General features: G+C 39.7%; 3 protein-coding genes across 3 annotated transcripts; 2 read left to right on the top strand and 1 right to left on the bottom strand.

Annotated features, from left to right (window-relative positions):
- Window positions 1-25079: 25079 nt before the first annotated feature.
- On the top strand, window positions 25080-30896 carry LOC122040876 (UDP-glucuronic acid decarboxylase 1-like). Its single transcript, XM_042600350.1, has 7 exons — window positions 25080-25837; window positions 26166-26313; window positions 26456-26535; window positions 28081-28164; window positions 28340-28414; window positions 30124-30216; window positions 30301-30896. The coding sequence occupies exons 1-7, from the start codon at window positions 25205-25207 to the stop codon at window positions 30493-30495; spliced, it is 1308 nt and encodes a 435-aa protein (XP_042456284.1). The 5' UTR covers window positions 25080-25204; the 3' UTR covers window positions 30496-30896.
- A 12066-nt stretch (window positions 30897-42962) lies between these two features.
- On the top strand, window positions 42963-62735 carry LOC122040875 (ABC transporter B family member 20-like). Its single transcript, XM_042600349.1, has 11 exons — window positions 42963-43564; window positions 45946-46000; window positions 46081-46256; window positions 46402-46602; window positions 50920-51179; window positions 51259-51569; window positions 51661-51881; window positions 51953-52293; window positions 56288-57069; window positions 57149-57390; window positions 61130-62735. Exons 1-11 carry the CDS (start codon window positions 43175-43177, stop codon window positions 62357-62359), a joined length of 4209 nt encoding a protein of 1402 aa, XP_042456283.1. The 5' UTR covers window positions 42963-43174; the 3' UTR covers window positions 62360-62735.
- Window positions 62736-63346: 611 nt separating this feature from the next.
- On the bottom strand, window positions 63347-64891 carry LOC122040874 (probable WRKY transcription factor 27). The gene is made up of 3 exons (XM_042600348.1): window positions 64378-64891; window positions 64170-64283; window positions 63347-64081 (listed from the first exon to the last, which is right to left on the bottom strand). The coding sequence occupies exons 1-3, from the start codon at window positions 64728-64730 to the stop codon at window positions 63553-63555; spliced, it is 996 nt and encodes a 331-aa protein (XP_042456282.1). The 5' UTR covers window positions 64731-64891; the 3' UTR covers window positions 63347-63552.
- Between the last annotated feature and the right edge of the window lie 7198 nt (window positions 64892-72089).

The raw sequence follows: 72089 nt of genomic DNA, 5'->3' as shown, positions 1-72089 counted from the left end.
GTGAGTGAAGCTAGGTGAAAGTCCCGTGAGTGAAGCCGGGCAGTGGAAAGAGTGAAGTCAGGCGGTGGGAAAGTCCTGGTGAGTGAAGCCAGCAATGGAAGTCCTAGTGAAGTCAGGCAGTTGGAAAGTCCCGTGAGTGAAGCCGTGAAAATCCTAGTGAGTGAAGCTAGGTGAAAGTCCCGTGAGTGAAGCCGAGCAAGGAAAATCCAGATGGATCAAGGGTGATCGGACATTTGGTGTTGAGAAGGTCAAGTAGGTCAAGGGAGTGACCGATACTGACACGAAGAGAAAAGTCCAAGTGGGTCAAAGGGATTGACCGACACTTGGTGGGGAGTCTTAGCAGTCAAGGGAGTGCCGGATGCTAGCATGATGTACCAACAGGTCAAGGTTGACCGGATGTTGGTTTGAAGGCTTGGGACTTGGTTTGGGCAAAATCCAAGCTCTCGATCAGGGGATCGATCCGTGATACATGGTATGTGGATCGGTCCGTGACCGATCAAGAACAAAGAGCTCATCGAGTGTTATCGATCGGTCTGCACCGATCAGAAACAACGATCGAAGGCAAGAAGTTCGGAGAAAAGGAAGGGACATGCTGTTGATCGGTCCCGGGACCGATCAGGACATAGCCTGATCGGTCCAGGCTTAGCCTGATCGGTCCCGAAGACCGATCAGGGACAGTGTGGACCGATCAGGTTGGAGCCTGATCGGTCCAGGCCCTAGCCGTTGCGACACAATGGCTAGTTTATGTGTCTTCTTCTTCGCAGGTTATATATCGAGGTCGAGGACCTCTACAGTAAGATCTCTTCTTCCTCCTCTGAACTGAGCTGCTATTCTTCTTCGGCTCCGAAGCTTCTGCTTCTTCTTGATCTTCTTCTTGCTTCTGCAAGTTATTGCTTCTGCTGTTCTAGAGCTTTGTTAAGCTCGCTTCCGAAGCTTCGCGTGAGCTTCCTCGACTGGTTTCAATTGCTGCTGTGATTCTGTGAAGTTGGTGCTTCATCTACAGATTTCAGTCGACGACGAGAAGGCAAGCAAGAATTGTTACATTCATCTTTATATTTGTATCTTGCTGTGCTTCTTGTACTTGTACTCTGATCTTGCTGTTGCAAGAGTTTGTGGTGAGGTTTCTCCACCCAGAAGGAGTTCTTATTAGCCGGTTTTCCGGGGACTCATCCACCGACGGATTGATAGGCTTCGTCCACCTTACGGACACGCCGAGGAGTAGGAGTTTCATCTCCGAACCTCGTTACATCGTCGAGTTCGAGTTTGAGGTTTGATATTTCCTGTTTGCGTTTCTATTTAGTTATTTCCGCTGCGCTAACCCTAATCGTAGGAAGAAACGCGAAGAATTTGGGGCGGCTATTCACACCCCCCCTCTCTAGCCGCGTCCGTCGATCCTAACAAGTGGTATCAGAGCGAGGTCACTCTTCGTTGGATCAACACCCGGGGGAGCACGAGCTAGAGAATGGAGTTATTTGGAGAAGACGTCACAATTCCACCTTTCTACGATCGCGACGACTTCGCGTTTTGGAAGGTAAGAATGAAGTACTTTCTTATGACTAACCTTGAAAATTGGAGTTGTGTTCAATTAGGTTTCAAGCCTTCGATGGACAAGAAAGGAGAAACCCTAGAGAAGAAGGAGTGGACCAAGGAACAAGTCCACCAATCCCTAGTCAACGATGAGGTATTGAAAATTTTTGAATTTTCTTTACCTAATGATGTTTTGTGTAGGATAGGTGGATATAACGATGCCAAGGAGTTGTGGAACAACTTGACAAAGTTCCATGAGGAGAACTCCACTTCAAGTCATGAAGAGGAGTCAAGTGAGCCAAGTAGCTCACTTCATGGAGGAATGGATTTAGAAGTTGAGGGCCACTCAACATCTAAAGAAGAAGAGGAGGAGAGTTCTTCTTCAAGTTCGGAGCAAGAAGAAGAAGCTTCTACCTCCGGAAGGGATGAAGGAGAGAGCGTTCATCCATCCTCAACTCTAGGTAACTCAAGCTATTTAGTTTCTAGCAAATTACACATAATGTGCTTTGAGTGTAGGGAATTTGGACATTACAAGAGTAAATGTCCAAAGAGGGTTAGAAAGACTCCACCGGCGCCAAAGGTCAAGGAAGCCGGAGTTCCAACACGCAAGGGCAAGGAGCACGTGGTGTGCTTCTAATGCAAGCGAAGGGGACACTATAGGAGTCAATGTCTGAGGGGGAGGCAACCTCACAAGGACAAAAGACCGAGCACGTCAATAGGGGGAGCGAAGGCAAACCCTAAGGTAACATTTAAGTCTCACTCTTGCAATAAGACACATGCTAGTAGTTTTGTTGCAATTGTTAATAATGATAAGCATGTTAACTTTAGGAACCAATATATGTGCTTAGGTGCTAAACATGTTAGCCTAGGTAAGGACAACACTAGAAATGTCAATCCTAGGATTAACTCATCTAAGGTTAGAGAGAACCTAGGTAGAAATCCCAAATCAACTAGACACATGCCTAGGAATATCTCAAAGAAAAATGAAAAATTAAAAATTGAGGTATTAGAGAAGGAGAATCAAGTCTTGAGGTCAAGACTTGATACTTTGGAAAAGGCTCTTAAGAACTTGGAGAAGTCATCTCTAGGGTTTAAGGGTCAAAAACCAATGTCCAAGGACAAGAAAGGTTTGGGTCACAAACCTAAGTCCGAAGTGGTCAAGCCCACTTATCATAATGTTCCATTCGATTATGGAACAAAATCTAGGGTTAGGAAGACCATCACCAAGGTCACAAGGGGAGTCACCCCTAGAGTGGATCTTGATGAGTCCCAAATGACCAAGGCTTTAAAGCCTAGGAGGGTCATTAGGAGGGTTGCTAGGGAAGTCATCCCTAGTGAATATTTAGTGAACCCAATGAGCTCAAATAGGTATTGGGTTCCTAAGAGCGTGATTCCATCACGCTAGATGGTTTAGGGTGTGCCAACCTTACTTGAATAGGTAGTTAACTTAATTATGGCAAAAGGTGTCACTTTAGGAATTTTCAAGGTGTAATCAAGCCTTGAAAATGAAATGAAAAGTTATTCCTAAGGTGATTAGGATGTGCCAATCATATTTGAGGAGTTGTCTAGAGTTAATCTAATTGGCACATAGTGATCTAAAAATCTTTGGTATAAGATGCTAGGTCTATTACACTTAGGAATATAGAACCTATGGCAAAATGATCAAAATTATCAAAAATGGCAACTAAGGCTAGAATTAGGTATTTTCTATACCTTTATATATTATTTGCCATGTATTGTTTGCCATATGCCATGTCATGACATCATATTTATTTTATGATCATTTAAAATGTCATGATAATGCTTAGGTTAGTTAAATGTCATGCTTTATTTAAGTTTCATACTTTATGCCATGACATCATGACATTGGCACATGTTTCCATTTATGATACAATTATATGCCATGTCATCATCTTGTGCATTAATGATCAATTAACTTGATTTAAGGATAAGAAACACAATTTGATATGGAAATCAAATTGTTGTTTAGAAAAATGCATGAGAACTTAGAATAAGCTAACCTAAATCCATATCTCACATCAAAATTGACTTGGATGTGTTTGATACACCTTAGATGTGTGTGAGATATTAGGATGATGAGTTAGGATCAAGGTGCATAGTTCTTGTACCTAGATGAGCCTAATTCTAATTGGAGGATCATAGGGAAAGCTTGTGTACAAGTCATGTACATTTAGCCCTAAGATTGTGGTCCTAAATTAAATGGTTTAAAATCATTTCAAAGTTGATTTGAAAAACCTTGATGAAGCTTTTCTAGTGATAGCATTCATCATTGAACAAGGTGATACAAAGATGAGTTAACTTTGAGTTATTTCAAAGACTTGTGAACTTTGTATCAAGATTGAAAAATGGAAGCTATTTTCATAGAAAACTATTTTTCCTTGATAGTATATGTTATGAGGAATGTATCCTCAAAGTTTTATAATTTCTGGAATTTTCTGGAATTTTATAGGGGTTTCTGAATTTCGGAAGGAAATTCAGAAACTGATATCAGAGGTTGTGGACCGATCAGAAGGGAGTCTGATCGGTCCAGGTGCTGATCGGTCTGGTGACCAATCAGGGCGTGCCAAATTGCTGAAATTCGACTGGTTGTCTGAAATTTCAGCTCGGGAGTTGGTATTTTGAAGGTTTGAAACTCTCCAAGACATTGTTGGTGCAATGGTCAAGGGGGAGTTGACCTTTAGGGGGAATTTTACCTATTAGTCAAGGGGAGTTGACTTTTAGGGGGAGTTTTTACTCCTAAAGACTTGAGTGATATGGGATTATCACTAAGTTAATTGTTGACCTTAGTATCGAGGGGGAAATTAAGGGTTTCAATGAAAGGTATGGGACCTTCATTAGAAAGAAACTCTTGACCTTGATTCACTTTTTTTGATGTGTGTCAAAAAGGGGGAGAGTGTAGGTTTGGGGAGAATGTTCAAGGAAGAACATTAGAAAACCTAAGTTAGGTTATCGGGTTAACCTAACTTGACTATGAGTTTTGTCAAACATCAAAAAGGGGGAGATTGTTGGTGCAACCTTAGGTCAAGGTTGACCTGGTTGACCAAACTCGAGTTGACTTGACTCGAGTTGTGTTTTGATGTTTGACGAGTTATGTTTGACGTGAACAGAAAAGTTGTATCTTGATGTTTTACAAGGATACAAGCTTGGGAGATTGTGGGTGCAACCCGTGGTCAAGGTTGACCTGGTTGACCCGAGGTGAGTTGACCTGACTCGGAAAAGTCCAAGCAGGGAGCTTGGCATGAGAAAATACCAAGCAGGGAGTTTGGCATGGTGAAAAGTCCAAGCAGGGAGTTTGGCATGGTGAAAAGTCCAAGCAGGGAGCTTGGCACGGGAAAAATCCAAGTATGGAGACTTGGCACGGAGAAGTATGGAAGCTTGGCACATGGGAAGTCGGAGAGGGCTCGGTAGCTCGTTCTCCGGACTGTGGTCAGAGAGGGCTCGGGAGCTCGTTCTCTGGACCGGATGGAATTCGGAGAGGGCTCGGTAGCTCCTTAGACTGGGTCGAGAGGGCTCGTAGCTCGTTCTCTGGACCGGATGGGAAAGTCCCGTGAGTGAAGCCGAGCAGTGGGAAAGTCCTGGTGAGTGAAGCCAGTGAAAACCCTAGTGAGTGAAGCTAGGTGAAAGTCCCGTGAGTGAAGCGGTGGGAAAGTCCGTGAGTGAAGCGGTGGGAAAGTCCGGTGAGGAAGCAGGCGGTTGGAAAGTCCCGTGAGTGAAGGCAGATTGGAAATCTTGGTGAGTGAAGCGGTGAAAATCCTAGTGAGTGAAGCTAGGTGAAAGTCCCGTGAGTGAAGCCGAGCAGGAAAATCCAGATGGATCAAGGGTGATCGGACATCCGGTGTTGAGAAGGTCAAGTAGGTCAAGGGAGTGACCGATACTTGACACGAAGAGAAAAGTCCAAGTGGGTCAAAGGGATTGACCGGACACTTGGTGGGGAGTCTTAGCAGTCAAGGGAGTGACCGGATGCTAGCATGATGTACCAACAGTCAAGGTTGACCGGATGTTGGTTTGAAGGCTTGGGACTTGGTTTGGTCAAAAACCAACTCGGATCGATCGGTGGATCGATCCTGATACATTGGTATCGGATCGGCGTGACCGATCAAGAACAAACAAGAGCTCATCGAGTGTTATCGATCGGCCTGCACCGATCAGAAACAACGATCGAAGGTAAGAAGTTCGGGAGAAAAGGAAGGACATGTTGATCGGCCCCCGATCGAAGCTCGATCGGTCCCGGACCGATCAGAGTCTTCTGGACCGATCGGGACATAGCCTCATCGGTCCAGGCTCCCGATCGGTCCCCAAGACCGATCAGGGACAGTGTGGACCGATCAGGTCGGAGCCTGTTGCGACACAACGGCTAGTTTATGTGTCTTCTTCGCAGTTATATATCGAGGTCGAGGACCTCTACAAGAAGACTTCTTCTCTTCCTCCTTACTGCGATTCGAGCTTTGCTGAGCTCCTCTTCGATCTTCTTCTTGCTTCGCAAGTGTTGTTCTAGAGCTTTGTTAAGCTCGCTTCCGAAGCTTCGCGTGAGCTTCCTCGACTTCTTCGACTGGTTTCAGCTGCTGCTGTGATTCTGTGAAGTTGGTGCTTCATCTACAGATTTCAGTCGACGACGAGAAGGCAAGCAAGAATTGTTACATTCATCTTTATATTTGTATCTTGCTGTGCTTCTTGTACTTGTACTCTGATCTTGCTGTTGCAAGAGTTTGTGGTGAGGTTTCTCCACCCAGAAGGAGTTCTTATTAGCCGGTTTTCCGGGGACTCATCCACCGACGGATTGATAGGCTTCGTCCACCTTACGGACACACCGAGGAGTAGGAGTTTCATCTCCGAACCTCGTTACATCGTCGAGTTCGAGTTTGAGGTTTGATCTTTCCTTTTTGCGTTTCTATTTAGTTATTTCCGTTGCGCTAACCCTAATCGTAGGAAGAAACGCGAAGAATTTGGGGCGGCTATTCACACCCCCCCTCTCTAGCCACGTCCGTCGATCCTAACAATCACTACTGCTCAACTTTAGATTCTTCCCAGAAATTAGATATACATGCTCACTCGAACAAATCAATTAATTTAACTAATCCAGCTAATTCAAAATCATTTAATAATCTTTCGAAGTTTAAAAAATTATCTTCACATTTTAGAAAATTACAAAAATAAAATAAGCTTTTGAAACATAAACTTGATAAACTAGAACAAAATATTGATAATTTTATCAATATATAAAATTTAGACTTGGGTTACAAGTTTAAATCAAATTTAAAATTTAAACTACACAAACCTAAAACCTAAACCCAAAATTCAATAATTTAGGGGGAGATTCTAAATTAGTTAGCACCTCCGATACAATAATTTATCCGGCTGGGTAATTTGAAATAGGTTAAATAGGGATAAAAGTTTAACTTGATAAATAGTATTGGAGAAACTTTGGATGATAGTAGGTTAGGGAAGCTCTATCTATACATGTCTAGGAAGATATGATTTTGACCTGATGCATTTGGCTTAGTGAAACTAACTGAAGTTATCCCTTACTAATCCTAGCTGGTCAGACCAAAGTTTTGTACTAAGTTCAGTGGGCAAGAATTATTTAAAAAATTTCGAAAGCATAGTTACTCTAATGATGTCCAGGTGACTCACCACATCTTAGACGTTTATCCAAAGAATATCTGCTTGTTGAATCCAAAGATAAACTTGAATTTAATACAAGTTAAGTCAAACCCTGTAATTCAAACTTAACTCATCTCATAAAATTATAGGACTCCTTGATTGAAAATATAGATCGAGTGAGATGAATAAGAATTAAATTAAAATTAAAATTAGTTAGAATTAGAATTAAATTAAATTAAAATTAAAGTTAAATTAAGTTAAAATTAAAACTTAAAACTTAACTTAAAAATAAAACTAAAACTTAGAATTAAAACTTAAACTTAATTAAATAAAACATAAATACAAACATAAATTAAATTTGAAATTCAATAATTGTTTATCTTAGTTAATTATTTCAAAATTTATTAACTTATCTCAATTAATTTAATTTAAGTAATAATCAATTAACTTAAATTTTAATTAGTTAATCCTAATTTAATAATTCATTTAATAATATGAATTTAATCATTCTAATCAATTAATCAAACCAATACTAGTGTAAATTAATCAACTGAATAAAGTTAATTACTTTCAATAATTAATTCAATGTTTACTATTAATCCAAAATAATTGTAACTTATTTGTTAATTCAAATTAAGTTTAAATTATGTTAAATTATAGTTAACCCTAATAAAAAATTTAACTATTAACTCAATCTTAAGTTAATACATTAACATCTGATCGATTTATTTACTCTAAAATTAATATAACTAAGTCACTTAATATGAAAACAATCTTAAACTTAACTTAAATACAACTCAAGATTAATCTAAAATTTCATTTCAAAATTCAGAATAACTAAGTAATCCATGATTAATTAATGATTCAAGACTTTAATTAATCAAACTTAATTCATGATTAATTTTAGATTATTTAAGTTAGAATTTTTAATCCAAAATAAAGTAAAATTAAATTATGTCTACCTTAGACAAATCATGTTAAGCATCTCTTTAAACACATAAGATGTAACGCCCCAAATTTCCTCAATTAGAATCCTAAAAGTAATTTAAAAATATTTAAAAATGCTATAGAAATATTTTAGGGATTTTTAGAAATTTTTAGAGTATTTTTATGTAATTTTTGGAGGTCGTTTGGTATTTTTACTAAACGAAGGAAGTTTCGACAAAAAATGTCCAAACCGAGAATTGAACCCACAACCTTTGACTCGGTCAAAACCCAGCTGACCAAGTGTGCAAACGGATTTTTCTATTTAGAAAAGGTAGCGAATTTATTTAAGATAATTAACAGAATATTGGATTATAAAAGGGATAAGTTGATCTTGGATTTGTCTGTTTAGAAAAGATAGCGAATTTATTTAAGATAGTTAACAGAATATTATAAAAGGGATAAGTTGATATTGGATTTGTCTGTTTAGAAAAAGTAGTAAATTTATTTAAGATAGTTAACAGAATATTGGATTATAAAAGGGATAAGTTGATGCTCTGTTTTCCCATGACTTAAACCATTCTCTCCATCTCTTCTGCGTACGATGGCGGAGCTCGGGCAGAAAACGAAAGGGAGTTAGGGCATCATCTCCGGCGGCCGACCAAGGTCCTAGAAGCCCTTTTTGTTCGGTTGTGAGTCCAAGAAGCAAGGTAAGTGCTTTTCACCTGCAGTAGGAATAGTTTCGGACCTTTGTTCTTCTTAAATTCGAAGCATAAGAAGTGCTTATAGTGTAGATTTTTAATTAAGCCTATAGTGCAGATTTTAATTAAGCCTATAATGCAGATTTTTATGTAGAGTTTATATTGCAGATTTTTAATTAAGCCTATAGTGCAGATTTTAATTAAGCTTATAATGCAGATTTTTATGTAGAGCTTATATTGCAGATTTTAATTAAGCGCTTATAGTGCAGATTTTTAATTAAGCCTATAGTGCAGATATTAATTAAGCTTATAGTACAGATTTTTAATTAAGCCTATAGTGCAGATTTTAATTAAGCTTATAGTGCAGATTTTTATGTAGGCTTATAGTGCAGATTTTAATTAAGCTTATAGTGCATATTTTAATTAAGCTTATAGTGCAGATTTTAATTAAGCATATAGTGCATATTTTAATTAAGCTTATAGTGCAGATTTTTAATTAAGCTTATAGTGCATATTTTTATTTAAGCTTATAGTGCAGATTTTTGTTAAGCATAGTATGCAGTTTTATTGAGCATTTCAGTATACTTTTATTAAGTATTTTCATGCAACTCTGTTAAGTATTTCAGGGCAATGTTAATAAGCATTTTAGTACAGTTTTGTATGAGATATTTCTTTATTAGAGGTATTAACAAGTATGAGAAAGATAAAGAAAAGAAAGAAAAAGGCCAAGGCCTTAAGTAGATCCCAGAGTCAAGACTTTAGGGATTTTGGCACACAAGGTGCTAAAGAAAATGCCGAGGCATTATATAGAAGTATTAAAAGATAACAAGTATTTTACTTTTATCAGTGACATTGTGTTGGACTCTCAGTTGTCCTTGGGTTGGGCTCCCATAGTCGTCCCTAGGTTTAGATAACCTAGTAGTAACGGCACGACCGACGGTCGACGGTCGACGGTCGACGACCCGAGGGTCGCCAAATGGGTCGCCAAATGGGTCGGGTCATTACAAAAGTAAAAGCAAGTACAGTTGCCGGGCCCAAGAGAAGTTGATTACTATTTTGAAGTATTATAAGTATAAGTTTTTGAACAAGTAAAGCAAGTTTTACATAAGTATAAAGTATTAAAGTATAAGTTTTCAAACAAGTGAAATAAGATTCAGAAAGTATTTAAAATTCAGCAAGTTTAGCTTTCTTACTGACATGTTGTTTAGATTTGCTTACATGTTTAATATTTCAGTATGCTATGTTTCGTTTGCTATTAGATGAGCATTCAGTTTCTAGATTTCTTTCAGCTTACATGCATACTCGAGTTTTGTGAGTTAGATAGCGCTTACTAAGCAATTTTGCTTATAGATGCATTTCCTCTTACTGTAGATAAAGGAAAGGAAAAGCTATAGTAAAGGAAGGCGACAAGGAGGTGCGGATGGATGTGTGATGCTTGGACTATAGAATCCTTGGGATTTAGCATAAGAATTTATTAACAAAGAGTTGAGTAGAATGTATTAGATGAGTCATTTAGTCTTCCGCTGTTAGTTAATTGTATGTTTTGAGTTCTCCGAGAGTTTTAGGAATTTCTATCAACATGTGAACAAGGATAGTTAAGTAAAGTTAGTAGTCCAGTAGCCCTCCGCCCTCACAGACCATTAGTGAGGAGGGTGGGGTGTTACAGTTGGTATCAGAGCAGTTCCTATTCTCCAGCATCACACATCAACACCAACCTTGCCGTCTTCAAGTAAGAAAGTATTTAAGTTTTCCTTTTATGCTTTCTTTATTATTTGCAGTATGGAGTAATTGCTTAAATGCGCTTTATTAAGATAGAAGTTTTGTCTCTCTTATATTCAAATACATAAGTATGTTTAGAAAGGATAGAGAAGATATCAAGCCTTCCAAGGACCCCTGATGGGTACGATGCGATATGAATAATAGAGGACCGAGAAGTTAAGAGACTAAGGAACAAAGAGTACCATTAGTGAAAGTCATTTAGAACCAAAAGCACGAGAAAGTTACTTAGGAGCATGAGGACAGTATGAAACAGAGATATCCAGAATTATTCTAAGTTCGAGGACGAACTTTTTATAAGGTAGGGAGAATTGTAACGCCCCAAATTTCCTCAATTAGAGTCCTAAAAGTAATTTAAAAATATTTAAAAATGCTATAGAAATATTCTAGGGATTTTTAGAAATTTTTAGAGTATTTTTATGTAATTTTTGGAGGTCGTTTGGTATTTTTACTAAACGAAGGAAGTTTCGACAAAAAATGTCCAAACCGAGAATTGAACCCACAACCTTTGACTCGGTCAAAACCCAGCTGACCAGGTGTACAAACGGATTTTTCTGTTTAGAAAAGGTAACGAATTTATTTAAGATAGTTAACAGAATATTGGATTATAAAAGGGATAAGTTGATCTTGGATTTGTCTGTTTAGAAAAGGTAGCAAATTTATTTAAGATAGTTAACAGAATATTATAAAAGGGATAAGTTGATGTTGGATTTGTCTGTTTAGAAAAAGTAGCGAATTTATTTAAGATAGTTAACAGAATATTGGATTATAAAAGGGATAAGTTGATGCTCTGTTTTCCCGTGACTTAAACCATTCTCTCCATCTCTTCTACGTACGATGGCGGAGCTCGGGCAGAAAATGAAAGGGAGTTAGGGCATCATCTCCGGCGGCCGACCAAGGTCCTAGAAGCCCTTTTTGTTCGGTTGTGAGTCCAAGAAGCAAGGTAAGTGCTTTTCACCTGCAGTAGGAGTAGTTTCGGGCCTTTGTTCTTCTTGAATTCGAAGCATAAGAAGCGCTTATAGTGTAGATTTTTAATTAAGCCTATAGTGCAGATTTTAATTAAGCTTATAATGTAGATTTTTTATGTAGAGTTTATATTGCAGATTTTTAATTAAGCCTATAGTGCAGATTTTAATTAAGCTTATAATGCAGATTTTTATGTAGAGCTTATATTGCAGATTTTAATTAAGTGCTTATAGTGCAGATTTTTAATTAAGCCTATAGTGCAGATTTTAATTAAGCTTATAGTGTAGATTTTTAATTAAGCCTATAGTGCAGATTTTAATTAAGCTTATAGTGCAGATTTTTATGTAGGCTTATAGTGCAGATTTTAATTAAGCTTATAGTGCATATTTTAATTAAGCTTATAGTGCAGATTTTAATTAAGCATATAGTGCATATTTTAATTAAGCTTATAGTGCAGATTTTTAATTAAGCTTATAGTGCAGATTTTTATTTAAGCTTATAGTGCAGATTTTTGTTAAGCATAGTATGCAGTTTTATTGAGCATTTCAGTATAGTTTTATTAAGTATTTTCATGCAACTCTGTTAAGTATTTCAGGGCAATGTTAATAAGCATTTTAGTACAGTTTTGTATGAGATATTTCTTTATTAGAGGTATTAACAAGTATGAGAAAGATAAAGAAAAGAAAGAAAAAGGCCAAGGCCTTAAGTAGATCCCAGAGTCAAGACTTTAGGGATTTTGGCACACAAGGTGCTAAAGAAAATGCCGAGGCATTATATAGAAGTATTAAAAGATAACAAGTATTTTACTTTTATCAGTGGCACTGTGCTGGACTCTCAGTTGTCCTTGGGTTGGGCTCCCATAGTCGTCCCTAGGTTTAGATAACCTAGTAGTAACGGCATGGCCGACGGTCGACGGTCGACGACCCAAGGGTCGCCAAATGGGTCGGGTCGTTACAAAAGTAAAAGCAAGTACAGTTATCAGGCCCAAGAGAAGTTGATTACTATTTTGAAGTATTATAAGTATAAGTTTTTGAACAAGTAAAGCAAGTTTTACATAAGTATAAAATATTAAAGTATAAGTTTACAAACAAGTGAAATAAGATTCAGAAAGTGTTTAAAATTCAGCAAGTTTAGCTTTCTTATATACTGACATGTTGTTTAGATTTGCTTACATGTTTAGTATTTCAGTATGCTATGTTTCGTTTGCTATTAGATGAGCATTCAGTTTCTAGATTTCTTTCAGCTTACATGCATATTCGAGTTTTATGAGTTAGATAGCGCTTACTAAGCAATTTTGCTTATAGATGCATTTCCTCTTACTGCAGATAAAGGAAAGGAAAAGTTATAGTAAAGGAAGGCGACAAGGAGGTGCGGATGGATGTGTGATGCCTGGACTATAGAAGCCTTGGGATTTAGCATAAGAATTTATTAACAAAAAGTTGAGTAGAATGTATTAGATGAGTCATTTAGTCTTCCGCTACTAGTTAATTGTATGTTTTGAGTTCTCCGAGAGTTTTAGGAATTTCTATCAACATGTGAACAAGGATAGTTAAGTAAAGTTAGTAGTCCAGTAGCCCTCCGCCCTCACAGACCATTAGTGAGGAGGGTGGGGTGTTACATAAGATCACCATATTTGAGAATCTAGAATGGTTGAGATGTCAGGAAAATAGAATTAAGTCATGACTACAATTACTTATATATGTTTCAAAAGTATGCACTTTTTAAAACAATTGTTGATTAATACTTAGTGTCTAGATCTTTTAAGATCAACCATAAACTTGTAGACCCCCAAACACATAGGTGGCTAATAAGGGTTTCCTAAGAAAGTGTTAAAGGGAAGACTTATTTAAAAGACAAATTTAATCACATACTTTGAAAAATATTTTGATAATTTATCTTTAAAATTTTGATAAAAATGTTTTAACATAGTTTTTTCAAAATCCTTGTGAAAAATTTCTTTTTAAAAATTACTTTGAAAATTCTTTAACAAAAATATTTGAAAACTACATTTGATAAACTTTTGAAATTATTCTAAAATACCTTTTTGAAAATATTATGAAGATAGCTTATGTATTCTTTTCATTTGGATCAACCCCCTACACATATAGGAAGTTTTCCTTGTAGTTAATAAAGATTCCTAAGAGTGTGTCAAGTTGAGAGAGAGTCCTGATTGAAAGATTAAACATAATTTTCAAAAAAATTTCAAAAATTAGTTTTACAAATCTTTGAAACTCTATTTAAAAAATTATTTTGAAAATTATTTTGAAAATTATTTTGAAAATCTTTTAAGAAATACTCTTTTGTAAAACTCTTAGTTCTTAAAATTATTTGAAATATTGCATTGAAAACATCTTGAAAAATATTTTTAAATTTTTTTATAAAATTTTATGTTTGAAAATTGTGTGCAACATGTCTTTGAAAAATACTAGAAAAGTTTTTTTTCAAAAATGTTTTGATCAAAAGTTGCTTAAAAAGTTGCCTTGAAAACCAACTTTAAAAATTAGTCTGCAACACCACTTTAAAAAATTATTTTGAAAGTCCTCTTTAACTATTACTCTAAAAAATTATGTTTTAAAAATTATATTTTTGAAACACTTAATTTTGTCTTTTGAATATTATTGTTGGTGCAAAACCTAATAGAGAGTAACCTTAAGTTTGTGTCTTTTTGATGTATGTCAAAGAGGGAGAGTGATCCTAAGTTAGAAACATTAAGAATATTTCTAATCTACCAAAACATTTTTAATCTCGTAAACTTTTTGAATCTCTCAAACTTTGAGAATTTACCCTTAAAGACTCAAATCTAACTTAAAAAATTGTCAAACATCAAAAAAGGAGAGATTGTTGGTGCAATCCACATCTAGGATTTCGATGTTTAATAATATACCTAAGTCTGGTTAGTTTGACTGAGGGTTGATCTAAACAGGATTTGATATTTGGAAGAGAGAAGTCTAGTTAGGACTAGATGGCTAGCAAGGGTAAATCCTAACCGAAGGTTAGGCAGATAAGAATTATACTGAGTGACTAGTCCTAATTGGAGGTTGGACAAAAGGAAGTCTTGGTTAGTGAAGTCAGGCCTTAGTGAGTGAAGTCAGGTCCTAGTGAGTGAAGCTAGGTAGTGGAAGTCCTGGTGAGTGAAGTCGAGCCCTAGTAAGTAAAGCTAGGTAGTGGAATTCCTAGTGAGTGAAAATAGACCCTAGTGAGTGAAGCTAGGTGGTGGAAGTCCTGGTGAGTGAAGACAGACAATGGAAGTCCTAGTGAGTGAAGCTAGGAAACCCTAGGGGTAGGTAACCTTAGGTAATGAGAAGTCTTGGAGGAGTAAATTCCAAGCATGTGTAATCAACTCAGTTGACTGGACCAGCGAATTATCAATAATGCTAACACTGTCTTTCTTTACCATTTTATATCTATTATGCTAACTCAGTGTTATAGGTAAGTTTTAGTAGATCAACTTGATCAAATACTAAGCAAGGCTAGAGAAAGTCTAAATAGATCTGAAGGACTAGATGTTTGGCAGGTAAGTCACTCGAGGAGAGTGACTCAGTGAGGATGTGTCTTAGTTGAGGAGACAATAGGTGTCAGTCCAATTTAGGTCTTTTTAAAAACCTAAATTGAGGCTTTGACTAGATCCTAGTCTAGAGGACAGAGTTTAAGTCATAAATTAATCATATCATTATTGTGCTAATCTTATTTTACAAGTTAAATATGTTTTATATTGGGCTAACACATTTTACAGGGCAAAGGGAGCACACCTTCCAAGCGACGGAAGGCGCCTTTGAAGGCTTGGAAGGCTCTTTCTAAGGCTTGGAAGGCGTCTTCTAACAGATAAAATTAGACTTTGTCAATGATAAGGAGCGAGCTATTTAGGCTTAGATTTTATACATTGGAGGCGCCTTCAATTCTGTGGAAGGTACCTTCCACATCTTATAAAATACCATCTCGACTAAGGCTTCTAACACATCAATTCTACAAGCCTCTACGCGTCCTTTTGACGTTCCAACTGTTCTGGCTTCTTGTTGTTGCCCTACTATGACTCTACTATACCCTACTACCGCTAAGAAGTCGTCCAACACCGAACTCGATTCGATCATCTTCATAAGTGTTCGGTAACAAAGTTCAATTCTGTACTTAATTCTTGCAAAAGGAAAAGTGTAGCGTGTTCCACTTATTCTTACTCTTTTTTGTATTTGATCCCTTCTTCTAGTGCTTCTGGAAAAGGTTATTAGTGGATTACCCATTGATAGATCCATGAGACTTGGGTCTTAGTGTAAGAGTTGTCGAAGGCTCCGAACCAAGTAAAATCGAACGTGTATTTTTCTTTTTGTTATTTTCTTGTTATTCCACTCCATTCGTACTTAGTTTTAAAAAGAAAAAAAATAAAACCATATGATTCACCTCCTCTCACGTGTATCTTGTAGGATCGAAAAGAATTTAGATATCTCTACAATGGTATGATATTGTGTTAGTGCAGAGGGGTCGGCAAGAGGGGAGGGATGAATTGCCTGCAAAATAAAATATACCCTCCTCGTGCTTTCAACTCTTAAAATAGCAACAGTAAAATAAAATCAAATAAAAAAAAGAAAGAAAGAAGACTCAGCAATTTGACTTGGTTACAACATAGATGGTTGTTAATCCAAGGCGGTTGAACAGCGCACTAAGAATCTCCTTCTCTGAAGGCGAAGAAGTCTTTTACACACTTAAAGAGATTAAGAGTTGCTAGGAAATTAAATATAGAGTTATATGACTAATTCTTAGCTCCAGGGGCCTTTATATACCTCCTGGAAATCCTATCTCGAGTCTTGAGGGTGCCTCCAAAGGGGTTGAGGGCGCCTCCAAGGGGATGAGCGAATAAAACTTTATTCGCTCGTCAATGGGCAAGTTGGCCAGGTCGAGGGCGCCCTCAAAGGCATTGAGGGCACCTCCAAGGCTATTGAGGATGCCCTCAATGCGGTTGAGGGCACCCTCAATGCCATTGAGGGCGCCTTCAGGGTGCTGAAGTCGGAGGCGCCTCCAACGACTGTTGAGGTCACCTCCAACTATTTTTCTAGCACTTCTTCCTCTTCTTTTTAGCTTTCGAAGTTTCGTTTGATTGGATGATTACGACCAACCGAAATAGGGCTCACCCGAACCTAATTTTTGGCCTTCTCCTCGAGCAGGCTTCCGCCCCAGCTTCTCGTCCCTCAAACGTCGTGCACGTTCTTCTCGTTCACCAGTGTACTCCTCCACAGCTCTTTCGTCGTTCAGACGCACCGAGTCCGTCGGCTCCCTTCCCGTGTCGTCCTTCTCGCTAGCTATGTCTTCCGCTCGACTTCCTGTGCTCCTAAGCTCCTGCACACTTAGACACAGGGATCAAAACCAAACATGACCTAACCTAACTTGGTTGATCACATCAAAACAACTACGGGGACCAACAATCTTCTCCTTTTTAATGTGCATCAACCCAAGTTCAAATTAGGGAAAAAACAGACAAGAAGTAATTTAAAGAAATTACTAAACTAATATTTTAAGCATAAAGATTGCAATAATAGAATTTGTAATTTTCTAAGTAATAAAAAAAAATATTAACTTGCTCCTATCCAAAAAATTTTTAAGTCCTAACTTTTAAAAAATATTAACTCCCCCTAAACTTGTTCCTATCTCTCCCCCTTTGATCACAGCAAAAACAGGGTAGGAATTTTCAAAATAAATTCTAAGTTAACAAAGAACTCTAACCTTTAGACAATTTAAACAAAATATTTTTGAGAAATTTTCAAAAAATGTTAAAAAAACTTGTTAAAGAATTATCTAATTTCCATTTTCATGCTTTATCAGTAAGTTAATTAAACATTTTATTTCAATATTTTGGCTTCTAGGCAGTGGCGGGGCACTAGGCTTTCTTGGTTATTGGAGCAACAATCGCTTTCTTAGACAAAGCCTCATAAATAAATTAACTGTTTAATTTTTCTTGCTAAAAGTGCTAACTTACAAAAACTTAATCTAGAAAAGATTTTGAAACCCAGCAAAGGTTCCTTCCTACTGGATTAATCAAGTATTTAGGAGGTACATAACTTTTAGGAACCTTTCTAAGTTGTCCCTAATGTTTTCTAATATACCAATTCAACTTTCCATAAATTCTAAGCTTTGATTTTTGAAATTTGTTTGGTTTAAAACATGCATTAGTTTTTAGATTTTCAATTTGCATTTTCAAATTATCATTTTCTGATTTTAAATTATCTAACATTAATTTTAAGTCAGTAAATTCTTTTTTTGATTTTACTGAGCCTTTTATAAGAATTTTGATAAAATGAAAAGACTGTTTATGGGTTAGAGTGCGTACCTTACTTACCTCTATTTCTGATGCTCCTCCTTCATCGTAGCTTTCTTCTGATAATTCTCCCCCTTCATCTATGCTCATCTCTGAGCTGATTTCTTCTTCAATTTGATGGTTGGCCATCAGTGCTACTCCTGAGATGGCTTCGACTTCTGATTCGAAGGATGATGATTCATCCCATGTAGCCATCAGACTCTTGCGTTTAGAGGATGTCGGTCTTTGAGACTTCTCCTTATCCATTTTCTTTAATTTTGGGTAGTCATCCTTGATGTGCCCTTCCTCGTTGCAGTTGTAGCATCGGACCATCCTTTTATTGCATTGATGCTTTCTCGACTGCGATCTAAATTTATTAGTCTTAATAAACCTATTTAACTTTCTTACCAATAGCGTCGCTTTAGTTTCGTCGATTGATGCTTCAGAGTTGGGATCGTCCATCTCGGCTTGTAGGGCAACATTGAGCTTTGACTTCTCTATTTGTTTAGGTTATGTAATTTGAGATTCGTGAAGTTCGAAGGTAGAGAATAAATTTTCTAACGTACTTACCTCAAAGTCCTTAGAGATGTAGTATGCATCTACTAAGGACGCTCATTCTGGAGTTCTTAGGAAGGCGTTGAGCGCATACCAGATCGAGTCTCGATTTGTTACCTATTCTCCGAGGTTGTTCAGTTGAGTTATTAGTTCTTTGATTCTTGCTTAGAGTTGTGCTACCTTCTCGCCATTGTTCATCTGGAGATTTGTAAGCTGAGTCCGGAGAATGTCGCGCCTTGCTAACTTCGCTTCTGAGGTGCCTTCGTGGAGCTCCAGGAATTTTTCCCAGAGGTCTTTGGCAGAGTCGTAGCTTCGGATCCGACTTACCTCCTGGGGTGGCAGAACACTAGCAGATGGAACTCTACCTTTCCGTTGGCCACGAAATCAGCTTGTGCCTTCGTTGGGTTTTGCTCGGGTCAGGGGTTGCCGGTTCAAGCCTCGGCTTGGACATTTTTTTTTGTCAAAACTTATTTTTTTTGGTAAAAATACCAAACGACCTTCAAAAATTCCATAAAAATACTCTAAAAATTTCTAAAAAATCCCTAGAATATTTTTATAGCATTTTTAAATATTTTTAAATTACTTTTAGGACTCTAATTGAGGAAATTTGGGGCGTTACATTCAGGGTCTCCCCTCAAGTATTGGGTCACTTTTGACCTGCTCAAGGCTTCCACTACTTTGTTCGAGATTTCACCCACATAGTTCAATCTTGGATTATGACTCTGCCTCGTACTTCTTCTGGCGGTTAGTCCGGTGAAGAGTGACCTCGCTCTGATATCAATTGAAGGATCGAAAAGAATTTAGATATCTCCACAATGACATGATATTGTCCACTTTAGGCTTAAGCCCTCATAGTTTTGCTCTTGGACTCTACCCAAAAGCCCTCATACTAATGGAGATATTTTTTTCTTACAAACCTATGATCTTTCCCATGTATTTTCAATGTGGAACTATATTTGCAACCTTGCAACCCCAACATAAAACAGTAAGGTAAAACAATATTAGTAGTATTAAGAATTCGTTGGTCTGATCGACCGCACGCGATCAATTTGAAACCAGTCAGTCACACATGCTTGAAGTTTACTCCTCCAAGACTTCTCATTACCTAGGGTTACTCTCCCCCTAGGGTTGCCTAGCTTCACTTACTAAGACTTCCACTACCTAATTTCACTCACTAGGGTATAGCTTCACTTACTAGGACTTCCATTACCTGGCTTCATTCATTGAGACTTTCACTACTTAGCTTTACTCATTAGGGTCTGACTTTATTCATCAAGACAATCATCACCTAGCTTCACTTACTAGGACCTGTCTTCACTCACCAGGACATCAACCACCTAGTTGCACTCACTAGGGTCTGACTTCACTCAATAAGGACTTTTCCTTTCCTAACCTCCAATTAGGACTAGTCACTTAGTTAACTTCTCACCTGCCTAACCTTCGCTTAGAACTTACTCTTGCTAGTCATCTAGTCTTGGCTAGACTTCTCTCTTCTAAATATCAAGTTATATTTGGATTAACCCTTAGTCAACCTGACCATACTTGGGTATATTGTCAAACATCGAAACCCTAGAGTTCAATTACACCAACAACACCTTCATAATTTTAATGTCACTAAAAGTATACTATAAGGGTGTGTATATGTGCCCTTCAAAAGTATTATTCTAGTAGTGACTTCACCCTTAACTATTGGAACATAGGTGAAGCAGTCACTTTAGCGGCCCCTCCAAGGTGGCCACACACTCTCTGAAAGGGGGTAAATCATAGGAGACATTTGCCCTAAAGCATCTACCCTTTGAATGGGGGAGGTCATGTTGGGATGTATACTAAAAGCCTAGCTTTTTGTATAAACATAAGAATCACATTGATCAAGTGTCTGCATTTATGTTAAATGTAGTTGTTCATTTAATTTATATTGTAGATAACATGGTGTGTGGTACCACACAGAAGATCATGTTATCAGCTCCTTATAAATTATAAATAGTAGCTTACAACCAAGATGGAATGAGACAAACCATTGGAGTAGTTGTAGTGTAATTTGATATTAATTTATCTTGACTATAAAATTACACTAATACACTATGTGTGTATTGAGTAGGACCATTTGAGGTAGTTTCTTTTTATACTGACTACATAAAAGAACAAAACCTCTGTTATTATAGATGTGCGTACTCTTAATTCCGATATAATAACAAGCACATATACTTAGTATGTATTTCTTTAATTTATCAATGGGTGAGATTTAGTTCGTTAAATCAATAGGCCCGATAAGTTGGGAAATAATATTATTTATATGGTGTGTTGTTGATTATAAAAGGAAATTATGTCCTAGTAAATCTAGGTTGATCATGATGTCCCCCTGAAGAGCTCATAAGGATTGTCATATAAACCCTGCAGGTGGGCTTAGTCTGGCATGACAATGAAGTTGAGTGGTACTACTCTTGGGGCTAGATATTAATTAAGTGAGTTGTCAGTAACTCATCTAATTAATGGGCATTCGATATCTTAAACACAGAGAGATTAATGCACTTATGATAAGAAGGAGCCCATAATGTAATTTGGGATTAGTGCGGTAGTTCAATAATAATTCTTTAGTGGTATGAGTTATTATTGATGAACTTGAGTTGGGTATTCGGGGCGAACACAGGAAGCTCAAGCTCATTGGGAGACCAAAATCAATTTCTCCTCTCGATCCCTGTTGTAGCCTCTATAAAGCCTTGTATCCACAAAGTCCACTTCTTACCCAAGTAATGGGTCGGACACATCCTTACTAGGAGCAAGAGGGGCCGATCAAGCATTAATTTGGAGTCAAGTAGTGGCCGGCCAAGCTTGGTGTCCAAGCTAGGGGCTAACCACATAAGAATAAAAGGGAGTTTTTAATTTTTGTGTTAAAAACTTTCCTTTTATAGCCATCCTTATGGTTTTAAAAAGAGATTTTTTAATTTTAAACCTTTCCTTTTATAGCTATCTACAAAAGATCAAAGAGAGATTTTAATTTTGTTAAAATCTTTCCTTATTTGTAGTTATCTATAATATCTAAAAGAGAGATTTTAATTTTGATAAAACTTTCATTTTTTGTGACCATGATTTAAAAAGAGAAGTTTTAATTAATCTTTCCTTTTTTGTAGTTGTCTACGTGTTCTAAAAGAGGGAGATTAATTTTAAAACTTTCTTTTTGTTATCATGTACAATAGGAAATTTAGAAAAGAGATATTTTAATTGTTGTTAAAATTTTCTTTTTTAAGGGGAGGCCACAAATAAGGAAGTTTTAATTATGTTTTAAACTTTCTTTTTTTACTATAACCAAGGATTATAAAAGAGAGGGAGAGGGTGCCTCATGAGTACACAACCTAAGCCTTGCCCCTCTTCTCTTCATTGTGGCCGACACCCTTGTTTCTTCTCTAAGGGCCGGTGGATCACATCTCCTTTAATCCTTGGTGGCCGGCTCTCTTCCTTTCTCTTCTCTTTTGCTTTCTTCCCTTAAGGTCGGTGGCACATCAAGCTCTATCTCCTTGGTGGCCGGTTGTTTGGAGGGGAAGAATAAGAGAAGGAAATTTCCTATTTTAGCATCCCTTGGTGGTCGATTTTCTTGGAGGCAAAGAAGTGGTTCGGGTGGAGTTATCTTGGTAGATCGTTGCCCACACAACGCACAACGTCCAAGAGGAGGAGAGAAATACAACAGAAGATCAAGAGGTCATTAGCTATAAAGAAAGGTATAACTAATTAATGGTTTCCACTTCGAATTAATTAGTTAATTTTCTTTGCATAAATTCTGAAACACCAACACAAGAGGCTAGCGATTTTATGTTTCAGTTTCGTGCTATCAATTTTGTATTTCGATTTTTTATTTTGATCTTGTGTTTCTATTGTGGTCTCTGTAGTTAAACCTAGAGTTACTATAAGAAGTTGAATATCCAATTTCTTTGAAAGGCTTTGTCTAGGAAGTGGTGGATGATCCCATAACCAAGAAGGCCTAATGCCTCGCCATGTTTAACCTGGAAACCAATCTTTGAAATAGATATTTAATCAACTTCTGTAATATGGTTTAACTTAGTAAGATCACATCGGTTAAACTTGGAGTAAAAATGTTAAGTATCGTTTCCAATCCAAGTTTAACTTCTGAAGAGCAACTTGGATTAATAATGTTAAGCATCGTTTGCAATCCAAGTTTAACTTCAGTAAAACACATAGGTAGTTAGGTAAAGTTCTGTGCTTGTACAAATTTTTGTACAGGGGAAATAGAACGATGTTCCGAGTAGCAACCAACAGGTCAGACACCCAGTGAAGTATTTTTCACCCGTTAGAAATTGATCTCAATATCTATTCTAGTAATTACTCATTCAGATACCAACTGTGACAACCCATGGGAGACACTTCACCCTTAACTATGTTCTTAGTAGAGAGAACTAAATGAAAAAGAGGAGAATGTCTCTTACATGTCATTGTTTTTTTTTAAATTTTTATGAAAGGGTAAATATATAATGAAGTGTCAGATTTGAGAAGGTATCTGAGATATAACGTACATGTGCTCACATGTGTACTATCACTCTCACTCTCTATGCAACTTGTATCATAAGTACTTCAGTCGATTACTCATCCTCTGTATAACCACGGTGGATTAAGTATCAACCGACCTTTGTTGTCAATGTCAAAACATGTCGAAATAGATATCTCCTGAAGATGCCACAATCCCTCATGTAACCAAGCATCCTCAATGTACGCCTCGTGTAAACAAGCATCATCAATGTATGTACTCCATCCTCTAGGGGTCGTTTGAGTCTTATGGTATCCTCTGAAAAGATGAAGACAAGTAAGGGTATTCTCGTGCCCTGGTCCAAAATCCTCAGCCTCTTCTAACATATGATATCTCTAACTACACCGTCCCACCATCTCCTAATCACTTTTAAAAAGTGATCAACTATCAATAGATTTAATGTGTCTTTACCATAAACCATTTATTACAGACTAAATAGACTTTTCTGATCGATCTATTCATTCTCATAGACTTTTTGATAAAGCCCCCATCATAAACGAATTTGGAACGTCTTTATTGTGAGTCATTTGTTGCGGACTAAATAGATCATTATAAGATGAATCTATTCACTTATATATCCTTATCATCGAAACTAGCTCATACATAGCTCACACTCAACATAATGCACTCCCTCTCATGTGACCTCACACTTTACCACTCACACTACATACTCTCACGGAATAAATAGCTAATAACTCTCCATCCAAGCTGACAAGATGCTCCCCAAAGCATGCTCCATCCAAGATAGTTTTCCACTCCAGATGTCTAGATGTATGCCCACTCTAGTCCATCTCCATTATCTCTACAATGATCTCCATGTATCTTAAGTGTCTGGATGTATTTGAAGAAGAGGTATACCTCATCGCCCATATCATGATCCACCTCTGCAAAAGTATAGTAAGGTGCCTCCTATCCAACCGTTTCTGTAGGAATCCTTCCATGTGTTATCCTTTGTCACCCATATCACTCCAGTTGTTGAAGTTTTTATCATCAACATGTAGACGCTTGTCTTTTACTCACGATATCAAAATCATCACATGTAGACTTGCCCTTGTATCATGCCATATATCTCTAATCCTTCCAAAAGCACCCTAAACGAATGGTATTGGCCACACATGAAAAGGATTAGCTGGACCTCCTTAGAAGTTTTCTCCCTAACCCACTACCTTTATGGGTAAGGCCTGCCCTTCCGCAGGGTAAGAGGAGAGAATGCCCCTAGCTATCTTTGTCAGCATTTTTGTTAACAACAAGAGAAAACATATGAAAAATGAAATTAAATGGGTAAAATTAGAATATTAAATTGTAAAGGCATATCAGTATTTATAAAAAGCTAAAAATTTTATAAACATCCCTAATTATTAGAATAGTTTAGGGATGCTATGATGTATTAAAATATCTTTTTTGGTTTAATTTAGTTAAAAATATTATAAATAGACCATATTATATATAAAGATAAAAATTTAACAAACAACCCTAATTATTAGAATAGTTTAGGGATCCCCATATATATGTATAACTAAATTAAACCAAAAAAAATATTTTAATACATCATAGCATCCCTAAACTATATATATAATTAAATGTGAAATGTAATTGGATTACATATTATTAGTCTTATAATTTAGATTACAAGACTTTATTACCTATTTATAATTTAGATTAAATTATATTACAATTTTAAAATTATATCAAACAAATAAAGTAATCAATCTGGTAATATAATCAAAATTATATTATAAGACTGATTACCCTTTATTAAATATAGCCTAAATGGTACTAATATTATAGTAACTATTAAATGATTTTAATATTATACTATAATTTATTAATTAATATAATTTTAAAATGATTTTAGTTATATTTAAATGATTCCAATTAAATTACATAATTGGAACAAATTGATAAAAAAAAATAATATAAAATAATCTAATTAATAATATTTTTATCAAATTAAATTGATTTATTTTAATGCGTGATTTACTCTGAAAAACAATATTTTAAGATGAGAATTATGTTAAGGCGGGGTTCCTTTTAATTTTTATCCAAAATATAGGTAAAATAATTACCATAAAAGTGTAGAGATATTTACAAAGTAGTTAAAATTGATAATTGGACAACTTTTTGTATTTGTTTTGTTTTAAAACGGTGATGCTCACGTGAGGAGCAGGTGCTGTTCGGTACCTGCCCTTTTCTATTTGACTGCCAGCCATCAGTCGGCTTGGCTTCCATAGTTCCGTGGATCTCTTCCCTCGCCGTGGCAGGTATATTCTCCGCCGTTGAATCGCTCCCGGAGTGTGTCTCCGGCGTTCAGATCCTACAATGAAGCAGCTTCATAAACAACCCAGCCTCAACCAGAATGCCCAGATCCCGACCTACGCCGTCAAGCCCGGGAAGCCGCCATCACGCTCCGCCGCTTCCTCGCCTTCCTTCCTCCGGGCTGCCTTCGGTTACCTCCTCCGCGAGCAGCGCCTTCTCTTCGTCCTCGCCGGCGCTATCATTGCCTCCACCTTTTTCCTTCTCCACCCCTATTACAGCTCCTCTCTCTCCCACTCCCACCCCGACGATCACCTCAACCAACGCATCCTTGATAAGTTCCAGCACACCTCCTCCTACGACAGTGGCCGCAGCGGCGCCGTTGCCGTCAGTAGCGGTGGGAGGAGAGTGCCGGTGGGGTTGAAGAAGCCATCGAAGCGGATCGTAGTCACCGGAGGTGCCGGATTCGTCGGAAGCCATCTGGTGGACAAGATTCTGGCGAGGGGGGATAGCGTCATCGTGATCGATAATTTCTTCACCGGGAGGAAAGAAAACGTGGCGCATCACTTCGGGAACCCGAGGTTTGAGCTGATCCGCCATGACGTCGTCGAGCCGATCTTGCTGGAGGTCGACGAGATCTACCATCTCGCTTGCCCGGCATCGCCTGTGCACTACAAATATAACCCTATCAAGACCATCATATCCTCTTGATTACTTGTGGCTATTTCATTTTTTAAGATCTGTTCAAATTCCATAAAGTTTATCCCCCAGGTGATTGATCCGCATGAACTCCGATGATCTGGGTAAAACTTCACTCCTCAAATTGATTTAGGTTAAATTTTGATGAAATAAGTCTTGTCGATCTATTACAATTGATTATGGTAATTAGTTGCTTACATACAATGTTGGTTTCAAATTATAGTTCTTCCTCACTCCAAAGAAATTGAGAATTTCCTATGCTTTATGGTAGTAGCAAAGATGATTTGTTTAGATAAAACTGTTGTAATCCCCTAACGGTGTAGAGTACAAGACAAATGTGATGGGGACATTAAACATGTTGGGTTTAGCAAAGAGAATTGGAGCTCGTTTTTTGCTGACAAGTACTAGTGAGGTATATGGCGACCCACTTGAGCACCCACAAAAAGAGACATACTGGGGCCATGTCAATCCCATAGGTAGGGTAACTTCTACTCAAGGTCATATGTTATATTTTTGCATATCTTGTTATCACACATTCTGAGTTGTTATGGATGACATTTTTTTTTTCCATGCGTATTTGGCATTAGTGATTTAACATAAACTTTTGCTGCTCCTTAGGTGTTAGGAGTTGCTATGATGAAGGAAAGAGGACGGCAGAAACTTTGACCATGGATTACCATCGTGGTGCTGGACTTGAGGTGACTATACACAATTAAAATTGAAACCCTCCCGCTTTTTTCAATTCTTGATGTCAGCTGCAAAACATGCACTACAACTAAAAACAAGTAAACCATGAGTCCCGTCTATTTAGATCGGTTGCAGGCTATACAAATTTGATGTAACATTTAAGCCTATCTAAGGCTATATTACTATTACTACATAAATTTGAAGGGGACCTTTGACGTAATGATAAAGTTGTTGTCGATCTTGTGATCACGGGTTCGAGTCACAGAAACAACCTTTTGCAATGCAAGGTAAGGTTTTGTATGATAGACCCAATGTGGTCCAATTCTTCTCCGGGACCCTGCATTGTGATAGCTTCATACACCGGGTTGCCCTTTTAACAAATACTATTAATATCCAATAGTGGTACAATTTCAATTGTCATGTTTTCACTTTTTACATAACAATATTGCATCAGCCATTAATGTTGTCTTTGTTGAAGACTTTGATATCCAAATGGTTGTAATCATTTTGAATCTTTAATGGTCATAGCAATTACATTGATTTAAATTTCCTATTGATACAGGTATTTCCTCATGTAAAAACATTTCTTTCTAGAGCTATAACTTTGAAAGAGGAATTCATCTCATCTTTATCTAACTACACATTATACTATTCGAGAATATATCCAATTTTTGCAAAGATCTTAATATGTTTCTCACTGAATATACCAATACAGACAAACTTCTTACTATGCTTATAGTATTGGAAATTCTCAATCTCTCATCAACATATGCGTTTTTTTCTCCTCTGGCCCACTTATCTCTGAAACATATCCCAAGCACTGTGCTTTCTATGTAATTAATTTGACTGTTGAATTGTTTGGTTTCTTATGCCAATCTATCTGATGGAGGATAAATTTCTTATTACCCCTTTAGCTATTTCGGTTAATGAGCTGAACTTGGAATGCTTGGAAATAGACTATTCTGGATGTTTTCTTTATCATAAATATTTAATCTTAGGTTTGCTTATTCCAACGGTTGGTGTCTCTTATTTTTTACATTTTTTTAATGCAGTTAATCCAACTGAAAATTTTCTTTTCTGGCATCATTTTTGCTTTAACTTTTTTTTTTTTAATGAATATGTTCATGTCTTTATACATTGTTTCTAGCATATCAGGACAATTTCTAGCCAACAGATATATTAGACTCTTAGTTATTGACCCCATGCAGTGAACTTCACTAAAATTTGGTTATTTTATGTTGCCCCTTTGAGATACGACAATGTCAACCTTTTCAAACATGTAGATTCATCTATTCTGTTCTTTTAACTTTCTATTATGAGGGCTCATAATTATGACTTAAGAATATTGTACTTTCTGTTTGATCTATCATCCTGGCATTCATATAATAATTATATTTACGATAAAATACATGGAATAGTGACCTAAAAAGTTATTTTTGCCTTTGTAAACAAACCTCGCAGTTGCATTATTTTTAGCACTTATTTCAGCAGAATGGTTATACCGTTTCTTAAACTGGGGAATTTGAAATAAATCAATCCTGATTGTGCATGTACAGGTTCGTATTGCACGTATATTCAATACGTATGGGCCTCGGATGTGCCTTGATGATGGCAGGGTGGTCAGCAACTTTGTTGCTCAGGTATCTAATCTTTGCCTGCAATTATATTCCGTCTCTTTTAGAGAACAAAATGCACACACAATTACCTTAATATAATATATCTTTCTTTGTTTTAGTTGTTAAGTAGACAAAATCAGTTGTTTTGAGGACAAAATTATTATCATGGTGTAGTGAATTCAATATTTATATTTTACAGGCTCTTCGAAAGGAACCTATGACTGTCTATGGTGATGGAAAGCAAACTCGGAGTTTCCAATTTGTTTCAGATTTGGTATTGTACTATGTTCTGCCTTTATATCTGACATGGACTTCAATTAATTCATTCATATTTAATGGACAATTGCCTAAGTTATCTACTTCATTTTTCATGATTTATTTTCTGTGAGCCTAAACCTTTCGTTCATCAAACAAATAGTTTTTTTTAGTAATGTGCTTCATTTTTTGTTTTCATTCACAAATTCTGTTTCTGGAAACCGCAGTTAACACTATCTCAAAAATCTAGGATGACACATAATGTCTTCAGATGGGATTTTCATTAATGAACCAGAGCATGTTTGTTCGTCCTGTGTTTTTTTGCATGTATACCAGGTTGATTTTTAAAATATTGAATTGTTGTTCATCTCATTGAGTTTCTTAACTCACTTGTGATGTATTTCTCTTGATAGCTTCTTTGCCTTGAAAATAGTTTTCTTGTCTCATTTCCTGGAACTTGCTATTGGATGCATCCTTTCGTAGGCAGCATAACATAAGATGCATCAAAAACATCATTTAAAACCTCATTTGGCACCAAAAATCAGTACTTGGTTGGACCATTGTATAATCTGTAATTAATCCAACACTCAAAACAGATTAGTATGCAATGTGAGTGCTGCTTCATACATTTTTCACCCTCTTCATCTAAAATTATATTTTTCTACATGTAAACACATTGATAGTTGGGTGAATCAGAATGTTAATTTTTGTCAAACAAGTCCAACACCAAAGTTCCCTTTGTGTGTTAGGTAAATAGCCTTTTTTTTAGCCTTTGATATTGCTTACACAGTGCATGTTATTAGTTGGCAGATTGTTGGATTACCTACCCATTGGGTGATTGAGTGCGTCTTCTGTCCAATAAATACGGTCCTTCCTAGCATGGTGTATTAGCATAAGCTATGATGAAAAAAATACATATAGTATATCCAATAAGTGATATTTCAATGATCCCTTTATATCATCATAACTCTGCTCCATTTGAATTTTCTCCATCAATTTACTTTGTCTATTCTGTTATCAAGTGAAATTTTGGTCGTATTTTTGGAATTCTCTTGTCTTAATGTAATTTGAAGCTGTTTTTTGCATAATTTCCTTCCACATATGTTTGATAAATTAGATGCGGCTCAACATTCTCCACCAGCAAAGTGTTCCTAACCTTCTCATGTCATTTTATGAGGATGTGCAAAAATTTCACTAACCATTGTGGTTATTACTGTGTCTAGATCCTTAGGTATAGTGGAAATTTTGAGACATGTGTAACATAAGAACTTTGATGGATTATATTGTTCACGAGCTGTTTTTGCATAATTTCCTTCCGCACATGTCTCGTGCAAGATACCAGTAGGCACAACAGACTTGTGTTCAGTGGTTATAACTGTAGTCCCGAATGATTTCAGTCCACCCAGAAGACCTCTTTCACCTAGGAAAAACAAAGGACATTGATTTGAGGATTGAAATGAACTATAGTCCTAAATGCCTTCAGTCCATCCAGAAGACCTCTTTCACTTAGGAATAGTTATTCCGTTGGAATTCATAGAGAAAAGTATTTCCATGAACCAAGCACCATAAGTAAAACTTTTTCCAGCTCACGTCTGCATTGCTCCAAGCCCCTATAATTCTGTCAAAATCTAAGAATAACGTTTTTCTAGATATTGTCATGTTTTGCTAGCACTCTAGCAGGATAATCCGACTTGTATGGTTAATGATCTGTATGCCCAACTTTGCTAGGTTGATGGATTAGTAGTGTTAATGGAAGGTGAGCATATTGGACCTTTCAACTTGGGTAATCCTGGGGAGTTCACCATGCTCGAGCTAGCTGAGGTATATGATCAGTTGACGAATACCTAAGATATCTATTCAACTCTAATCGTGTTTTTATTAAATGGAGATCTAACACTCATGCAGGTTGTAAAAGAGGTTGTTGATTCTTCTGCAGCCATAGAATTCCGGCCTAATACTGCTGACGATCCACATATGAGAAAACCTGACATATCAAAAGCAAAAGAGCTGCTGAACTGGGAGCCCAAGATTACCTTACGACAAGGACTGCCCCTAATGGTGACCGACTTCCAAAAGCGGATTCTGAGCCCTGAGAATTAATCCATGATTAAGAAAATGATGTCGACATCCTATTCCATGCTATTCTTTTGTTAACTGATATATGATCACTGTAGCTTCTAAAATTCTTGAAGTAGCCAGTTTCCCTACTAATAGATTCTAAGTTAGTCGCTGTTTATGCCATGTGAGATATGGTTTGGAGACAATCTTAGGCATGTCGAATGGTTTGGTGCCTTCTCTCACAATATTATTGAACTGGAAAATAGAAGCTGGTAAGTTTACACAATTGGGAATGTCATAAGAATATGAATGAGAAGCCAACGTAGTCATGCAACTAGTGACCTGATACTTGTGATTGTACCAGAACAATGAATGTTTTCGGCTCATATAATACTTCCCTTTTGTTGGCAATGGATATTGTAATGAAAATTCTTCCTAGGGTTTATCCTGGCCATCATATTTTTTGTATTGGGCATTGGTGTATAACAGCATTTGGCAAATGTTTTTTTTTTCGTCTATTTTTTCTATTTTTTCTTATTTCGAATCTCTTCCACTAAACTGTGCAAAGGGAAGACTACTTGACATTTTGTTCATCGTAAAATTATCTTTTCCTTTTGTATATGCTTCATTAATTAACATGTGAAATGTCCCTTTGGACGGTGCAGTGGTTAAGATGTAAGGTATTATCATATTTAATTGACCTGTGAAATGCATACAAGTGGTATCAGAAGTCTAGCTGATGAGTGGTGATCCGGCAGTAAGGACGGGGACCTCTTTTGAGGGAAATCACTGACACGTAGAGGTCAAAAGCCTAAGGGCAAGATGAGGTTCGGCCGATCGGGTAAGGGTCGGGTCAATCGGTCGAACGGGTCAGAACAGAATAAAAGATAACCCAGCGGGGAGTCGGATTTCCGACGCTCATGGTGAACAAGGTTGTCGGGCCGAGCGGGTGGCCCGCTCGGCCGAGGCATAAGGCAGCAATGCCGTGAATAGTCTCAGCCGAGCACACAACCGGGAATATCTCGAGCAAACCAGTACATGCGTCCGGTCGGACGTGATGGGACTGCCGAGCGGCTGGGCGCTCGGCGGGGGGAGAGAAAGGACAAAAGGACTAAGGAACAGCTTTTGACAACAAGTATGTTCGAAGACCAAGCCATGCACAGAGCCCTATGACGGAAGGTTCTACTGTCCCATCAGAGAGGTGCTCGGTATGTATATGCCTCATACTGAGGTATGGTCAGAGGACATGTATATGCCTCGGTATGTGTGCATAAGCCTCCTCACAGCTCTATATAAGGGTCCTCATACTTCACCGGAGGTACGCATTCTCTGAGATTCGAAGCCACCTCTTCTTAGTTTCCTCTTGCCTGACTTGAGCGTCGGAGGGTCGTCGCCGGGAACCCCTTCCCGGCCCGACTTCTTTGCAGGTTCACCGGAGCTCCATACGGCCAGTCAGAGGGTCACGTCATTAGTTCGGAGAGCGCCACGTGCCCAGCGTCCATCGATTCAGCGTTTGGACAGGATCAATTTGGCGCCGTCTGTGGGAACGCACCTGCATCCGAGCGGAAGAGATGGATGAAGCTGGACGACCACACACCGTGATGCTCTCCCAGGAGGAGCTCGATGCTCTAATCGAGGCAAGAGCAGCTAAACTCGTGGAACAACAGAAGCAGAAAAGCGCAAGTCGAGCGGATGGAGCAGCAAGCGACGTCCGAGTCGGGAGGCCGAGTGGAAGCACCGCCCGTCACGGTTCCATTTCATCGAGCCCTATTCTGTACGCCTCCTGAAGTCACAACAATTAACCGCGAACGAGGGTCTTCATCCGACGAGGCGCCCATGCGAGACAACAAAAAAGGCAAGGCTCCCCGAACGGACGCCTCCCCCGAGCGGATCAACCGGCAGTTTTCAGAAGTCATCCTGTGGGACTCCCTACCAAAGCACTATGTGCCCCCGGCGATCGGTGAATACAACGGAACCACCGATCCGGACGATCATCTGGGTAAGTTAGACAACACAGCTACCCTACATCAATACACAAATGGAGTAAAGTGCGGGGTGTTCCTTACCACCCTCTCGGGATCGGCGCAACGGTGGTTTCGAAGGCTGCCGGACGGATCCATCACAAGTTTCAAGAACTTCCGCATGGCCTTCCTCCACCATTTTGCAAGTAGTCGGCGTTATCAGAAGACCAGAGTCAGTTTATTCGCCATCAAGCAAGAGCCTAGGGAGCCGCTCAGAGCTTATATCCAACGATTCAACCGAGTGGCCATGGATATTCCGACGGCCACCTCAGAAACGATGATGAATGCGTTCACGTAAGGCCTCGTGGATGGTGACTTCTTCCGCTCACTTATTCGAAAGCCGCCCCGAGACTACGATCATATGTTACACCGAGCCAATGAGTACATTAATGTGGAGGAAGCCCAGGCGGCCTGAAGGAAAGAAGCTCTAATCGAGCGGCCAGCCCCTGCCGAGCGGAAGCCGCACATTGGTCACTAGCCGCCCAGAGGACCGCGGGCCGAAGCAGTCCGCCCTCACCACGCGAGGTCCCAAGCCGTTCAAGAGGTAGCTGCCGAGCAGCCCAAACCTAAGAAGAAGGTATGGACCCCCATGTTTTGCTCGTTCCACCGGACCGACACGCATAACACGTGAGATTGCCGAAGCCTTCCCCTGATCGCCCACCCCGCTCCTCGGAGTAGCCGTCGTCGCTCACCATCATCTGACAGGCGACAGCAACACCATGAAGCCGATCGGCGGATATCCGACAGGCGACAGCGACAGTCTCCCGAGCGGCATCATCCTCAGAGGCATGAGGACTATCCCCGGGTGTCTAGGGAGCGGCCTAGGTCGTCCGCTCGGGAAGAAGAAAATAGAAGCAACACGTCGCGAGGCGAAATCAACATCATCGCCGGCGGACCGACCGGAGGAGACTCCAACAGAGCAAGGAATGCGAGTGTCAGGCAGCTTCAGATCCACGCGGTCGGCTGTAGTCAAGAACGGGCGAGTGGACTCGAAATCAGCTTCGGGCCCAGGGACTTGGAGGGAGTCGAAGTGCCACATGACGACGCGCTCCTCATCAAAGCGGTAATATCTAACTATACTATTCACCGCGTTTTCATCGATACAGGAAGCTCGGTCAACATTATATTCAAAAAGGCCTTCGATCAACTGCAAATTGATCGAGCCGAGCTGCTGCCCATGACAACCCCCCTCTACGGGTTCACGGGCAATGAAGTTCTGCCGGTCGGACAGGTCCGACTAGCTATTTCGCTAGGAGAAGAGCCGCTCAGAAGGACGCGGATTGCAAACTTCGTCATGGTTGACTCTCCCTTCGCATACAACGTTATCTTGGGACGACCGGCGCTCAGTGAGTTCCGAGCGGCCGTCTCCACCTTCCACCAGAAAATCAAATTCCCGGTCGAAGATAAAGTTGGAGAAGTACGTGGAGACCAGCTGGCGGCTCGGTAATGCTACGTCGAGATGGTCCGAGCCGAAGCTAATTCCGCTCGAAAGACGCCACGGATCGAGGTAAACGCCGTAACCGAAAAACCACCCTCTTTGGTTTATGAAGAAAAAGAGGAGGTGCAGATCCACCCGATCCGATCGGAGGCCACCACATTCATTGCGGCCGATCTGGAGGCAAGCCAGAAAAAGGAGGTGATCAAATGTCTCCAGAGAAACTGCGATGTCTTCGTTTAGTCGACGCATGAGCTGCCGGGGATTTCGCCAAGTATCGCACAGCATGAACTTCACGTCCGACCGGACGCTCGGCCGGTGAAGCAAAGGAAAAGGGACTTCAGCGCCGAACAGAACGCCATCATCCGAGCGGAGGTCGAGAAGCTCATGGAGGCCAGCCATATACGTGAAGTGCAATTTCCGAGCTGGTTGGCGAACGTGGTGCTAGTCTCCAAGTCGGGCAACAAGTGGAGGGTTTGCATTGATTTCCGAGATCTCAACAAAGCATGCCCAAAAGATTTCTACCCTCTGCCTTGGATTGATCAACTGGTGGACTCCACAGCCGGATGCGAGTTAATATGCATGCTAGACGCCTATCAGGGCTATCATCAGGTGTCGCTTGCCCGAGAAGATCAAGAAAAGGTTAGCTTCGTCACAGCCGACGGCACTTACTGTTACAATGTAATGCCGTTCGGACTGAAGAACGCAGGAGCCACTTACCAGCGCTTGATGAACAAAGTATTCAAGGAGCAGATCGGACGCAACTTAGAAGTGTAAGTCGATGATATTCTCATCAAGTCCGTCCGAGAGGCCGATCTTTTTACGGACATGGAGGAGACGTTCCGGACGCTGAGGAAGTATGGAGTCAAGCTCAACCCTCAGAAATGTCTGTTCGGAGCAAAAGGCGGGCGTTTTTTGGGCTATATAGTGACCGAGCGGGGCATAGAGGCGAATCCAAGCAAGGTCAAAGTGTTGCAAGATATGCCGCCCCCAAGAAATCTGAGGGAAGTACAGCGACTTACCTGTCGGATAACTACATTGTCAAGATTCATCTCCCAGACGGCCGACCGGAGCCTCCCTTTTTTCAAGATCCTGCACAAAGCTACTAAGTTCCATTGGGACGAGGAATGCGATCGGGCGTTTGAAGAACTGAAGACATATCTGAACTCTTTGCCCGTGCTAGCCAAGCCAGCTATAGGTGAGCCGCTCTGTATTTATTTATCTTCAACCGAGCAAGCAGTAGGCTCGGCATTAGTGAGGACGAGCGGAGAAGAACAACCAGTGTACTTCTTGAGCCATATTTTAAAAGACGCTGAATCTCGCTACACTGGGCTCGAGAAGTTGGCTTTTGCTTTGGTCCTCGCCGCTCAGAGACTTCGTCCTTATTTCTTGGCACATACAATCATCGTCTGGACAAATAGCCCATTGGGAAGAGTGTTGTTGAACCCAGAAGCGTCCAAACGGCTCATCAAATGGACAACGGAGTTGAGCAAATTTGACATTCAGTATCAACCCCGTTCGGCGATAAAGGCGCAGTCCTTGGCAGATTTTGTCACCGAAGTGAAAAAGCCAGAGCCCGAAGCTATGTGGAAAATATTTGTGGACGGATCGTCCACTCGGCTCGGGAGCGGGATTGGCGTGCTATTACTCTCTCCCCAAGAAGAAAGGATGCACATATCCGTCCGGCTGGACTACAAAGCCACCAATAATGAAGCGGAGTATGAGGCGCTCATAGCCGACTTGCAAGCCGCCCGGCATGTTGGCGCCGGTCGGTTGACGCTCCATTTAGATTCTCAGCTGGCCGCCCAGCAACTCTCAGACACTTTTGAGATTAACAATGCTCGGCTCAAACTCTACGTTGTAGCCTTCGAAAAGCTCAAGGCCAACTTTAGAGAAGTCATTGTCCAGAAGATACCCCGAGCGGAAAACCAGGCAGCAGACGAGTTAGCCAAGCTTGCAAGTTCAATATCACCGGTCGTCATCCAGCAGCCAATTGAACAATTATCCTTGGTGGCGCATATTGACCGGATGGAGGGCCCCACATTCCCGAGCTATTGGAGGACAGTCATCATAGAGTTTCTGCACTCGGGTGCGACATCGTCCGACCGGGAGGAAGCCCATCTATTAAGAAGGAGAGACGGCCGGTTCACACTCGTTGGAGACCAACTCTACAAGAAGGCTTTCTCCCGCCCACTTCTGAAATGTGTGAGCTCGAAAGACGCGGCGTACATCCTCCAGGAAGTGCACTAAGGATCGTGCGGGGGACATTCAGGCGGACGATCGCTGGCGAGGAAGATCCTGTTGGCCGGATACTACTGGCCAACCCTGCAATCAGACGCCGCTCGGAACGTCGCGACGTGCCTCTCTTGCCAGAAGTATCACAACGTCTCCCACCGATCGGCGGAGGAGATGAAAGCGTTTACAGTATCATGTCCGTTCGATCAGTGGGGAATGGATATCGTGGGTCCGTTCCCTATGGCGACCGGTCAGCGGAAGTTTCTACTGGTGGCGGTCGATTACTTTTCCAAATGGGTGGAGGCCGAGCCACTGGCCAAGATCACCGAGCAGATGGTCAAAAAGTTCATCTGGCAGCATATAATCTGTCGGTTCGGCGTTCCTCGCCGGCTCGTATCTGATAACGGGCGACAGTTCGTCGGGAAGTAGCTCGAAGAATGGTGCAAAAGTTATGGCATTGAGCAACATTTTACTTCCATGACATATCCTCAAAGCAACGGCCAAACGGAAGTAACCAACAGAGAAATACTCAGAATTCTTCGAGCTCGACTTGACCACATAGGAGGAAGTTGGGTGGACGAGCTGCCAGGCGTCTTATGGGCTATCCGCACGACCCCAAAGGAGGGAACGGGCGTCACGCCCTTCCATTTAGTGTACGGAGGTGAAGCGGTTATCCCGATTGAAGTCGGCGTCGAGTCCGTCCGGATCCAGAACTACGATGATGACAACGCCGAACGGAGGAACATGGAGTTGGACTTGATCGACGAAGACTGAGTCAAGGCGTCCGTCCGGCTGATGGCGTACCAGCAGAGGATGAAGCAAAACTACAATCGGCGCGTGATCCCCAGAGCATTCCAAGTTGGCGACCTAGTGTGGAAGAAAGTAAAGCCAGTCGGGGACGTTGGCAAGCTGGAAGCTCCTTGGGCGGGTCCCTTCAAAGTCATCGAAAAGCTCCGCTCGGGTGCTTATTATCTGGAGGATGAAGACGGACGACAACTGGATCGACCATGGAGCGCGAACCACCTCCAGCCTTACCGGGCGAGGTGAAAGGTGCGCCAATGTAATATACGTCGTATATTTTTCGTTCGGTTGTATATAAAAATCGAGAGTCGCGCCGGCGACTATAAACCCTCCGGCCGGAAGACCGTCGAGCTCCGACGTTAAAAATCGAGAGTCGCGTCGGCGACTATAAACCCTCCGGCCGGAAGACCGTCGAGCTCCGACGTTAAAAATCGAGAGTCGCGCCGGTGACTATAAACCCTCCGGCCGGAAGATCGTCGAGCTCCGACTTTAAATATCGAGAGTCGCGCCAGTGACTATAAACCCTCCGGCCGGAAGACCATCGAACTCCGACGTTAAAAATCGAGAGTCACGCCGGTGACTATAAACCCTCCAGCAGGAAGACCGTCGAGCTCCGACGTTAAAAATCGAGAGTCGCGCCGGAGACTATAAACCCTCCGGCCGGAAGACCGTCGAGCTCCGACGTTAAATATCGAGAGTCGCGCCGACGACTATAAACCCTCCGGCCGGAAGACCGTCGAGCTCCGACGTTAAAAATCGAGAGTCGCGTCGGTGACTATAAACCCTCCGGCCGGAAGACCGTCGAGCTTCGACGTTAAAAATCGAGAGTCGCGCCGGCGACTATAATCCCTCCGGCCGGAAGATCGTCGAGCTCCGACGTTAAATATCGAGAGTCACGCCGGCGACTATAAACCCTCCGGCCGGAAGACCGTCGAGCTCCGACGTTAAATATCGAGAGTCACGCCGGCGACTATAAACCCTTCGGCCGGAAGAAGACAATAAAGAGGTCGACTCTTAAGTCGTTTGGCCGATCGGCCAAGTAACCAAAAGTACGTGAACATCTGGCGAAAATCCCATTTGCGAAATAGGATATATTCCGCCGAGCGGACTAGCTACGCGTACTTCGTAAAAAACCCCTTTCGAATACAAGAAAGGTGGGATGAGAGACGAATAACGAGGAGAAGCAAAGGAACATGAACAACTGTAGTTGGCGAGCCGAGCAGACAACACTCATATTGATTAGCAAAAGAAAAAGCAAGTAAAAGGATAGCATTAAAGAAATTAAGGCCGAGCGGCCGAGTTACATAAAAACTTCCTATTCAAGGAAATCATAAATGTCCTGGGGGATGGTGCCAAGAAGCGCCGCTTGGTCTTGGGCCGGGATGATGACGGAGTTGGCCAGATGACCCTTGGATTTCAAATAAGTGATGGTGGCAGTCATAGCCAGATCGAAGGCAGTGTACATCCGTTCGCAGACTTTCTCCGAGAACTATTCTAAATGGATGTAATTCAGCCTCAGGGCTGCGACTCGGCCAGGCTCAGCCTTTTGATATTCTTTAAAGGCCGCTTGGGAGGCTGCGAGGGACTCCTGCAGAGTTTTCAGTTCGTCCCTATGCTTAATTGCCTCGGCCGAGCGGCTTGCCTTCTCGTCGTCCAGCTGCTCCATCAACTCTTTGACTCGCTGCTCCAAGCCCCGAGCCTCGATATTCTTCTTCTCCAGATCGGAGATAGTTGTCTTCTTCCACTCGGTCGCCATGCTTATTTTTCGGTCAAGTGATTTGACCTGTCGATCGAGCTCGGACAGAGTATGCGCCTGGTCGACCGTTTTCTTTTGCTCCGCCGCCAGCAAAGCTTGGGTCTTTTTGAACTCTTTCTGCAGCTCGGCATAGGAGGGGCCTTGGGAGCCGGGTGGACCGCCCGAACTCCTTAGCCACTTTAGCTCCTCGTCCACCATGGCTAGACGGTTGCAGACGGCTATCTCCTTCACCCATCTCTGGCATAAGAAAGGTTGTTAATGGCCGATCGAAAAGAATGCGTAAAGGACTTAAAGAAAATAAACTTACCCCCGTGGCCTGCTGCATATGGCTGTTGGCCAGATTGCTGAAGGGAATCATTGCGACGCGTGCCCGAGCGTCGGCCCACATCTCAGCTAAGGGCCCCTTCATTGTGATCATGTGTTCGGGCGTGGTTGGCCGATCGGCTTCGGGCATTAATTCCTCGGTGGGGAGATGCAGGGAGACCCGGACGGTGCGGCGCCGACCGGGGGTCGTCTGGGCGGAAGCAGGGGACAGATCGGAGGCCAGCGCAGAGAACTGGGACAAAATTATCGAACGTTGGACTTGGCGGGGAGCGGGCGGAAGGGCGCTGACTGGAATGGCCTCGAGAGGGTCTGCAGACACATCCAACTGGGATGGGGTCCGATCGGACGAAATCGCCTCGACCTCTGGAGCTTTGCCGCGAGAATCTGCGATGGTCCGTTCGGTCGGCTGGACCGCGGAAGTAGCCGAGCGGAGTGGTGTCTCCAGGCGGCGCCTCTTTTGTCAGAGAGGGCGCTCTTCCTCCTGAGCGGAGCCTTCCTCCCGAACGGAAGGCTCTCGACTAGCAGTTGCACCAGCCGCTGGCTCCGGGATAGAAGCCTGAGCGGCCGACTCCCCAGCATTCGTCTCGATCTCTCCTTCGTTGCAGCCGACCAGGGTGATGCCCAATTGCTCCATTTCTTTGGCAGTCGCGGCCTCGAGCGCCGCCGCCTTCCTTTTCAAAATTTCGGCCATCACGGATTCCATGACGATGTCCGCTGCAGAGAAAAAAAAGGAGAAAATCAGTTAGCAATCAAGGCAAATATGCGAGTAAAATTCTTACCGAAGTCGCTCGGGAGGGGGGTCCTGATCGGACTCAGGCCAAATATGTACATCACCCCTTCAGGCAGGAACTTAGTGATGTCAAACTTCAAACAGGCTAGCATGTTGGCGGCATGAAGATAGTCCGGTCGGGTCTTGAACCTTTTGAGCTCTGGGGAGATGGGCGGTCTGACCTGCCATTGGGTTCGAAAGGGGGCCCGCTCGGGAAGGCAAATATAAAAGTAGAATTCTTTCCAATGCTTATTAGAAGAGGGTAGTTTATTGAAGAAAACTAAACCGGGCCGAGCCTGGAACATGTAAGTGCCCAACTCGGACTGTTTAGGGTAGTAGAAATAGTAGAAGACCTCCGGTCGGAGGGGAATGTTGTGGATTTTGAATAGGACGACAACGCCGCATAGAAGGTGGAAAGTGTTGGGAACTAGGCTTCCGAGTGGAATGCCGAAAAAATTACAGACTTCAGCGATGAAGGGATGAATGGGAAATCGTAGACCGGCTGTGAACTGGTCGCGGAAAACACAGAAAGCTCCGCGCGGCGGTTTGTGTGGCCGAGCGAAGGGTGTGGGTAAGATAATTTCAAGGTCGGAAGGGATGTCAATATTATTTATCAGAATGTCGGCGTCGCGCCGATCGAAGCGCGACTCCATGGTAGTATACCATGGGCCTAGGGCTTGGTCTTGAGGTTGGGAGGAACTAGCCATTGTCCGAGCGGACGAAACCAAAAAAGACGAAAGGCAGAGGATAAAAGAAAGAAGATGGCAAACGAAACAGTGCCCCGAGAACCAAAACTCGGGAAAGAAACGCAAATAAAACACAAGAACCACAAGAACCAAAGATAGAGCAGAGGAAGAGCCTTACAGAGAAGAATGAGGATCGAGGGAAGAACGCCGGAGATCGTCGGAAAACAGAAGAACAGGGTCGCCGGAGTGCTGAGAGCGAGAATCTGTGGAGCACGCGAGAGCAGAAATGCGGCGAAGGAAGAAAGCGAAGCCTTTATAGGGTGGAGCCCGAGCGGCCTCCACTGTCGGATTCAGGTTGCGAGAACCGGAGCATGCATCGCGCCGTCCATTTCAAACCGCCTCGGTCTCGTCACCCGCGGCGCCGCCACCATACGATGACGGCAGCAAGGCCACGTGACATTCCATCACGGGAGAGCATTTAATAAGCGCCTTATCGAGGCACAGAGCGCGTGTCTGGCCTTAATGTCGAAGATTGGCGCAAATTCCGAAGAGATCCGAGGAATGTTGTCGTTCACTGAACGTCGTAGCTACCACGTGGGAGTCGAGCGGAAGATAGTTTCACGAAGACGCCGCTCGGCGCAACTAACAGTCCAGTCAGTCGGACTAATCGCCTCAGACTAGACTTGAAGGGGAGGCAAGTGATCCGGCAGTAAGGACGGGGGACCCCCTTTGAGGGAAATCACTGACACGTAGAGGTCAAAAGCCTAAGGGCAAGATGAGGTTCGGCCGATCGGGTAAGGGTCGGGTCAACCGGCCGAACGGGTCAGAACAGAATCAAAGACAACCTGGCGGGGAGTCGGGTTTCCGATGCTCATGGTGAACAAGGTTGCCGGGGCGAGCGGGTGGCCCGCTCGGCCGAGGCATAAGGCAGCAATGCCGTGAATAGTCTCAGCCGAGCACACGACCGGGAATATCCCGAGCGGACCAGTACATGCGTCCAGTCGGACGTGATGGGACTGCCGAGCGGCTGGGCGCTCGGCGAGGGGGGAGAGAAAGGACAAAAGGACTAAGGAACAGCTTCTGACAACAAGTATGTTCGAAGACCAAGCCATGCACAGAGCCCTATGACGAAAGGTTCTACTGTCCCATCAGAGAGGTGCTCGGACTATAGCAGTATGGTGTCAGGCAAGCTCCTCTGACAAGCCCATACTGAGGTATGGTGAGAGGACACGTATATGTCTCGGTATGTGTGCATAAGCCTCCTCACAGCTCTATATAAGGGTCCTCATACTTCGCCGGAGGTACGCATTCTCTGAGATTCGAAACCACCTCTTCTTAGTTTCCTCTTGCCTGACTTGAGCATCGGAGGGTCGTCGCCGGGAATCCCTTCCCGACCCGACTTCTTTGCAGGTTCACCGGAGCTCCATACGGCTAGTCAGAGGGCCACGTCATCGGTTCGGAGAGCACCACGTACTCAGCGTCCATCGATTCAGCGTTCAGATAGGATCAAGTGGTTTTCATGATGATTAGTAATTAATTAAGTCTTAAACGCTGACTCAATGTTTCTTGATTTCTTTCATTAAGTTTGATTAGACATTCATTGCAAGATGCATACTTTATTGACATATATTGACAAGTCAATAACTTAAGAGTTGATTAAGTCTCAAATAATGTTTGGCACAAGGAGAGCTTTTAGTTCATCAGTTTCTATTATCACGAGAGAAGATAATAGAAACTGATGAACTAAAAACTCTCCTAATTGTACATTAGTTGGCCTAGCGCAAGCTCAAATAATGGAATAATCGCAAAGAGAGGTGATAATATAAGACACAATTATGACATATTTTGGAGATATATTTGAAAACGTTCCTAATTGAATCTTTTAAGACATAATCTTCCAACTAGACTACGTGGGCTTTACTAATTTTTATTTATTAATTAATTATGATAACTTTTTATAATCTAGCTATTCACACTTTACGGCCCGACTAGTCTTAATAGTAGGTGATCTTCCTCATTGGTTTACTCATTGAATAAATTCAGAAGCGTGAATGGTCTAATGTCCCAGAAGTCTAGTTGTCCTATGATGACACATTCCTTATCGAGTATTGAGTTTCAAACGGTTACAATTATCATGACTTATTTATTTAATTATTTTAATAATTTAAATATTTAATTTTTCAAATCAACTAATGAGATAATCAATTGGTCCCTACAAATTTTCTATCGGGGATAAATCGAAAAAATAAATGGGGGAAGGATTAAGATACTTTTAGAACATTACTAAGGCTGAATAACTTTATATCGGTTTTTATTAATATTAAAGATTTCTCAACATTTTTATTTTTTCGCTGAGTCCGATATAACTACGTCACACTCACAAATTAATGATGCCAATACGAGTGTTTTTTTTTTTTAATATTTTAATATTAATAAAATATAGGAGTATTTTATAATTGATGTTATTTTGACTGCTGTTTACTATTATTATCGCCTTCCTCCTCGTGGGATTGCAAACGACGACCTCGTCAGCCACCGCTGTAGACGATCAAACGGGACCGAGGTAGACAGAGCCAGAGAGAGGGCGGAGGAGAAACCCTAGAATTCGGCATCCTTGTGGTGTTCCGATGCGTCGCTAGGGTTTAGGGTTTTCTTCAGCGCCACGAGCAGCAGGAAGAAGAGATCGCGGCGAGGATGATGGGCTCCAGGGGGCTGTTCGGCTGGTCTCCGCCACACGTACAGCCCCTGACGCCGGTTTCGGAGGTGTCGGAGCCACCCGAGTCGCCCTCGCCGTACACGGACGGCGGGGTGGACCCAGTTGCCCCGGAGGACGAGGGCGGCGAGGAGGACATGGAGGAGATCGAGCCGCCCCCGGCCGCCGTACCCTTCTCGAGGCTCTTCGCCTACGCGGACCGTGTCGATTGGGCGTTGATGGCAGTCGGCGCTGTTGCGGCTGCCGCGCACGGGATCGCACTGGTGATCTACTTGCATCTTTTCGGGCAAGCCATCGATCTGTTGCGCTACGAGAGCGAGGGATCCAGGTTGCACAACGACGGTGACCTTGTATTAAGGAAAATGAAGGACGTGAGTTGGGTTTTTGTGCCTCTTATTTTGCCTACTATTTATGAACCCTTTTCTTTTGCGTCTTCCTTGGCTCCAAGTAATTACTTCCGGAATTTAGTTTTCTCGCCTTTTTGAGCCTATTTAACTTGGTAGGATTATCAAACTAGTGAGTCATATACCTATTTGAATAGTTAACGCTTAAAGCCTTGGAGTGAAAAATTAAGGTTTGGTTAAAGGAAAATTCAAGCTACAAATCTTAGTTAGAAGGCGAAGAGAATAGCCAACTTAAACACCTTTATAGCACTGCAGTCACTCTGAATAGGGCTTCCTCCTATACTTGGCTTTACTTATATTTATTTTTAAGCATTTAAACTAGGTTAATGATCAAATAATGATTTTTTTTAGTTGAACGATTTTCACTTTAAATTTGTCCTTTCCTTTCTTTAGTTGTTTCTATTTCGCAATTGCTTCTAAAGTCTGAAAACCTCTTTCATCAAATGAGTTTCTTGCTCCCCATTACATATTCAATTCTTAATTTCAGTCTCTACCCTGTTCTTAGTGCTTATGAGCTGCTGGGACCTTTGGTTACAATCATAGAACTAAAGGGTTTAAAAGAGGCATAGGTTATGATTGCATCTCTTCTAACATAGAACTGCATATTGATATAATAAGATTGATATATATAAAAAAAGATATTTTGCTGCATATAAACATTGAACGACTGTGTATGCTCATTTACGTTGGGTTGAAATAATTTGCTAGTACCTTATGATTTTGGAAACAGGCAGTGCATCACTTTGTATTAACTAAAGTTGAAAAGCATTAAACTACTGTGCTTTTCTTCTTCTTCTTCTCAAACACATATTCCATTAACTAAAATTCTTAGAGAAATTGCAAGTTTGAAACTTTATTTGCGGAATATTGTATGATTGCAAATGCCAATACCTATCATCTTATCTCTTTGGCCATGCCAGTTGAATTTGTCGATTATAACATGTAATAAAATATAGTACGAATAGTGTATCCCTTTGATAGAATGTGAAATTGATGCATTATATTATTGAATAATTGATAGTTATTGACATAAAATTCTAATTCCATGGAATAATTATCCATGCAAGGATGCCATCTTTATGTTCACTTTTTGTACATTCAACTAGGGCTAACTGATGGAAAATAAAAATTGTATTAACTCAAAGCTTATTCAATACATGATATCCTATTTTTTAGGGGTGTACATGGTTACAAAATCGTATTTTCCCATTCTCCCCTTTAAATTGGTGAATAAATGGTTATCAATCCCAGCTTGGATACAATACTTGAAACACTGAGCTACTTAACCATAAAATATATTTACAAGTTGTCCATGTGTAGATACGTAAGGGATACAAATCAATATGCTCTCCAACAGTCCAACTTATCCTTAATAATGTGTTTGTCAATTTTAATGTGCTTCATTCAATCATATACTAGATTGCGAGCTATGCTAATCGTAGGCTTATTATCACAATAAAGTCTCATTAGATGATCTCATTTGATCTTCAAGTTTTCAATGATGATCTTTAACAAAAATAGTTTACATACACTTTGAGTCATTGCTCGTTATTCTTCCTCTTCACTAGTCCTCACTGCCATATCCAGTTTCTTGCACGTTCATGTCATGAGGTTACCACCAAGAAAGTTGCAATATCCGGTGCTTAACCTCCTGTAAACCACTGACCCAACATAATTAGGATCCGTATGCTTTAGGTGAACATGTAAAATTTCTATGTTGCATGTTTTTTGTCATATAAGGGTAAGAATTTGGATGATTAATTCAATATGTTTGGTGATAAGTGTAAGTTTTTCATATTGATGCTTAGTTGATTAATTGTATATATTATGTGATGAATGTAAACTTGAAGCCCTTTAAACACTTACTCTGTCGCATTAATGTAAATAGTTTATAACTACTGCTATCCCTTTTTCTCTTACTATTATTATTATTTTTAAATACATCGTATATGGATCTGCATATGCTTCCGCATGTCTGTAATCTGTAATGTGGTGGCTTGACTGCATACTGCTTTGCTTATAGATTTTGAGACCTTGCTATTTAGGACTTTTTTCGTGAGGTTTAAAATACTTAAATTTCTTCATGGAAACACTCCATTTTTTGTTAAAATTTGTTGCTCCTACTCAACGGACCTTTGTTCATGTCTCCTGTTGCTTATCCATGAAATTATTCTTCTTCCGGTTATCCTCATCTCTTGATCAGAAAAGGATATTACTTGATGGAGAGTTTCTAGTTGCATATCTGAAAAGGATTTAAGAATTGTTTGGTTCCTATTGTGCTTTACTCTTAACTATTGTATAAAGTAAACCTATTATGCTAGGCTCTAATATCTGGATCTCATTTGCAGCATGCCCTGTACATCGTTTATATTGCTATTTCTGTTCTGGTTGCTGGTTGGATAGGTAAGAGCAAAAATATTTGAATTTGTCAGTTCTCAGCAGCTCCTAGTTCTTCATCAATATAATGGTTGGATTAATTGTAGAGGTCTCTTGCTGGATTCTAACTGGAGAGAGGCAGACTGCAGTCATAAGGTCAAAGTATGTTCAGGTCTTACTAAACCAAGACATGAGTTTTTTTGATACATATGGGAACAATGGAGATATAGTTAGTCAAGTACTGAGTGATGTCCTGCTCATCCAATCTGCTTTAAGTGAGAAGGTTGTAACACAATGTGGCACACAATTTCTCTCTTTTATAATGTCAGATTTATGAGGAAGAAAATAGAGACCTTGAATCTTTTGTTTACAGATTTCACATCATGCGGTTATTCTGTGATAATGATGCAATTTTGCATTTTGTTCAGGTTGGAAACTATATTCATAACATGGCAACATTCTTTGGTGGCCTTGTCGTTGGTTTGGTTAACTGTTGGCAGATAGCACTTCTAACCCTAGCAAGTGGTCCTTTTATTGTTGCAGCTGGAGGGATATCTAATATTTTTCTTCATAGACTCGCCGAAAATATTCAAGATGCATACGCCGAAGCCGCAAGCATAGCAGAACAGGTTTCATTAATGTAGTTAATTAATATTTCGTTTAAGCTTTTGATGCCTGCTACCTTGGTTTGGTAGTCATTATTTTCCTACTTTCAACCTTACTTAAAATGCCTTTGTATCACTCAAGCATGTTGCTAGGATTTAAGGTTGACTCCAGGATCTCCAATAGTATTTGACTGTGCTCGGTAGATCCAAAAATGCATTACAGATTGCACTGTAAAGAATCAAAATTAGTTAGGATTGGTCAGAGTGGCTATGGTTTGTTTAAAGATTAGATCCTGGAGCAGTTGGTCCAAGTATTTGTAAAATCATAGTGTTTGTTGCCATGCTCGGAGTGTGCTCCTCTTGGCTAGATACAATTTCATTGTTATATCCACATGCTGACTATTGGATCATGTTACAGAGCCATCAGACAATGCTCAAAGTCTCAAACCACGTCCTCACACAACATCAATAACAGACAGAGATGATTAATACACAAAAAAGGCAGCCCGGTGCACGAAGCTCCCACCATGCGGCTGTTTTTAGGATTCAAATCCGTGACCTTTTGGTCACAAAACAACAACTTTATCGTTGCGTCAAGGCTCCCCTTCAAATGATTAATACACAAACATAACATAATGTTGCAATATAAATCATGAGAATATGCAAGTACAAAATAAAAGTTAAGACCAAGGTAGTTCTCACAAATTTAAAGTGCAAGATGGTAAAATGCACAGGAAATCAAATTCAAAACTGTTGTGCGAAACTTTAATTCTAGTAATAGTGATTGTCTAAGAACACCGATAGCAATTCTACACTTAAAAACTCATTGTACGCTAATATAGGGATTGGGTACAATATAAAGATTGCCAGTAAACAACATTGGTAAAAGAGCCTCCAAGAGTTCAAAAATAATAATAGCAAATGATGCAACACAAGGGAAAGACTATGCATACGCTACAATCTCTAATATTAAAAATAAAGGCAATGTCAGTCATAATCATTCTTTAGTGTCAGCTGAAATATGTATATCGATCATAATGGTCAGGTTAGCCGCTAAGCCTTGAAAACTGTCTCAAACCTTAGGGGTTGCATCAACATAAAGTTGACATTATATAAGCTCGACCCTTCAGTTGTTCATTGACATTACCCGGTTATTGCGAGTCTAAAATCATCATGAGGTGTCATGTGATACTCAATTAGGTTAATCAAACCAAACTGTTACGCACCCAATCTTAGAGTTGCAATGGATTACAAGTGGTTCGCCTAACATTCTATCATTATTACATTTATCACAAGAACACTGCCATGCCCATAGCTCTTCACTTGTATTTTATCTCTTTATTACATATTTCTCATCATGTCGTTCCAGATGTTTAACTAGTAATTCATGATTAATATCAACAATGAAAATGTGTAGGATATGCAACATCCTTATATAAGAAATCTCTAAGCATGTTTCAACAAATGAATACTCTAAGCATGATATAAATGTATAATATTAGTGCATGCATGAGAAGCCAAGGTAATAAAAAATCAGTGTTGTAAATGGCGGTAGGCGGTGGTGGGGCAGTGGAATTTTTTTATACATAATATTATAAATAATTATTATTCTTTATAATATTTACTTTTAATAAAATATATTAAATAATATTTTAATTTGAATATTTAAAAATTATATATATATATATATATATATATATATATATATATATATATATATAATGGGATAATTTTATTTGACTTTAATTAAATCTATTTAAATTATCTCAATCATAGCTAAGAGTTGGTTAGAATTATTAACCTAAAGTTATTTAATTAAACCCCAACTTACAATTTATCCGCGTACCTTGTTTCAACCGGACGACGAGTCCGACGTGCCTGAGCCCATCACTGAGCATGAGCAAACAACGAGTCCGACGCCTCCGGGCCCATCACTGAGCACGAGCGAAGCCTCTGGCCCGTCGCCAAGCTTGCGCGACGCTTCTGGGCCCATTTCCAGGCTCAGACAACACTTCTAGGCTCGTGTGACGCGTATGAACGTGTAATGGCGGAGAGACGGCGACAGCGGTGCCAGTGGCGGTTCCAAGTGTGCCGATGGCGGAAAGAGGTGAATTACCACCAAAAGCACCACTTGGGGTGGTGCGGTTGATGCCCGCCTCCCCCCTAGGTGGACTGCGAAAAACCAATACATGTAAAGATCCAAAAAGGTAAAAGAAGTGGTTTCCACAAAGTTAGGGTTTCCAGCAGAGCTTGCCTTTAACAAACTTCCATTGATTAGGTTGACATACATCTTCATTTCTTGATTAGGTTATCTTCTGGGAAATCCTAATCACCATTGAACACTCCACAATCCAAAACCCAACACGTGATTTAACAATTGTTTCCAAATCGTCTACTTTGTTGATTTAGGTCTTAGGTTACAAACTTTATCTAAAGACATACCCTAATGGTCGCACCAATAAACCATTCATGCTCCACATGAGCCAAGACTTCTATTGTTATACTAAGGTTAGTCTCAATGTCACAATCACAGTGGACTTTAACTTTGTACCTAGGGCAAGTCAAACATAAGGTGTATGCAAACTCGTGCTTTGAGACTTAGCATAAGTCTCGCAAGGAGTACAACACAAACCACTTATTGAGTAAACAAGCGTGGTTACCTCTCCAAGATGCACTATATGATTCCACTCTAAGAATACAATGTACCCAAAGGCAACATGTGTGCCATAGAGATATATGCCACCTTACCTACATTATATGTTTAGGTTTCGAGTTCTTTTGACAACTCAATGGTGTACAGCACGAATTCACATATCTACACCTATTACTCGTCCGACATCTAGGAGTAGAGGCTCCATCAACATCGCAAGCGCATGAATGTTGTCACAAAATTGAAATCAACGCAGATTCACTTCACAATAAACTCATGTATAAGTCCTAATCTATGACAATTGGACCCGCTCTATTCATGTGCCCAAAACAGTGATACGACTCACCCAAGACCTCTCTCTTTAGTTTTTGACATAAAACTCCATCAAAATTTTAGTTCGCTCAATGAGTACAAGGTTCACAAATAGAAACATAACAACATACATAAACAACTCTAAGGCATTCTCCCAAAACAACTGGAGGTTAACACAACACGCATTACCACATGATTACAACATAACATGAGTAGTCACTCTTTTGGTCAATCTTCTACGTCAGCCATGGCCTTCGTTCAGAACTCACCAGAAACACTCTTCAAACAGAAGAGGATCCTATCTCAAAGTTGGAGATTATAGGCACCAAAACACAATCAATATCGACGACCACAACCCACGATCTCCACTTGCAGCTGATATCTGTGACTCCTGCCACAGTGAAATTGCTGTTCAAGAAAATGATGGCAAGCCTATGCTTGACTAGATCAAAGAGGACAGTGGACTGCTTGCTCACTGCTTAGGGGTGCTTGAAGGTGGAAATCAACTACTGCTTGCATTACCAATTGAGGGTTCACAACCTTCTCTGGGTGATTAACTAGAGCTGAGACCTGGTGGCTCTGTTAAGGTTGTTGGTTGTAGGAATTGGTGGCGCGTGCAGGCTGATTGAGAGGGAAGGTGCTCGAAGACCGGTTGAGGGTGGAAAGTCGATGCTACACAAAGAAGTGGTGGTTGAGAGGTGTCTAGAGTGAGAAATAAGGCTGGAGGATCGCACTCAAGGGGTTTATTGCGATGCAAGAGGGAGATTGGGTCACTCTGGTTGTTTCTAGCAAAGACTGGGTTTCTGGAGTGGTTTGGAAGAGCAGCAAAGGCTGCTGTTGTCGCACACCTTGAGCGGACGAGGCTGTCAGCTTCTACCTGATCTCGCCTAGGAGACAATGTTTTCGAAAAATGTGTCGACAATATCCAATCTAGGCAGAGGTGATGTGCTCAAGTGTTGGTTGAGTCTCACGAGGAGATCAAGTGACATCCACACCTATTGCATGAAGAGAAGACTATGTAAGACACAGGACTAGAAAAGGGGTAGGGATTTATTTAAATATTTTACAAAAAGCCCTTCTAATTTTCCAAAATTACATTTAGATCAGTTAAGAAAATAGGTTTTACATCTTCCGTCGTTTTATCTATATAACAATAATGCTCTTTTGTGCATGTTGAGTATCCTTGATTGCCTCTTGTGCTTTGGAGTGATAAAAACTGTATTAATTTCTTTGTTTTTTGTGTGGATAATTATCTTTAGCAATACAATCCCATATTCCCATGTGAAGGATAATGCAATAGAATCAGTATTTTGTATCCCTGTGCTTCGGCAGCTAAAGTCTGTTATGGCTTTTCCTTATGTTTGTTTTCTGTTCTGCAGGCGATCTCATACATTAGGACATTATATGCCTTCACAAATGAAACCCTTGCAAAGTATTCTTATGCAACCTCACTTCAGGCAACACTTAGATATGGTATATTGATTAGTCTTGTGCAAGGCCTTGGTCTTGGGTTTACATATGGACTTGCTATATGTTCTTGTGCTTTACAACTTTGGGTTGGGAGATTCCTTATTTCACATCAAAAAGCTAATGGTGGAGAGATCGTGACAGCTTTATTTGCTGTAATCTTAAGTGGACTGTAAGTGTCCTGTATGTCAAAACATATTTCATTCTTCTCATTTTGTTGTAATTTTTTTTTTGCATTTTGCCACATGTAGTGGACTAAATCAAGCGGCTACAAACTTTTATTCATTTGAACAAGGAAGAATTGCTGCTTATAGACTTTTTGAGATGATTAGCCGTTCAAACTCTTCTATTAATCAGGAGGGAAGCATTCTAGGTTCGGTGCAAGGAAATATTGAGTTCAGGAATGTGTATTTCAGTTATCTTTCTCGACCAGAAATTCCCATATTAAGTGGTTTCTTCCTAACCATTCCTGCTCGAAAAGCTGTGGCTCTTGTTGGTCGCAATGGATCTGGAAAAAGCAGTATCATTCCTCTTATGGAACGATTCTATGATCCAACACTCGGTTGGTCGTTTTTTCTGTTTTTCCCTCTTTCACTTTAGAGGTTGATCTTCTAAACGGTGTAATTGAGTGACATTTGGATGCTTTGGTGCAGGTGAAGTTCTTTTGGATGGGGAGAATATAAAAAATTTGAAGCTGGAGTGGTTGAGAGGCCAAATAGGATTAGTTACCCAGGAGCCTGCTTTGTTAAGTTTGAGCATCAGGGATAATATTGCTTATGGAAGATCTGCTACATCTGATCAGATTGAGGAGGCTGCTAAAACAGCTCATGCACATGGATTCATTAGTTCCCTTGCAATGGGATATGAAACACAGGTATTTTGCATATATTTTCACTTTAAGGTGTGATGTGATCTTCTGCCTTATGTAGTTTATGCAATATATAGGTTGGCAGAGCAGGTTTAACTTTGACAGAAGAACAAAAAATAAAGATTTCAATTGCCCGTGCTGTGCTTTCAAATCCTTCCATACTTTTACTAGATGAGGTCACAGGTGGACTCGATTTTGAGGCAGAAAGCGCTGTTCAGGAGGCTTTGGATATCCTCATGCTGGGAAGGTCCAGTATAATAATAGCCAGACGCCTTAGTCTTATCCGTAATGCTGACTATATTGCCGTAATGGAAGAAGGTCAACTTGTGGAAATGGGCACTCATGATGAGCTATTGAATCTTGATGGTCTGTATGCTGAACTCTTGAGATGCGAGGAGGCAGCAAAGCTTCCTAAGAGGTAAAGTTGTGACCGAATTATAGTCTATCATATGGCTCTCCTTTGTGGAAGTAAATATACCTAAGTCTTCCCATTTCTCTCATGAGTATACGTTGATTTAATTTGTTGACTAGGTTAATCATCTTTCAGGAAGTTTTACCTTTCTTGTTGATAATAGTTAAGCTCCAGCATGGATAATATGCCTTTTTTTAAGTATATTAATCATCTTTCAGGAAGTTTTACTTTTCTTGTTGATAAAGCTCCAGCATGGATAATATGCCTTGTTTTAAGTATATTAATCATCTTTCAGGAACTTTTACTTTTCTTGTTGATAATAGTTAAGCTCCAGCATGGATAATATGCCTTGTTTTAAGTATATTTTAAAACCAAGTAGATAACATCTTTTTGTTTGTCTGTGATGTGATCAACCCTGCTCTAGATTGTGCTATCATTGTATATGGCTAGTATTGAGTTCATATTTGTGGTTGTTGTGGCGAACCCAATTTGACTCATGGAAATTCCAACCCAAGAATCCATGACAACTTAGAAAATTAAATATTGTTTTGATGTTGTTATCTGATAAAGTAAGTCATATATAGAGTCTTGCTTTCAGTATATGATGCTTTTGCTTGGATTAACTTGCATGCATGCTAGATAAGTTTCACAATGTCATGAAATAGTAGAAATGGATTGGAGCTGGAATTGGTATTAAACAAAGTAAAATATTTACTTGAGAATTGATACAAGAGAAAAAGAAAAGGAGCTGTTTTGTGTCTTGACAGGTAACAGTTTAGAAGCAAGAGGAAAATTGTATTATATTGTGTAAAAGAAAACTATTATAGACATACATAGGACCCTAATATGGCTCCTAATGACTTGATGATCAATGTGAGAGCATCTACACTCCCCCTTGCGTTGGAGCATAGATATTAGTGTCCAACTTGTTAAAGAAGAGTTGATAACAATGGAGCAATATGCTTAATGAACAAGTTGATTTGGCTTCTTGAACCCCTCAACTAGAAAATGTTGTAGGTTATTTGTTTTTGAAAGATGAAGTGCCAAATTGTGAAAGGTCAAATAGAATAAAGTTTAGTATTATTCTTATGGCAAGGAGTTAACATCAGCAAGAAGACTATCTCTTTATATTATCCTGAGAGACTAGGAGAAGAGGTTGGAGAGGAGACTAATTAATGTCACATGTCAAGGACACATCTAGTTGAAAAGGAGATTTACGACATTGGAAGTAGTACAATTACTATCATGTAGATATTAAGTTTCCAATTATTTTACTATGAGAGTCAGAAGATGTTGATAGAGACAAATTTTGGCATCGGCCAAGAAGAGAAGATAGAACTTAGAAGATACATTCACTAACTAATTTCATTTGAATCATAAACAAAATATCAAAAGAAGAATGAAGTGGAAAATGATCCATAAATTTTGAAACCTAGAGACTCTTCAATTAATTGTGATGGAGGAGAACAAAAATAATTTAGTTGGTGAAGGAAAATACTGAATTGTAACTACTGCCACCTGTTTTTAGGAATCTATAATGTTTTTGTTTAGGGCAGGCTCTTTTTTTTTTTTGTGCAGTTTTCTGTCCAACACTGCTTTTCTTTTTTCTTTCCTGCAACTCTCTCTTTTGGAATATGCAAAAAAAATATTCCCATTCTTTTAGGAAATAAATGGGTGGTTTCCTTGTTAGAAACCCTCAGATTTCAGCAGATCTGGCCACCTTCAGATCAAGGCTAAAATCATCAAGGAAACTTAGTGGTTGAATCAGGCTGAAGTAGTGGTGGTGGGGACATTGATGAAGCAGAAGACCCCTCAGAGTGGGTGACAAACAACATAGTAACATTATCGTGTGATATAGATAACCGTACAAAGAGATCATAAATATATATTTACGGAGAATCTTGCACTCCAATGTTTCGTATGCACAGTAGCATTATTGTGAACTTATTGGGATTTCTGCATTAACATGTTTGGGCATCAGTAGTATCTTACTATGAATGTAAGTTCAGTTTACCTAAATATCCATGCACATTACATAATTGAAATAACAAATTTGTTGCACAACATTGGCAAATTGCACATTCACCATTTGTAGAAGTTAGATTCTGATATACCTCATAGTATATTCTGTTTCCTATTTGTCACTATCAATATAAAAATTCATAAACGTTAATTTTATTTAATATTAATAACAGTTTGAAAAAGAATGCTAATCTATGTTATAAACTCATGTTCGGAAGAAGTTGACTGGAGCAATATCGTTGGATAGAAAATTGAAGAGTTGCATGTATACATATATAGGGTTCTAAGTAAGTGGTCCAAATTTTGTGGAGATTAAAATGAAAATAAACTTAAAGCAGAGGAAAAAATTGAAGTCATTAATGTTTAAATATCTATTCTTAAAGAGACAGAGGAGAATATATAAGAATTAAAGTGTCAAGCTGTGCCAATTGGCATTGATGGAAATTTTCAATTCTCTTGCCAATCAGCACATGAGACAACTTTGACATTGAAGTTGTTGTGTGCGGCTGAAACAACTATAGCTCAATAGTAGCGGTGCACAATGAAAATAGAGACAAGAGATACTGATGGAGAGAAGAGAGACCAAGGGAGAGGAGAGTGGAGAGGGAAGAAGGTACTAGAAAAATCTAAGAGAAGAGTACCTCGGAGAGAGAGAGACTCACAGTGGGTGGCTAGCAGTCAGCAGGTGAGAGGAATCAAAGGAGTGGGAGAGGAATACAAGGAGGAGAATTAAATAACTTTTAATCTTCTAACTTAATTAAATATATGATTTAATTGGACTATTTTATATATAAACTTGTGATATATATAAACTAGGTGCAACTTTAAGCTAGCCAAAATAAATTTAAATTGAGCCTGGTTTCAACCCACTGGATTACACCATCATGTATAGTCGATGGACTCCAGCTAACCAAAAACCGATTTCCACATGACCCCAAAACTAAAAATATGAGTTCAATTTATCTTAATTGGTCATCTAAAGTTTTTTATAAAAATAATTTAAAATATGAAATTTTAAATAGAAATAAAATTATACCTAACATTGATGATTATTATTTTTCATGTTCTAACTTTTTCTGACATTGAGGACAGAGAGAGATTATGTGAGTAAGCAATAGGAAAATTAGGGTAGGGTTTGGTGAGATAATGTTAATCTTATTCTCCCCCTTTGTGTCTTCTTTTTACTTTGGTTTGAGTGTCAAAGAACAACTACAACGTTTTGGTTAAATGAAAATTTATTTGATTAAGTTAAGAAAATAATTCATTTACTTTTCTTCCACTATTTTTAGTTCATTTCATTAGAATATTATTGAAGATACATGATGATTGCAATAGGTGGTCACTGATCCAATCATATATCCAATTCAATTTGAAGGTATAACAAATTTTCAAATTAGAATTTGATTTTACTTTAAAAAAAATCTCAAATCCAAAAATTTCAAGTTTCATTGAGTCGAGTCTCATATATATATATATATTAATATATTATATATATATATATTATTGTTTTAGAAATTTTATTCTTTGAAAATTCAATAATTTAATTACAAATTTTAAAGTGAAGGTTAAATCTAAAATGTAACATTTTACATCTCAAAATTAGAAAAATACAAAAAAAGTTACAAGAGTTTGAATCTTAAGAGTGATCGGTAATTCACTACAGTCACACCTCATTTGATAAATCCTGAGTTATCACAGACCTAAATTTAAAAAAGGGGTTCCTATATCGCTCAATTTGTTAACCTATAAATATTTTGTATTTGAAATGCCTTCTGATTTTCTTGAGGAAAGTGTAAGTATGAAAATGATGACATTCTCCTTGTTTTTTAGTTGCATGATCTGTGTTCATAGTGCATCCGCCTCTACTTGTATGCATCTCAACTTTATGCCTATTTATTCCAAGATTTATACATTCAAATGATTTCTTCCAAACTCTAATACTGTCAAGGGACTAATCATTATCTCTGAAATATTCTAGGACGCCCATCAGGAATTATAAAGATTCAAATCTTCAAACTGAGAGGGCTTCATCAGGGACTCAGAGACTTCAAGAACCATCATCTCCTACTTTGTCAAAGTCACCTTCTCTTCAGAGAGGAGAAGATCTTCTCTTAACTAATCAGCAAGATGCCAGTTATAACTCACACGAGTCATCAAAGAGTCATAGCCCACCTCCAGAACTGACTCTGGAAAATGGGATGGCATTGGAAAAATTTACATCCTTCAAAAGGCAGGACAGCTTGGAGATGAGGTTGCCTGAGCTTCCCAAACTACATGTTCATTCCATTAACAGGCAATCTTCAAAAACATCAGACCCAGAATCTCCTATTTCCCCACTTCTGACATCTGATCCTAAAAATGAGCGGTCTCATTCAAATACTTTCAGTCGTCCAATTAATCTGTTTGATATGGTTCATGTTAAAAGGAAAGAGGTGAATGAGTTTCAACAACATAAACCTCCATCGTTCTGGCGGCTTGTGGAACTCAGTTTTACTGAATGGCTTTATGCTCTTCTAGGAAGTATTGGTGCTGCAATATTTGGATCATTCAATCCTCTCCTTGCTTATACTATTGCACTTATAGTAGCAGCATATTATAGAATAGATGGTGTCCGTGATGTACACAATGAAGTAAATAGGTGGTGCTTGTTCATTGCCTGCATGGGTATTGTCACAGTGGTTGCAAACTTTTTGCAACACTTCTACTTCGGTATAATGGGAGAGAAAATGACTGAACGAGTTAGGAGGATGATGTTCTCTGGTAATTATTTCTTTTTGCAAAATAAATTTCATCATTGAATCTATTCACATTCTATCACCTAATTTTTAGTTTTTTCTAGCAATTTTGCACAATGAAATTGAGTGGTTCGATGATGAAGAGAATAGTGCAGATACATTGTCAATGCGATTGGCTAATGATGCAACCTATGTTCGTGCTGCATTCAGCAACCGCCTCTCTATATTAGTACAAGACATTGCTGCTGTTGCCGTTGCATTTCTTATAGGTTTGCTGTTAGATTGGCGTGTGGCACTCGTTGCACTGGCAACTCTACCCATCCTAACTGTTTCTGCTGTTGCACAGGTATGAAACTTATTATCAAAAATATCATCTGATCATTTGCTTTCTTCATGTTTATAAGTTGACATAATTTTCATCTTGCATGCAATTTATATTTTGAATATAATCTGTGGAGGCTTGCTTCTGGTGCTATCACAATCTCACTGAATTTAATTTACTTCATAGTATTACATTCTTTGCAATTGAGCAGCATGGATACTGTGGACGTGTTATTTGTGTGTAAGCTTGTATTTTTAGGTATACTGTGTGTGATTACATGCTGCATGATGTTGTCTCTTAACTAGTGGGTTATGATTTTGTCACCTGAGAGCCTTTTTTTTCTTAGCTATTTGGTTGCTAAGTGAAGCACCAAGTTGAGATTTTATCAGAGAATCTGGTATCTTAGTATCTTACTACTTGTAGGAACTTATTGATATTGCCTTCCACCATTTCTCTTACTCTTATATCACCCATTCTCTTAGGGTTGTAAACAAGCCAAGTCGAGTACAGTTTGGATAGATAGCCAAGCCGAGCCTAGCCGAGCCTAAAATGAACCAAGTTGTTGAAATGATTGTTCAGTCTTGGTTTATGAGTTTGAGCTTGGTTCGAGTTTGACTTGAGCTTGGTTCGTTTAGATGTTATTGAGCTCTTAATTCAAACTTGTTTGATTGTTTGAAAGTTTTATATTTTAAGCTTGATAATACACACTTATTTAATTATTTTGAAATTTTCTTTGCTTATTTAATATGTTCATAAGAGTTTTATTGAAGAACATTGTTCGTGAACGTTGTTCACGAATGTTAACGAGCTGAACATTTGTGTTAAGCTTGTTTGTTTAGTTTAACGAGTTGTTCAATCTTGTTCATTTAATTGATTTTATGTGTATTGAACGAATATAAACAAGCTTTTACCAAGCCAAATACCAAGTTTGTTCACGAACATTTGGTTCATTTACAACTCTACATTCACTCATTTCTTGTATTTATAGGTTGTAACCTAGTTATCCATTTAGCTGTCAAAGTGCTACACTTTTTCAATCTAGCTTGGATTTGTGTCCAACTTTGACAAATCTTTCACTCGAGGAAAGAAAATCCATACAGCCAGCCACAACTAGATGACTTCCATCTTTGTTGTACGTTTGGTGGATCATTAACCTGCAAAATCTCAGGGTTACATGATTTTTGGCATGGTTGGCATATCATAATTGAAAATGCCAATCTGATTTGAACTGAGACATCAGGCAGAAGCAGTAGCAAATTGAAATATGTCAAATCTGTGAAGAAAAAGCAAAAGAATTAGCTGAGTTTGACAAGAATCGAGGTAATTTTGGAAGAAACAAGTTGAGATCTCATTGACAGAACTGTTCTAACTTGAAATTCTTGGACATAGAGAGACAGGGTTGATAGCAGTGGATAGGAGAAAGGAAGACTTCTGTGAGTCTTCTATGAGAAGACTACTATTGTGAGGGTGGTCTACACGAAGATGAGAGAGAATCTTTCTGATGGAGATGGTGTGGTGTGAACTAGAGTGGAGGAAAAGGAAGTGTTAAAGGAGAGTTTACTTGGGTTGGGCATGTATATTAATATAAATAATAACTAATAAGAATCATATATTTATAAAAAATACTGTTTAGTAATACAGTTATAGTATAAATAGGATGATTATAATTTGATTAATATTATTGTATTAATTGTAAAAAAACTATTTATATAATAGTAATAATTCAATTAATTTTTTTCATATAATAAATTTATGTGATGCATGCTTTCAATATAATTATTATTAAAATATTTGTATAGCCTTATCTTATTTTAATAATATGGTTTATCAGTAATACTAACTAAATTATTTATTTGTCCAATTATTATTCTTTCATTATTACTATTACTAATTTTTTTTATTATTATTGTAATCATTTGTCTTATTAATAAAAAATATAATACCTGTTATGGATCTGATAATAATACCACATTCGTATCATATATATTATGAATATTGTTGATATTATTTTTAAACTGATTGTTTTGAATAATATTATTGCTAGAAAATATTATTAATGGTAAAATTTGATAAAATATCAATACTATTAATATATTAGCATTTGTATATTATTTAATAATAGTCATATGCCATATTATTATTTTGATATTATCATTCATAATAAGCTTATTTAGCTTGATTCTGTTTAACTAAATATCTAATAATTGATGTTATTTGTTTAATTCTTATTGCTCTGGAATAGTAAATTTGTTTCACCTTTGATTATTTTTAGTTTTTTCTAATCAATTCTGATTTAATTGATCCAACAGATCTAATACATTCAATATATTAGATTTTTATTGAACATTTTGAATTTTTCATGAATACTAACTAATTTCTTCTTTAACAGGACTCCAGTAATTATTTTTTCTGTGTATGCTTTTTCGTGTTTATTTAGCATGACGGCTAGTTTGTATTTGTTGTTCTATGTACTAAATTTTCCATTATTCACATGATTCCCAAGATTAGTTGATTTCACCTACGAGGATTTAATTGAATGTTCAATCTACATAACACAATCCTTAATGGTTGCCTACATGAGGGAAATGATCCCTAAATACCCAGATCCAGATACCTTTCGGCATTCATTTGGCTTGGTACCCAGATTTAGCTAAGGCTAGCCTTCAGTTCAATCCACTGCGCCCAACATTCAACTCTTCTTTCACATCAAGCCTACTAGCTTTAAACTCTAACTAAGGAAATTGAGACATTATCCAAATGACTTGGTTTTCGCCCAATCTTCGTTCTATGTTTTGAAGCCTCTTGGCCTATCTCAGCAAGATTTTGCTTCAAGGAGATTTCCAGCAGCATCCTGGTTTTACTAATGAACAGTTTTGTAAAAATCTTTCTGTTTGGCCTACCCGCATTGGCACCCATGCAGTAACCTACTTAGACAGGGTAAGAATATAAGCGGATTGGCAATGCCTGGCTCTTCAAATGGGAAGAAAAAACACAAAATGTCTTAGGAGGACCACCTTTACGTGCAAAATAACTCATTCAACCAACCTATGGTGAAGGATCCGGAAAGGGAATGGCTATAACTAAGCCAAACTCAGGCTAAGGCGGCGGAAGCTGATCTAATCTAGGGCTAACCGGTCCGCTGGCATATATTTTTCTAGAGCCATGAGAATATTGCATAAATGATAACGGGGCAAGTTGCAAGGATTTTCAGTTTTTCTTTTCATTTCGATGGACCTTTCAACTGAAATGTGTTATGTATCAATACAAATTGCAAGGCACTGTTTTTTTAGATAATAAAATTACAAAGTACTTTACCTGTCAATCAGCAAGGAAAGACGTGAATTTAAGAAAAACTTATTAAGCATGGATAAAAACTTTGGCTATTTTCTCATTATATAATGTTCATGACTGAGTTTTGGAAGGTAAATCATTCTATTGCAGTGTACATTATTTTTAGTTAATTCATGCATCCAGCAATAAATATTACGAATCAGCTGCGTATATATGCTATTCTTGAAGTCAAGCAAATTGCAATGTGGTGGCTTACAATTTTTTGATTGATTTTCTTCAATCCTCTATTATTATCATCATTTTTTTTTTTGAGTCTTGATTGTGCTACTTGCACATATTTCTCACCATCAGAACATTGTCTTTGCTTACACTATATTTCCTTTTCCCATGGTTATAATAGCTATGTGCCTTATAGATTGATGTGACTGCATCTGCTGTTTCGATCCTCATTATTTAGTTTCCATTAGTGCAGAAAATGTGGCTTGCTGGATTTTCAAAGGGAATTCAAGAGATGCACAGGAAAGCCTCTTTAGTCCTTGAAGATGCTGTTAGAAATATCTATACTGTTGTTGCCTTTTGTGCTGGTAACAAGATCATGGAGCTGTATAGATTGCACCTTTCTACCATACTGAAACAGAATTTCACCCTTGGAATGACAATTGGTTTTGCTTTCGGCTTCTCACAGTTCCTCCTTTTTGCCTGCAATGCTCTTCTTCTTTGGTACACAGCTATTTCAGTACACCATGGCCGACTCAAAGTAGCCACAGCACTTAAAGAGTACATTGTCTTTACTTTTGCAACCTTTGCTTTGGTAGAGCCATTTGGTCTTGCACCTTACATACTAAAGCGGCGGAAGTCTCTTACTTCAGTGTTTGAAATCATAGATCGTGTACCAAAGATCGATTCAGATGATAATACTGGCATAAACCCTCCTAATATATATGGAAGCATTGAATTCAGAAATGTAGATTTCTTCTACCCAACTCGACCTGAGGCAATGATTCTCAGTAACTTCAGTCTTAAGGTGAGTGGAGGGCAAACAGTGGCAGTAGTGGGGGTGTCTGGATCAGGAAAGAGCACGATAATATCTCTGATTGAGAGATTCTATGATCCTGTTTGTGGCCAAATTTTGTTGGATGGGCGAGATCTGAAGCTCTTTAACTTGAGATGGTTGCGGAGCCACATGGGCCTTGTTCAACAGGAACCAGTCATATTTTCAACAACCATAAGAGAGAATATAATCTATGCGAGGCATAATGCAACTGAAGCAGAGATGAAAGAAGCAGCAAGGATTGCAAATGCACATCATTTCATCAGCAGTTTGCCGCATGGTTATGACACTCATGTGGGCATGAGAGGGGTTGATTTGACTCCTGGACAGAAGCAAAGAATTGCCATTGCTAGGGTGGTACTAAAGAATGCACCTATACTGTTGTTAGATGAGGCAAGCTCTGCGATAGAATCTGAGTCGAGTCGAGTGGTGCAGGAGGCACTCGACACCTTGATCATGGGGAACAAGTCAACAATTCTTATCGCGCATAGGGCAGCAATGATGAGGCATGTGGACAATATTGTGGTTCTAAATAGTGGCAGGATAGTTGAGCAGGGCACCCACGAGTCACTATTGCAGAAGAACGGATTGTACGTAAGGTTGATGCAGCCACATTTTGGGAAGGGCCTTCGACAGCATCGGGTCGTCTAGGCAAATTTTCTCGCGGCGCTTGTAAATTATACTGGACCAACTAGTTCTCTTTCACCTGACATTTGATTGTGAAAAGCTTCCTCCTCAAATGAAACATCTCAGCTCCATTAAATGTAGATCCGTGCGGGCAGCGGCTACTATCGGAATGAACTAAATGGAGAACTATTGCAACTTGTAACATTATTGATCTCTGGAGTTGTGAAATGTGCCATAGGGTTTGCAAAAAGGTTGGAGGTCAACTGGACAATTAAAGGCATCATGCATCGAGTGTTGTGCATTAATTATTTTGGAGGCTAGGCTCTTTGTTCTGTGGAATGCTGCCTGCACTCTGTATTGATCTGTAAATTCAAAGAATGAAAGGTGTGTTGTATTTTTACGCCAGTTTCTTCATGATAGTAGCTTCTTTAACCCCCAAATCCCTCTTAGAATGCTAGTTTCTAGTGAGATAGTTTCGCCTGCACATTGTATCGATTGTCTTATCGCAATTCGATAGTGCAGCCGCGAGAGATGGGATCATTGGACACAAGAAACACCCGAGAAGGAATGCTCGAAGACTTTGATATTCTTATGGGGTGTCCAATTGATTAGAGAGTTAGGATAAGGGGTTAATTTTTAATGGGCGTTTATTTTTTGGAATTTTTTTTTTCTTATCCTCGACGCTTGACTATAAATTGATGTCTTTATCTCTCTTCGTATAATTGGGGAAGGGGTGCTTGAGAATATATATATTTTTTTTGTGCGTGATTTAGTGTTTCTTAATGAGACTTTCTTTATGGGAACTATTTTCTATCTTTTTTTTTGGTCTATGGCCTTACTCATCAATCAAAACTTAAACACGTCCTAGTCAAAAGTCAAAGGGAAAACATCAAGAAGGATAACAGGCCAAAGTCAAAGGGAAAACAAAGTCAAGAAGGATAACGTATGCTGCAAACAACGCCGCCCCTTCATTAAGTATCTTGACTGGCATAAACGTTGACAAAGAGCTCGCGGTCAAAGACATGAGAGTTTGTTCACAAGCTTAGAAACTTTACATTTCTTAATCGATCTTGTTGACCGGCGAGTTCCATAAACTCGAAATGATGATTCAACATTGATAAGATCGACGAATTTTTAAGTAATTTACTAGATTTCTTACTAAATTTTCCCAAACAAGAAGCGTGCTCTTCTCTACGATCTTTCCTTTTCTTTCTCTGTTATGAACCAGAGGAAGATTCACCAGCAGCTGCAGTGGCGTTGCTGGACTCGGCCTTCGATGGCAGCGATGATAGAGGGAACAGGAGGGCGTCGAAGCAACCGTCGCCGTCGAATAACGCTGCTATATCCCCCGTCGGCGACCCGCCGGCTCCCTCCTCCGAGCTCATAAATTGCAGATCGTCTTCGCCCATCATCTCCATGTCGTCCACGAGCAGTTCTGCCTCCTCGTCGTCGTCTTCCGCCTCTACCTCCTCCGCCGCTCCGTCTTCGCAGTATTTGTTTTGCTGGGGAAGGATGGAGTCGCAGAGAGGCGCGGCCGTGGAGGGAACAGGACTCGATTCCTGGTTGCCTGTGGGGGTGGTGGGAAGCTTGGGGCGGGTGATTCCGGCGAGGGAGTTCCGGTGGGTGGGCATAGGGTGGTTGTGCTCGTTGGTGTAGGTGACGATGAACACCGCCGGGTCTGTCCGGCTCCGCTCCACCTGTTTCCGAGCGGCGCAGCCTTTGGAGCTGCTACAGCGGTAGTATCCCCTGTTTTCCCACATCAAAGTTAGCCCCTTTTAATCTTCGATCTCTACACAAGATGAGAACAGGGGAAGCAGAGGAGCTGATTAATTACCGTGGATAAGGCGAGCCTTTGATGGGCTTCTGCCCGTACTTCCGCCATGCCCACATGTCGGAGGAGAGCCCGTCGGCGGCGACGTGATGTACCACCTTCTTCTGCTGGTTCTTCCTGAGATTTTAATTAAAGATCCAAATTTTATGCTAAAGTCTTCGCTTTTTGGACACGATCGGAGCGGGATCAGCAACAGTTTGGGGCCGCTTACCTTCGCCTGGAGCGGGGAGTTTGGGAAACTGGCCGGTCCACTTTCCGGCAGACTGGGGGCTGCTTTGACTCCGCTACGGCGGCGTCCTGTAGCACAGCGGCGGAGAGAGGCGACAAAGAGCTACCTTTCTCCCCCGGCAGCGGCTGGACTTCGGGGATCTCTAACACGCCGCTCCGGCGTTTGAATACGTCCGATAAACTTATAAAGGCGCCTCCTTTCCGGTCCTCCACCACCCGAAGCTGCTCCAACGACCGCGGAAACACCCACAAGGAGTCCCTCGTCGATGGCGCCGCCTCCCCTGACGACCGGCAACTCCGCACCACCGCGCTCAGGTCCCAGTCGTCGTCCTCCATCTCCTCCACCAGGATAATCCCACCGCGACCCGACCGCAGCAATATATAGCCGCGCCGACGCGTGCGGCCAACGGCGTTGACCAAAGAAGGAAGATCGGAGGTCGGAGGAGCAGAAGAGCAAGTCGGAAAAGCAAGAGGCGAGGAGAGGCGCTGACTTTTTCAGTGGAGTTGACATTTATATATAAAAAAAACACAAGTGGCAACACGGTAAAAAGAGGAGAAGGTTTCGACGGTGGTGGCTGGCGAGCATTGGATCCTCTGAACTCGTCAACGCAAATCCACTAAATCCGGGTAGGTCTTTGAGGCATGAGAAAGCTAAAAACTCGTTTATTTATTGGATTTCCCAGCTTTGACTTGCTGCAATGTCAAAGGGGCGAGAAAGACAGAGAGGGGATTCAGCTCCGAGTAATTAATTAAAAGTGGAAGCAAACAACTACTTTTCCTTTGCCACACTGGTCGGCTCACAAAAAGAGCAATATAAACAAACAACAGGACAAACATCAAAATTCAAAAGTACTCCGTTCACTTTTAAAGTCCATCAGAAGAATCAATTTCAAAATTTTATTATTATCAGAACTTCAGTTCAGCTTCAGTTTTGGAAATCCTGAATGATCTCGTTGCATGGGCAGCTGAAGAACAATTAGGGACAGCAAGAAAGAAGAAAAGAGCAGGCCTCTGAGAGAGAAGACACTCATTGCTGTTGCAGAGCTCTTACTGATCTGTTCCATGCAGTTCTCAAGTTAACTGTGAAAAGCATGAATAAGACCAACTCAGTGTGGAATCTGATATGGCAAAAAAGAAAAAGAAGAAGAATTTATTGATCATGGCATCTTATATTTAAAAGTTTAATGTGAGATTTCCAAAACCTTGTGTGATGTGAGACTATTTTAATGTTAGAGTTAATTTTTAACTTATTTATCTAGAATTTTCTACCTTTCTATTAAAATTAATTTGACAAGTAATTTATTTGCATTGGAATTCTTATATGAGACTATTTTACATTTCAGTTATATTGAGTTTATAAAAACTATTTGACTTATGATATATCCAATAATAAATTTATTATAATTTATGTAATAATAAAATTATATATATAATTATTGTCAAATATATAAAATTAATTAAAAGATATAATTTATATGATATATATGTCTCATCATACTAAATATAATAATACTAATGTTAGATAAACAAATTATTAGTATCAAAAAATAAAAATGATTTAGGATTCAATATAATATTCTTCTCCATCTATTTTGATTTTTTGACCTTTTAGAAGCTCTAATAATTGTAAAAAGAATAAAAAAATGTAACTTTTAACATACGAAATAGAAAAATTTAATAGCAAAATAATTAATAAACTATGTGGCTTTAATTTCCTTATGCTTTAAGGTTCATTTGGTTCAAATTATTACACATCATCTTCGTTATGTCATTATCTGGTAATGAGGAATAAAATATAATCTAATGTTATTTGGTTCAACCTTTAAAATACTCATTTTGGGAAAAAAAAATTAAAAAGAAAATTGAGAATTATTTTTTTAACCACGGAATCACGTAATCCTCACACTTCTAAGATAATCACATTCGTATTATATCCCTCATTTACTAACATGGTGAGCATGTTCCATTATTTGAGAATCATTCATTACTTGAAAAAAAAATTAAATAATATAATGCTAGATAGATAATCAAGGTTATCAATAATAATTTTCAACCAAACATGTCTTCAGGGATACATATACAAATAAGTACAAATTCTTTTTATATTTTTTATTTTATAAAATTATAGTTTTTTATTTTTTTAATAAAATAAAATAATAATAATATTGAATCGTTACAAACCATGAACCAAATCATAATTAGTGATTATGAACCGTAAATCGTGAATCGTAACTATCTTAGAAAGTTAAGGGTTGATATTCTCGGAACCGTCAAACGAGCAGTTCTAAATCGTCATTTGATCTACTCTCGGACAATGTTAATTGTGGCAAAAGGTGAATACGTTCGCCCCCAGCGCCCCCGCTAACCCGTCACAAGGCCAACACAGACTCTCAGACAATGTTAAGCTACTACAAAGTGAAGACCAAAAGATAGTAAATTGTGAAACATCGTGCAAATTGTAATATCCCGGCTTACACTTTTATGTTTCTTAGGTTTGATTGAGAGCCTTCAACTAAGGAACATAGGTTATGAGCCATATATAGTCTAAGGTTGAGCTTGATCCAGAGCTTTGTGGGGGCTTACAAAGTGTGATTCAAGAAAAATTAGAGATCAAGTTGACTGAAGCTTGTTGTAGTCCATTGAGATGTTGAGTCAATTGCTTATTTGACTAAAATCTTGTACTTGGGATAAGCCTTACTCCTGGTTTGAATTGAGTCAATTAGAATGTCAATTGAGTCAGCTCAGATGGATAAGTTCATTGTAGCGGCCAATTAAATCAATTGGAATGGAATAAGTAGGCTAAATAAGATTTAAGCCAACTGAAGATGATTATCTATTAGTCAAATAAAAGCAATTGAGTCTATTGGATGCAGATTAAGTCTACTATATTTTAGTTGTTGATGATGAAGTTTTTTGGTTGGGATGTTAGTTGATTGAAATCAAAGTCAGTCGACTGAACTCGACCAAAAGTTATTAGAATGAGAAGTTTTATCCTCTATTTTAATGCACCCTTACCACTATAAATAGGCGTTATGGGGGCCTCAAATACACAACTATTCGATTCTACGCGCTCATTCTAAAGCTTATGGGGCTACTCTAGTAATATTTTCTTTAACCTTTCATTTTCATATTTTATAGAGAAGATATACTTTGTAAGAGATTTCTTCATTTTTGTCAAACACATCAAAATATTTTAGTCAAATACAATCATCCAAGACATGGTCGCATTAACAAAACTAAGTAGTTTCATCGGACCAATGACTAGATGAAAACCTTGCCTATTCGATATGAGATTTTATGATTATTGTACAAGTTTATGGGTCAAGTAATGTTTTCTTAATATCATTGAGTAAAAGAAAGAATATATAAATGTCATTCTTGGAAAAAGAGGAATTGGGGGCACTACTAAGTGGAATGAAGAATAATTCTGTAACTTGTAAATAGCTTTATAAAATTCCCTCTTTTGTTGCTTTGCATGTAGTTGTGTGTTGCCCTACTTCAAAAAGTAGACAAAAAGATGGAATTGCTTATGAAATATGCATCTTGGATTCCTTAGGCACTTTGGAGCTTTATTGTTCCATGAAACACCAATCATTATGGCACTAAACTAGTTCATCAGGTATAAGTATACTTATAAAAAAGGGAACTAGGGTATCTTGAGCACCACCAATAGATATGCGATAGGTTGCGGGCATCTCACTCACCTTTGCCTCCCATTTTTGAAATCACACATGTTGGCCTTTCATTGCACTGTTTATCGGAATCCTAAACATTCTTTTGATCTTCATATATTCTTGCTTCGATCACCATATATTCCTTTCGGCTGCAAAGATGAGGAGAAAGACCCTGAATCATTCCATCAAAGTGAAGAACTTGGGAGGTATACATCCTCATGTATTTGCATCATGGTGTTACTTTGATTTACAAGAAATGGAATGGGCAACTAGGAAAGAGAGCTTAGCGTGCCAACGTATACTTCTCATCGATTGTCAATCCTAGTGGAACGATGTCCCACCTATATTGAATGGATACGAGGATGTTGTTGGAAATGTGAACGGAAAATAGTGGTCGATGGACGAGATTCCATTGTGAATGCGAACTTTGGTCTCATATTGGGAGTTTGTGACTTAAAAAATTGATTTATATTGTGGCACAAGCATTGATGTTATGAACATATGCATGTGGAGAAGCTTCTCTCATGCACAGGGTGCAAATCTAGGGCACAAATCGTACTAAACCAAAGATGACTCATGTGCAACCATGACCCGTGTGCATTGAATGTTGGACTAGTCAAGGTAAAATTTGCCCAAGTGAATACATGAGCCTTTTTGCATAATTGCTTATGTGTGATATAGATGTATTAATCATTAATAGAGAAACCGTAATTGGCTTGGCGAGTAATGGTACTACAAGCAAAGGACATTTCTTAGTCATGCACCAGTTCAACTGCTCTTTGTGATAGCATTCGGGTACTAAATCAGTTCGGCATGAACAACTTAGTTATAGGCTGTTGGACACAAACAATCTAATGCCGGAGATTTATGGGTATTAGTTGAATTTAAGCTACACTGAATTAAATTCAACTTACAGTCGAAATGACCTGAGCGGATAATCTCAGACTGCCAGCAGGGGCTGGTTTCTGCTACGTGCCAAAGAGCGGCTGGGCAGGTCTGCAGAGTGGTAGGGCAGGTCTGCAGAGCGGCAGACCAGAGCGTTAGAGCAGGTTTGGAGAGCGGCTGACCAGATCTGCAGAGCGGAAGACCAGGTCTGCAGAGCGGAGCGATAGGGCTGGTCTGCAGAGCGGAAGACCAGATCTGCAGAGCGGAAGACAAGGTCTGCAGGCAGAGCGGAAGGCCAGAGAGGTAGAGTAGGTATGCAGAGCGGAAGACCAGGTCTGCAGAGCGGGAAACCAGGTCTGCAGAGCGGAAGACCAAGTCTGCAGAGCGGAACGACAAGGCTAATCTGCAGAGCTGAAGACCAGGGCAGCAGGATAGGTCTGCAGAGCGACAGGTGCAGTAGGGCAGGTCTGCAAAGCAGCAGTTGATCTGGCAAAAGACAGATCGGGCGAGGAGATTAGCCGACCGGGAAAACTGACCGAGGCCTGCGAGAGTCGCAGTTTCCTTGAAACAGATTCGTCCACCTCCGGCTGTGCTTCGAGACTTACAAATGTTGTCTGTTTCCCATGATACAAAACCCGACCAAGCACTGGTGGTCACGGCGAACTGAGTGGCACTCGAACGCTACAATGGGCACTCCGCCGAGCAGGAGCTGCACGACAGAGGAGGAGGAAGAAAACGGAAAAAAAAAACTCTGCCTGTGATCGGAGCCTCCTTATATAGGAGCTCGGATCAATGGCCAGAGTTAATGACACAGCAGCAAAAGATCTACGTGGCAAAATGTTGGTTGTTCCACTTGGGAAAATTTTTCCCCGACCGGTCCGACATTCGTGTGCGCAGGTCGCGCTCGCACACGAGTTAACTTGGTTTAGTGCAATCCAGGCCTTGGATTTGCGAGAGAGAGCCTCTCCTCATGCATTTGTTCACATCCTCAATGTATGTGAACCAATATAAACGAAACTGTGTCAAACGCATACCTTAGTATATTCCTTTCCCGACTTGGCGACATGCTTATGTGACTTGCATTCCAACTCGGCAACACTTGGCACCCACTCGGCAACATTCGGCTTGCCCTCTAGAGCACTCGGTTGACTCGATGACTCAGCACTCAACTTTCGACTGACTCGGTAGCTCGAGCACTCAGCTAGCTCAGTACTCTGTAACTCGGCATCTCAGCCACACAAGGCAACCCAGTCTTTAAAGCTCAGTCATCCCAAATAGCTCATCTTTTCTTGCTTAGCAGCTTGAGATTATTTGCTCAAACCATCTAGACAGATAAGTCTGAAGATGAATTTTGTAATTTCAATTCGGAATGTATCCCTATATCTCTGACAAAGATTGTCCAATTGATGCGCAACTTGGTTCTATTTTTGGAAACAATAAATGGGCTATTGGGCCTTCTAATGTCATTCTATAACAAAATTTTAAATCTAATGAATCTCGTGGAGACATAACAAATCTATCAAGAGATTAGATTGCTATTAATTCATTATTTAACAATTGAAATGGCACCACAGTCTTCTAAGAGGATGTCTGAGAGGCCAAAGCAAAAAGAGAAAAGTGGAAAGAATGAGGAAGCAAAATGACAACAAACGACAGCTAAAAGGGAAGAAAATCTTGAAACAATCAGTTTCTTCAAGGAGTTGGCACAAAGCAGCGTGCCAAATTTGCGCGTGCCAGTTCTGCAAACCCAGTTTTCAGCAAATATCAAGATAGATTTTCCAGCTTCCATAATCAATGATCAATCCTATACCGCTATACGGTTTCAGTTTCCGAAAAAAAACAGTTTCAGTTTCTGCAAGTTTGCACAACCCAGTTCCAGCATTCTGCAATAAGTACAGTTTCAGCATTCTGATACACTAGCAATTTCTCATGCTAGCCAGAGAAACAAGTTTCAGCATTCTGATACTTGCTGAAAACCCAATTGAGGTGTCGAGGGGCACTTACAATGATGGTGATGGCCAGATACTTTTGGCTTTGGACAACCTAGCCCACCGGACATAGTTTAGACCCGGGTCATGTCAAGCGCGACCGCTTCGTGTCTTGTCGAGCTTGCCACCTGTACATCTACATCTACTACCTAACAGAAAAATTCAAAATTGTTTTCCTTTTCAGTAAAAGGTCAATATTCTAAGTTAGGTAAATGTCCACATTGTTTTGAAGGAATATTAGAATGCACAACATGTTCAGTGTGCCTGGAAACAATAACCAATTGCAAGCTCAAAGTAAAAAGACAAATCTGGAAATTCTACTTTCAAAAGGAAATATAGAATCTTTACAATTAGGCATCATCTTGGTCAAAGTCATAAAGTTCAACATGGCTCAAATTATTGGACACCTTCTGTATTCTTGACCAATTAGATAAACACTACAAGTTCTGTTAAAGCAAGAATGCCAATCCTATAAATACTCACATCGTTCATCATCTCTACAATTTAAAGCAAACAGAGCGAGGAGCGATGAGAAAGAGAGACATGGTTCTAGCATTCTTTGGCCTCCACAGGGAGCAGAATCAAGATGAGAAGGTTCAAGCCAACGTAGATCCTCCTCGTTGGTTCGGTGAATCGAATGTCGATGAGAAGGCCAAAGATTATATTGATAAGGTGCATCAGAAGATGGGGATGGGGCAGCAAGACCTGGAAGCTGAGGAATATATAGATAAAATGCACCACAGGATGAAGAGGTTTGGATCAACCTGATGACTTCATTGAGGAAAAAGTGTGGATCATAGAATACTATGTATATACGCCATATTAACACACACAATTATACATACCTTCGAATAAGAATTGTAATGCATTCTATGTGTAAGATGTTTTATATTATGTGGGAATTATTGCACCACAATTATGTTTTTTTTATGCGTAGAGATCTACTTATTGTTTTTCTTTACTCTAGTCTAGTTGTCGATCTTAATTGGATTGCTGAATTCAGAAAAAAATGCAAAATAAATCCTAAGATATAATTTATAATTTATTAAGAACTGCCCCCAAGATATAATGACTTGCGTCTCTAAATAGGAGCATTTGAGAAGTGAGTTGAGAGAATGGTTGCCTAGGAGGGGCGAAAGAGCATAAGT

This window comes from Zingiber officinale, chromosome 2A, assembly GCF_018446385.1.
Source record: "Zingiber officinale cultivar Zhangliang chromosome 2A, Zo_v1.1, whole genome shotgun sequence".
In the NCBI taxonomy this organism is placed as follows: Eukaryota; Viridiplantae; Streptophyta; class Magnoliopsida; order Zingiberales; family Zingiberaceae; genus Zingiber; species Zingiber officinale.
Note: the sequence above shows the minus strand (reverse complement) of the source record. Positions and strands in the feature narration are given on the sequence as shown.

Coding starts and splice junctions, on each gene's coding strand:
- LOC122040874 (XM_042600348.1), bottom strand. CDS start 64,730: ATGGAGGACGACGACTGGGACCTGAGCGCGGTGGTGCGGAGTTGCCGG. Junction 64,284..64,377: donor ACTCCCCGCTCCAGGCGAAG/GTAAGCGGCCCC, acceptor TTAAAATCTCAG/GAAGAACCAGCAGAAGAAGG. Junction 64,082..64,169: donor AAAGGCTCGCCTTATCCACG/GTAATTAATCAG, acceptor GTGGGAAAACAG/GGGATACTACCGCTGTAGCA.
- LOC122040875 (XM_042600349.1), top strand. CDS start 43,175: ATGATGGGCTCCAGGGGGCTGTTCGGCTGGTCTCCGCCACACGTACAG. Junction 46,001..46,080: donor TCTGGTTGCTGGTTGGATAG/GTAAGAGCAAAA, acceptor GATTAATTGTAG/AGGTCTCTTGCTGGATTCTA. Junction 57,070..57,148: donor TAGGAGGATGATGTTCTCTG/GTAATTATTTCT, acceptor AGTTTTTTCTAG/CAATTTTGCACAATGAAATT.
- LOC122040876 (XM_042600350.1), top strand. CDS start 25,205: ATGAAGCAGCTTCATAAACAACCCAGCCTCAACCAGAATGCCCAGATC. Junction 25,838..26,165: donor ATAACCCTATCAAGACCATC/ATATCCTCTTGA, acceptor GGTGTAGAGTAC/AAGACAAATGTGATGGGGAC. Junction 30,217..30,300: donor CCATGCTCGAGCTAGCTGAG/GTATATGATCAG, acceptor ACACTCATGCAG/GTTGTAAAAGAGGTTGTTGA.